The sequence below is a fragment of the Cucumis melo genome, chromosome 9, assembly GCF_025177605.1.
Source record: "Cucumis melo cultivar AY chromosome 9, USDA_Cmelo_AY_1.0, whole genome shotgun sequence".
Classification (NCBI taxonomy): Eukaryota; Viridiplantae; Streptophyta; class Magnoliopsida; order Cucurbitales; family Cucurbitaceae; genus Cucumis; species Cucumis melo.
In genome coordinates, this window is record NC_066865.1 from 5,178,806 (window position 1) to 5,250,894 (window position 72,089).

Sequence of the window (72,089 nt, forward strand, 5' to 3'; positions counted from 1 at the left end):
TTTGATTAATTAAGGTTTATGGTGGATTTTGGATAAGTATATTACTTTTGAAAATCTCATGGTGTTGATTAAGGTTGAGATTTATCATTTAGGCTTTCTAAAAGTTTGTATTTCGTCAAGTAAGTGGAATTTTGGATTGAGAATTATATGATTGTTGAGCTAAATAGTTTCCACATCCCTTCTACAATGTAAATTTTGATAAAGATATGTTTTAGTTAGGTGTAGAGCACTTTTATGATTGCATCGGACGTGACTATTTTATTGTTTGGATCATCTTGAATTTCTGATAATTGGTGGGTATTGTAAAATTTTCTAGATTTGAAATATATCAATAGTTATATAATACCAACTTAAAAGTAGACATAAATGCCTTGTTTAACAAATCTTGCATTAGAAACTTAGATTAATGAGTGGTGTTGGAAGTAATAAGGATGAATTGGTTCTTGGCTTTTGATATGTTTGTTTTTTATAATTTTGTTTTTATTTTTATCTCCACTTTTGGTTTGAATTGGTTCTTTTTGTTTATTTAATTGGAACTTATTTTCTTAAGAAAATAAACCAAACCATTACAACACTTTTCAATTTGAGCTTGATTTCGAGTAGTAGAACACTTAGGCTAGATTGAGATTTGTTTGTTGATAGGATAGTAAGTTGCATGAGTTACCTGATTTTGAATATTGTAATTTTTTTTTTGTAGATCCAAGATTATCATATTATAAGTATGGATAAACATGGATGTCAAAGAGTAGATTATCTAAAGAGTTTGAGTTGGGTGTAGAGAACTTCATCAGATTTGGATTTTCCAGTACAACTAATACTTCTATATGTTGCCCTTGTTTAAAGCGTGGAAATTGTCAAAAACATAAAGCCAATGATATAAGAGATCATTTATATTTTAATGGCATTGATGAAAGTTATAAGACTTGGTTTTGGCATGGTGAAGAACTTTCTAATTCATCCTTTCATGGAGAATCCTCTAAGTGTATGTATGAGGAGAATGATGTTGGAAATATCAAAGAAATGGTTGAAATTTCTCATGAGCAATATTCAAAGGATCCAAGTGGTTTTGAGAAATTGCTTAGTGATGCTGAAAAGTCTTTATACGAAGGATACAAAAAATTCACCAAGTTGTCTACATTAGTGAAGTTGTATAACTTAAAAGTTAGACATGGATGGAGTAACATTAGTTTCTCAGAACTACTGAAAGCGTTAAAAGATATCTTACCTTCTCCTAATGACCTCCCTACATCAATGTATGAAGCAAAGAAAATGTTAGGTGCATTAGGAATGGAATATGAAAAGATTCATGCATGCCCTAATGATTGTTGCTTGTATCGAAAGGAATATGCCAACGCAATTGTGTGCCCTGAATGCGGTGAGTCTAGGTGGAAATATGGTAAAGATGAAAATAAGAAAAAGAAAATCCCTGCTAAAATAATGTGGTACTTTCCACCTATTCCACGATTTCAACGGATGTTTAGAAGTGTTGAATGTGCTAAAAACTTAACTTGGCATGCTACTGAAAGAGAAATTGATGATAAATTAAGGCACCCTGCTGACTCTCCAACTTGGAAGTTAGTCGACACCATGTGGCCAAATTTTAGTTATGAACCCAGGAATCTTCGTTTAGCATTGTCAGCAGATGGAATAAATCCTTATAGTGATATGAGCTCCAAGTACAGTTGTTGGCCAGTTGTGATGGTGATTTATAATCTTCCCCCATGGTTATGTATGAAACGAAAGTTCATGATGTTATCAATTTTGATTTCGGGTCCAAAGCAACCAGGACATGACATTGGGATATACTTAGAATCATTGATTGATGATTTAAAACTTTTGTGGGAAAGTGGTGTGCAATGTTATGATGCCTACAATGAGGAACTATTCAACCTAAGAACAGTTCTACTATGGACGATTAATGATTTTCCAGCCTATGGAAACCTTAGTAGATGTAGTGTGAAAGGGTATAAGGCATGTCCAATTTGTGAAGATAACATATCTTCAATACGATTGAAATATGGAAAAAAAAATGGCATACCTTGGGCATCGAAAATTTCTACCACATAATCATCCTTTTTGTCGTCAAAAGAAATCGTTTAATGGTCAGCGAGAACTTGGAAGTATTCCTGAACCTTTGTCTGGGGAGGTTGTATTTGAAAAAACTAAAGATCTTGACTTTCAAAGAGGAAAAATAAACAAAAAAAGAAAACACTCTAAAGGAAGCACCAAAAGTTGTTGGAATAGGAAGTCTGCTTTTTTCGAGCTCCCCTATTGGAAGCATCTTCATGTTAGACATTGTTTAGATGTGATGCATATTGAGAAAAATGTTTGTATGAATATTTTAGGTACACTTCTCGATATTCCAGAAAAAACTAAGGACGGTTTGAATGCTAGACGTGATTTAGCTGATTTGAAGATTCGACCTGAGCTTACTCCTATTAATGGGGAGAAAAAAAATTTCATTCCCCCTGCTTGTTATACACTTACTAAGAAAGAAAAGCGGTTTCTTTTGAAGTCGTTATCAGAAATGAAAGTTCCTCGGGGTTACTCATCCAATGTTACGAATTTTGTGTCAATAGAAGATTCAAAACTGAATGGTCTAAAATCTCATGATTGTCATGTCCTCTTACAACAATTGCTCCATGTTTCCATCAGATCTGTGCTTTCAAAACATGTTCGATATGCTATAACTCGTTTGTGTCTTTTTTTTTAATTCTATATGTAACAAAGTTATAGATGTTACACAAGTAGAGAAGCTGCAAGAAGACATTGTGATTACATTATGTTTACTAGAGAAGTACTTCCCTCCTTCATTCTTCACGATAATGGTCCATCTCACGGTACACCTTGTTAGAGAAGTAAAACTTTGTGGGCCCATTTATTTGCGATGGATGTATCCATTTGAAAGGTTCATGAAGGTTATAAAAAATGTTGTGAGAAATCGAAATCGTCCAGAGGGTTGTATTGCTGAAGGTTATATATTAGAAGAAGCTGTTGAATTTTGTTCAGAATTTTTATGTGGAGTAGATCCTATTGGACTTGGTTGTCAAAAGTTAAGAGACAATTCTGACTATTCAGAACTTGGTAGACCATTGTCAAGTGGAGTTACTAGCATACCTGAACGAGAGCTTTTATATCAAGCTCATCGATATGTTTTGGAGAATACCGTTGATGTGCAACCATATATAGAGTAAATTCTTCTGTCTATAATCCATTTATTTCATTGAAATTCATGAAACTAAAAGTAATTACATTCTTGTTGTACTTCATAAGGAAACATTTGATTGCATTGCAACAACAACACCAAAGTAGATCAAAAAACCAGAAATGGATTCAAGATGAACACAATCGAACCTTCATATCTTGGTTACGAGAGAAGGTATAACTTGAAATTAGTTATTTAACATTATTCGTTCTCATTTATATTCTAATTCTTTCAGTCGCTGTCACTTAGGTTGAAACGGAACTTGCAACAGGAGATGTTGAGGTTTCAGATAACTTGCGGTGGATTGCTTATGGCCCTCATCTAGTTGTTACTACTTACAATAGTTACGCTATTAATGGATGTCACTACCATACAAAGTCGCATGACAAGAATAAAACTGTACAAAATAGTGGAGTTAGTTTAGTTGCAAAAACAATGCAAGTATGTAGCTCGAAAGATAAAAATCCTATAATCGTAGAAATGTCCTTTTATGGTGTGATAGAAGAGATTTGGGAACTTAATTATAATTCATTTAAGGTTTCCATTTTTAAATGTGATTGGGTTGAAAATAGTGGTGGTATCAAAACTGACGAGCTTGGGTTTGTGTTAGTTGACTTAAGTAGAGTAGAGCATAAGAATGATTCTTTTATATTTGCAACTCAAGCAAAACAAGTGTTTTTTGTTGAGGATCCAAGTGATAGTCGGTGGTCTATTGTTCTTACTCCACCACAAAGAGATTTTGCGGATCAATATAATGATGACGAACTTGGAGATACAGTTTTAAATTGTCAAGGAATGCCTAAAGCTACAATAGATATTGAATCTAGACTTGATTTAGATGAAAATACTCCAACATATGTACGAGTTGATTGTGAAGGCACATGGATTGCTAATGAGTAAATGTTTGGGTAGGTTTTTACTTATTAATTTGTATGAATATGTTGCATCTTATACTTAGCTAACTAAACTTTTTTTTTTTTCTCAGATTCATTCTTATACAATGGAGCTACCAACTGATGAGGACTTAACACTTGGATTGGACGAGGTTGAAATAGGTTTGGATAATGCACATACGGATCACTTAGAACAAGTTGATTCATCAAAGAACGAGAAGAAGAAAGCAAAAGGACTAACATTGATGCATGATGTTACAAGAATTAAGAGTACGGGGGAGAAAACAGTAGTTGAATACAATGAAAATGGAATACCTATTGGGGAGAATGGGCACAAGCTTCAATCTTTCATTGGATCTTGTGTGCATCATCATATCCCCATCACACATGCATCTTGGAAGGTACTGCCGACTGAATTAAAAGAAAAAATATGCAGCATGGTTGAGGTATGTAATAATCCTTTCTTTTTTTAAAATCGTGGCTATCCTGCAGCTATGGTAGCCAATCATGCATAGATTGATACAATTATTGTATAGTTTAAGTTGTAGTATGTTGTGGCTATCCTGCAACTATGGTAGCCAATCATGCATTGACACACTTATTGTATAGTTTAAGTTGTACTATGTTGTGGCTATCCTGCAGCTATGGTAGCCAATTATGCATTGACACACTTATTGTATAGTTTAAGTTGTACTATGTTGTGGCTATCCTGCAGCTATGGTAGCCAATCATGCATACATTGACACACTTTTAGTTGTACTATGGTAGCCAATCATGCATATATTAGTTGTAGTTGTTCTAAATGAACGCATTGTTCGGTTTGTCTAGGGAGCATTCGTAGTTGATGGTCGAAGTAAGAAGGCCATTATGAAAACGGCTGGAGTTTCATTTCGTCAATTCAAGAGTTGGTTGACAACTCAATATATTATCCCTTTTATGGATGAACCACAACTCTTGATAGATCCACCTTCGTTGTATGCTCACATAATTGATAAACCTGTTTGGCAAGAGTTTGTTAGGTCAAGAATGTCTTCAGAATTTCAGGTATTACCCTTTTGTCTTGTAATCAAATCAATCATAGTATAAAGCACATGTTTGTTATTTTAATCTTTTTACGTAAAATTTGTATAGAAACTGAGAAGAGAACAGCAAGATCGAAGAAAGAGGAGTAAATATACTCATAATATGTCAAGACGTGGCTATGTTAATCTTGCCGAGGATATGGTAATTAAGAATGTTATTGTATTTTACAAATATATCCTAAAATTTAACTATGGTGTGCTTAATGATATATAGAAAAAGGGTTCTTTCGAAGAACAGGATTTTGGACGAGCTAATATGTGGAAAAAAGCTCGGACAAAAAAAGATGGAGGATATGTAAACGAAGATGTACAACAAGTTGCCAATGAAATAGTAAGATTCTCAATGCTACATTTGCACCAAATCACATGAATATATACTTCTAACGTATTACTGATCATATTTAATCTTTTTTAGGATGAGATTTTGGATAAAGCACCCAATGAGGAATCACCCAATGATTGACTCAAGCGTTGGGTACTCCAGAATATGGCGGACGAGTACGTGGTGTGGGTGGTTTCATTAAACCTATTGTTTATTTTCATCAAGCAAAGCCAAGAAAGTCAAAGAAGGTGGATACAACCCAACAAATTATTGATGAAAATGAAGCTCTTCGTAAACGTATTCGAGAGTTGGAACAAAAAGTTCAAAGCATCTCAACATCGGAACATGGTAGTTGCTCCAAGAGCAAAGTCCAAGAGAAGGTAAAATGTTTGTTTCTAAAGTAAAGTTGCAATATTAATTGTTTATCAAAGTGAAGCTATCATTTACTTGTGCTTTAAAAATATCGATGGTTTTAGGAGAAAGGTTTAGAAAATGTAGTAAAAGAAAAGAAAGAGATTGCTACTAGTGTACCACCGGTATCTCTTACATCAAAGAAGAAGGTCGTAGAAGAAGAGGAAGTGATTGCTACTACGCCGATGACAAAAAATGAGGTAAATGTGAAGGTGGATTGTAAGCAAACAATTTTACGTATATGAGTTCTTAGATTGTTACTTACTTGTGTTAGGTAAAATCTTCAAGGCCGATGACAAAGGAGGTGGAAGTTACTAGTGAACCATCAAATCTACCAATACAATTGAAGTATATTCTTAGATATGCTGAAAGGGTAATGGTTGATGGGTCTAGTTTTTCATTTCAACTACCTCTTGAGTTATTTGGTATATCTCGAAGAGTTATGTTTTGCGAGAAGATGTTATTGATTTTTGCAACATGCAAAAAGTTAAGACTTTATCAATGGTGGCTTATATTACGTAAGTAAATGTTACTTCTTCATGATATATATATTCACACTTTTTAGTTAGTAGTAAGTTGATGTATGCAATTAAATGTTACTTCTTCATGATATATATATTCACAATTTATGGTAGGTACTTATACTCACTCATTATTGATTTAAAGAAGGTTTTAAAGTACGTTTTTGTAGATCCATCTCTTATTTCAGCTGGCCATAGTACTCGAGAGATTAGAGCTCGAAACCTTTGTAGTAGATTAATGACTTCCAAACAAGATCAATTGGTTGTTGCTCCTTATAATCCTGGGTAAGTATAATTTTTATCAATTTAAACTTGCATTAGTATGAAAATACTAATTACTTGCATATTTATTTCATTTAGGGATCATTGGTCATTAGTAATTATTAATCCATATGATGATGTGGTGTACCATCTTGATTCCTTGAGAACAAGCTCCCGAGATGATATTAAATATGTAACGAATATGTAAGCTAACTATATTTATGTTTCTTTATTTTTAATCACTAAAGAAATTAGTTCATTTTAATTTATACTATACTTTGGGAAATGTAGGGCCTTGACGATTTTCCAATCTCAGAAGAATTTGAAAAAGACCAGAAAAACAACATTCTGGAAAGCGGTAAAGGTAAATATATTTATAAATTTATTTACAATTTAATTTAGCACATAATCTAATATGCATTGTTATTTGGTTTTGTGTTATAGTGTCCTTTACAGGTAGGAACTGTTGAATGTGGATATTATGTCATGAGATACATGCGCGAAATCTTGAGCAAGGACACAAGCATTATTACTGATGCGGTATGTTTTTAAACTACTTACATTGTAACGTTATAAATACTATAATATGACTATTTTTTTAATAAAGTATCTACTTGACTTTTTATGTTTTATAGATTGATACAAGAAACTTGTACTCACAGCTTGAATTGGATGAAGTACGAGTGGAGTGGGCTGAATTTTTATCCCGGTACATATGATAGACACACCTAGATATGAACTTCTTCTTAATTTTGTAAATGGCTAACATAGGAGAATGCCCATAACATTTTTTGTGTAAACGTTTTGTTCATAGCCATTATACTTATAGATGATGCAATAGATGCAAGGGGATAGATACTTTAGTTTTGGTATACAAGATAGCTATTATTATTGGTTATATAAGAGGTAGCTATTATTATTGTTGATTTTGAATAGGCCACAGATAGGAAATTTTAGTTGGCTATATTTGGATTGGAATTATGTAATCGTTGATGACATTGGTGAGAACAAATGAAATTATTGTTGGTTTACTTAATTATTTTGTCATTTTCTTGTTGCGTAACTATACTGGTTCTGAAAATTTTATTTTGTTGATGGATATGTTTTATTGAAACAAATGTACCTAATGCAAGAACCAGAAAATGAAAATTTTGTATATTTAATATATATTAATAAACAGTACTATACATAACGTTAAATATATGTCAAGTATACGATATTCCTTTACATGTAAAAACGTCAAGTATATGTTTACTTGACACGTATAAGGCGTCAACTATACAACATTACTTGACACATAAAAAGTGAACTTTGATGGATTACTTGACGTTAATACAGTGTCAAGTAAACGTATACTTGATGGTTTTTTAGTGTCAAGTAAACGTATACTTGATGGTTTTTTAGTGTCAAGTAAATGGATACTTGACGGTGGTTTAGTGTTAAGTAAACGTATACTTGAAGGGTGTTTTAGTGTCACACAGACGTATACTTGATGGTTTTTAAGGGTCAAGTATACTTATACTTGACGGTGTTGTAGTGTCAAGTATACGTATACTTGACGGTTTTTTAGTGTCAAGTAATCAGACTATACTTGACAGTAGATTACTTAACGCTTTTAAAAACGTCAAGTAAACGTTTACTTGACACTGTCTTAACGTCAAGTAATCCGATTTTTGTAGTAGTGCTCTTTTGACTCCTCTTGAGAACCCAAATTGATTGCTTCAACTAGTCTTGGTTACGACCTAGAACCTCATCTTCTTCTTCTACCATTCTTAACAATTCTGAGAATATTCCCACATCATCTTCATCATCACTTTCCTTGTCAGATTCCATAGTGTATATTAAGGCATCAAGAACTGGAATTACTAACATCTTCATTCTTATGAATATTGTCTATGAAAAGGTTTAGACTTTTGTGTTTAATTTGCAAATGCAGGAAAGAAAGCAGAGAGAAGAAGAAATTAAAAAGAATGAAATGAAAATCCAGAAATTTCATTAAATAACAAGAAAGTAGTACATCAATATTGTAAAGCAAATAAATACTATGGCCTTGGATAGAGCCATTTGAAAAATAAAAATTTAAACAAATAAAAGCTTAATCATTACTCTTGAAAATCTCTTGAAAATGTAGGTAGATCTACAATATCCCCATTGTTAAGCTCAAAATCAGGCGGACATGCATGAACTGTGTTGCCTTCAAATGATGCTCTTTGTGCCACTGCTGCAACCGATAAACTTTTCATCTTTGTTAACAAATCATCCTTCAAATCAGAGTTGTGTAATGAGTAACTTATACCAGCACTCTTGAAAATATCATATAATTCTGGTATAAGTTTTATACTTGGATCAAACTCCTTCATCTCCTGCTTTGCCAAACGCTTTTTCTTCTTTTCCTCCTGAAGCCTAATCTTGTCATATATGGATGGCTTATAGCCTAAACTAAACCTCCCATCATTGCTCGGTGTTTTTAGAAGTGTCTCTAAGTTTTGATTCAAAGAATATCCTACACCTCTTATTATCCTAGTGGTCATAACTTCAACTTTAGACTTGTGTGGCTTTATCACTTCATCTACAGTTGCTTCCATCATAGTTGCATGAGCAATTTCAAAAGAGCGAAAAGAACACTCTAATGCTTCCTCTGTCGCTTCAACATATGGGGTTGAGATCGACTTTGTTATTAAGAAATCTTCATCTCCCATCACGCAAATCAACTTACTCCCAACAATAAATTTCAATTTTTGATGCAATGTGGATGGCACCACTCCTGCAGAGTGAATCCAAGGATGTCCTAATAAAAAACTGTATGTGGGTTATCTCCGTGACTTGAAAGACTATATTGAAAATACATGACCCAATTTTAATTGGTAGTTCAATGTCACCCATTACTTCTCTACGTGACCCATCGAAAGCTTTCACAACCATAGTACTTGATATTATGTGTGACATATCCACGGGAAGCTTCAATAGTGTAGATTTAGGCATTATATTGAGAGTTGATCCATTATCCACAAAAAATCTTGCAATGACTTAGTCTTTGCACTTCACTTGAATATGCAGTGCTTTTGTATGGCCTAAGCCTATAGGAGGAATTTCGTCATCTGTGAAGACTATGGAATTTGAAGATGTAATGTTTCCAATAATTCCACTAAACTTTTCCACTGAAATGTCATGTCTGACGTGTGCCTTGTTCAAAATATTTAATAACACTTTGCGATGAGGCTCTGAATTCAAAAACAACGATAATAAAGAAATTCAAGCTGGAGTATGATGCATTTGCTCTATGATCTTATACTCACTTTGTTTTACTATTTTCAAGAATTCATTTGCTTCCTCATCCGTGACAAACTTTTTGTATTCTATATATTTTGCAATGATAGGCATCTCCACATCTTGGTCTTTGCAAAGCTCCTTCACATTTCTTTTCTCATTTTTGCTACCTTGCTGCAGTATTAGACCATCTGAAGGGACTGTTAAATTATCTGGTTTGTAGCATCTTCCACTTCGGGTTATCCCACTTATTCCTATAATGTTATCAACAGGACCTGTTATGACTTGACAATCATACCACCATGGCACTACTTTTAGATCCTTACATTTGAAAGGACTCGACACATGGATTGTGAGTTTTTTAGGATTGTAGAATGTTGACTCACTACGACTTTCTTGATAAAAAAACTGTCAAAGGTCTTGGTAAAAAGGAATATTCCTTTTCTGAAACTTCATCCATTAAAGCACATATTTTACTGTCTTTCATCTCGTCTTTTCCTTGTCCTCTATATACCGTGAGTATCTTTGAATCCATAAGTTGTTGTACTTTGGATCTAAATTTTTTGCACTGTTGGACAACGTGGCCTACAACTCCTTGATGGAATATACAATGTCTGCTTTCATCATATCCTTCATATTTTATATTGGGGTCTAGATATTTCTGACTAACATATCCTGCTTCAAAAAGACCTTTAAAAAGTTCTTCCATAGGCATCATTATCTCATGGACTTCATTTTTACACTTTTCAACAAGGCGATCCACAACATTCACTTTTGTATTTTCATGATTAGGCCGTGGGTTTTCATTGACATTTGGCTTCTCACTAGATTTTTTGAAGCTCAAGCATCTAGCATTAATTAGAGATTGCACCTTTCTTCTCAAAGCTAAACAATTTTCATTTGAGTGTCCCGCTCCTCCAGCATGATATTCACATCGAGCATTTGAATCATACCATTTTGGGTAAGGAGATGGTATAGGAATCATTGGAATAGGAGCTAACTGTCGATTTTGAATTAGTTGAGGTAAAAGCTCTTTATAAGTTATGGGAATCGGATCAAACCGCCATGTATCTGAATTGGTTTTGCTACCTTGACTCTGTACAAATGGTCGAGGAGAATTTGAGTTAATGGGTTTTGGAGTTTCAGAGACGGCATGGGCTGGTACATAGCTATTATAAGGGATATGAGAAACATTGCTTATATATGACGGAAAGTTTTGTTCATATTTTCTCTGACAAAAAATTGATTTGTGCTTCCATGAATTAGGAAAACCAATTGCATGAACCTCTCCTTCTTTCTTCTTAGATATTGTTCCTTTCTTTATTCCATCATATTCAGTTGTAGCCTCTGCTAACCTCCCGTGTTGTATCCCATATTCAATTCTTTCGCCAATAACAATAATATCAGAAAAATTTTTTAATGCATTACCAATCATTCGATCATAGAATGGAGCCCGCAAGGTATTCATAAACATAGATGTCATTTCTTTGTCTGTTAACGGTGGCTGAACCTCGGCAGCCATATCTCTCCATCGCTAAGCATATTCTTTGAAGCTTTCCGAACTCTTCTTCTCCATCCGTTGCAAGTCTAAATGGTCTGGAGTCATATGAATGTTGTGTTTGTATTGCTCTATAAATGCATTAACTAAGTCATTCTATACGTGAATGTGTGCATTATCTAATTGAATATACCATTGGCTAGCTGGACCAGTCAAGCTATCCTGGAAGCAATAGACTAGCAATTTATCATTATTGATATGTGCCGCCATCTTTCTACAGTACATTATAAGATGACTCCTTGGACACGTTGATCCATCATATTTATGGAATTTAGGAACTTTAAACTTTGCTGAAATGATCAAGCCTGGCACCAAGCACAATTATGTTGCATCTATATTTTCATAGACATCAGTCCCTTCAATTGCTCGTAACCTTTCTTCCAAAACATCTAACTTTTGCTTAGCCGAAGTGTTCTCGTTTTGTCCATGTCTTGAATTTTAGCCTGAGCTTCCAAATGTTCTATATCTGGGACAATGGGTGGAACAGCATATAGCGGATTCGTAGAAACATAGTGTTGAGTGGTTTGAGACTGCGGAACATTCATGTGGCATGGAGTGAATCCTGGAGGATAAATGGGATCATCTGTCTTGAATTGGATTGCTTGATTGTGTTGTATCTACAACGACTTTTCCTTTTTCCATTGAAAGCAATTCTAGTATTTTTGAAACTTGTTCCCCAAGATTATTAATCTCTTGTCTCATTTTATCCATATCCTTATCTTGTTCTTTCATGATTCGGCTTTTATACCTAGTATTGTAAGGATGACGAATTAGGGTAGGACGAGCTATATTTCCCTCTTTTTTTAAAATAAAATAAAATATACAATAAAAAATAAAAAATTGAAGTAAAAGAGAAGAAGGGAAAGAGAGAGAGAGAAGCAAATCTTAGTATATATAAAATTCAAACAACAATAATAAAATCAAACAAACATAATGTAAGCTTGACAGAATAAAGGAAATCAAACTGAAACTTGAAACAAACAAAACGTAATGAACATCACTCCTATTGTCAATAGCAAAATGAACAATTAATAAAAACGACCAAAATGTCTCAGTTCTCTACATATCATCTTCAAGAATCTATTTAGATCATCTGCATGAGGTTGCATTGAGAAAAAATTAACTCTCAAATCAGCTGCCCATTCTGCAAACCATTTTCTCTTTTGGACACCATTCTGAGAAATTTGATTGTCTAATTTACACTTTCCACTAGCACTTGGAAATCTCTCGTTTGCAGATTATAATCAACCTTCATTTGCACATAATCTGTCTTTAATGTTCATATTCTTGCATTATCCTACTAGAATTTTGAAATGCAGTAAGTTGATAGTGTAAGCAATCGACATAATTTTTCAGTATCTCATACTCTTCAGAGCGCTTGGCCATCTTCAGATGTAGGCTATCAACAGTTTGACGCAAAGAATGATTGTGTGCTTCCAAATCCATTATTTTTGTTTCTCGTTTTCCAATTGATGTATTCAAATCATTGACAAGCTCAAGAAAATATTCCTTCCCACTTTCTAAATCTTTAATATATTCATCTTGCGACCCCACTGTTGCTAGTAATGTTGTCTTTTCATTTTTCAAACTTCTATTTGCTTTATTCATTCGCCTCATCTCCTTATTTAACGTCACAAGATTCTTTTCTAACTTATCTTGATTTTTTAAGAAACTCTTAGTCTTTTTGAGTTCGTTCTGCAAATAAGTCGCATGATCCATCCATTGACTTGTCTCTTTACGAAGTTTCTCATTCTCTTGCTCTAACAGTCGATTTTTCTCTTCTAGTTCTATACTCTTCTCAATCCACTGATTTGGTTGTTCGAAGCTTGTCTCTTTTCCCCTTTCAACTACCTCCCTTGAGATATCTATTATATTCTTCCTTCTGTTTGCCTGTCATGCCTCGTATCCACTAATAACTCCTTCGTAATGTTCTTTGTCTTTTATCTTCCTTACAGATCTCCATGCACATACTGCTCGACGTTTTTTCCTTTAACAATCTTCAGGATCGTATGAAAAGTCAGACTCTTGCAGATTATGAGTAGGTGGTATAAACTGTTTAAGCCACACCTGACGCAAAACTAACAATGGTGTATAGTTAACACCTCCTCATGGTCCCAACAAAGGCACATTGTGAAAATCTCCACATTTATATATCACCGCCTTCAAAGGCATCCATTGAGCCTTCCATATGACATTTTCAGAAGTTAGTTTTGCAAAGAAAGACAACCAAGCCTGTTTCCTTGGATATGTTAGATCCCAAACTGCCATACCAAACTCACTGATTGTGTTGCGCATTAAACTCCTTATCAATGTATGTTTGCATCATCTTTATTAGATAATCAAAGAGCACATTCTCTTCCCCACCCTTAACTTTTATATACTTTTGAATTTCTGTGGCATGGACGGTTTCTAAAAACTTTGACAAGGTCCTTTTTGTTGTTTGCTTAGGGTTAAAGAAATAAACAATTTCTCTTTCTTTTTCAGGCATGCTAAGCATAGCTTGATACTCTTCTATGGTTGGCAGTAAATCACATGACCCAAATGTGAAACAACAATATGTTGGATCCCAAAAATTAATTATGGCTCTTAAGGGAAAATAATTCACCGGTATGTACAGAACTCTGCTATATGTCCATACTTCTTCGAGAACATGAATCTACGCGGAGGTGCCAATGCTTCCCAGATCATCTTTAGGTTCACTAAATCATTTTTGTAAAAGAGAGTTGGCACCTGGATAGTACTGATATTTGAGAAGAATTGTTTATACCGTCCCCAAATTTTTGTTGCATCTCTTTAGCCCATTTAAGAACATCACTTGGCTCATCTAACTTAGACTCAAAAGATGAATGCATCGACATATTAGACATCTTGGTGTTTCAAGACTGTTTCTTTTTTGCACAATTATGACAAAGGGAAAGACAAAAAGAGGAAAAAATTTTGTCACTTCACTTTGTAGAAAAAAAAAATAGGATATAATAAAGACAAAAACAAAAACAATAAAAATAAAACTAATAAAACTAATAAAATAAAAATTAAATTAAATAAAATTAAATAAAATTAAAAAGTAAAAAGTAATAATAATAATAATAATAATAATAATAAAAGGAAAAAAATAAATAAGAAATAAAAAAAAAAAGTAAATAAGGTTTTCATGCACTTTAGTGTCGTAATGAAAGTAAACATTGCTCTCCTTATTATTATTTTTTGGAAAAAAATTATTTAATTTTAGAAAATGTAACAGTTTTCATGTACCTTTACAAGGTAAACACTACTCTCCATTAAAGGATGTATGATAAATAATTATATAAATCAAGCGTTTCCTAACAAATTAATATTGTGATTGAACCTTCCTTTCTTTTTTTAAAAAAACAAAGAAATATATATGATTTAAAAATTTTAGAAAAATGCAAAACTTTGTTTAGAAAAAAATAAAAATAACTTGACAATTTAACTTTCAGATAAAAATATGTCAAAATATAATGTCATGGTGTTGGTATCATCTAAACTCCTAGAAGAGAAAGGCCCTCAAATTTATTCCAATGTTATTTTAAGAAATGACAAAAGAATTAATCTGAGCGAGGATTTTTCATGTGCCTGCACGGAAGTCGAAACCCCTCGAAGGTCAACACTACTCCATCCTCAATTCTAATCCTAAAAGGTTGTAGCCCGGGTAGAGGGCTTGTGAGTGTGTGTAAAATGCATGATGACAAATTTAAAATAAACGTACCAATAAAAATAGTACAAATATTCCATACAAATTAATTAAAAATAAATAAATAGTTAAGTGAACCAATGAATTATAATAGAATAAGAATAAAAGATAAAAAATGTAACGGCTCGACTCTCTTACACATTGTTCAAAGGTCCTCGTGGAGTCGCCAAGCTGTCGCGACATGATCCCGACGCGGAGCGGCCAACATCCCCAGTCATTTAATCTTTAATATTTAAAAGGTTTGGAGTCGCACCAATCATATTAAGGTGTGATTGGTCACCAAAAAAATTGATCTACGTAAATTAAGATTTAAGATTTGGGAGTCAGTTGTGTGTAGGGAAGGTATTAGCACCCTACACCCATAAAAATGATTATCAAAATTTATCTTTTAAACTAAATTAAAGAGATTCACAAAACAAAGTTTTTTATTTGATATTTTTTAAATGTCTCATGGTTATCAATTCATATCTAAGAAACAAAACTAAGCATGAATCGATGATTATATGGGTGGCATGAGAGCCATTAGAAAAAAAGAATTTAATTTTTATTTAAAAAGATTTTTTATTTACCTCAAGAATATTAAAATATCAAACTTTGATATTTTGATTTCGATCATAGACTTTTAATGAAAAATTTCATGTATCTAAGGAATTAATGAATTAAAAAAAACATTACTCAGTCCCATTCTAAAATATAAAATTGTTAGATATACTTTGTTTAAAAATAATTTACTAATTAATTTTTTAAAAATTGAGAAATTTCATGTATCTATGGAATTTTAACCATAAAATCCATAAATGAACATTACTCTTTCCCATAAATAATACAGTATAAGACAGTTGGTAAATATGGCAAATAATACGACCAACAATATATGTTACCAAATAATACAAGTTGGAGATAATATCCACATATTCAAAAATAAAATATTGAAAATAATATACTACATTATAAATATATACAGTTTGAGAAATAATGTTTGGAAAGTAAATAATATATAGTGGTGAAATAAATATTCTGCCATCCCACAAATCTAATCAATCAATATCAAACATATTTAATAAATAGTAAAAACAACCAAATTAAATCCTAAATTTAACAAATTTAAATCAAATGGCTTAAAGCATAGGTAATTTGATGTAACAATTTTCAAATGACCTAAACCTAACAAAATTAAAATAAAAAAGCAGATTTGATGTGATGGTATTCAAATGACCTAGGTCTAATAAAATTAAAACACCCTAAACCTAACAAAATTAAACACAGTAAACAAATTTGATGCAACAATATTCTATTGATATTCAATTGGTTTAACCTAACAAAATTAAAACACAAAGCATAGACATAATTATTTAATGAAAAATAAATTCAATTGGTCTAAACTTAACAAAATTAAAACATCCTAAACCTAAAAAAAATTAAACCCAATACAGCCTAGTCAAAATTTGATGCAACTGGTTTAACCCAACAAAATTAAAATACAATGCAGAGACGTAATTTAATGAAAAATAGATTCAATTGGTCTAAACCTAACAAAATTAAAACACCATAAACCTAAAAAAATTAAACACATTACACCCTAGGAAAAATTTGATGGAGGAAATAGATTTAATTAGTCTAACCTAACAATAGGACTTTTGAAGATAGTGCGGGTGTGCGGAAAAAGATTAAGAAAATTATTTGCGGCTGGAGGTCTTTGAAGAACTGGTTGCAAAAGTTGCTGGAACTAAAAGGTATTATGATCTTATGTCTATAAGATCAACATGTTGATCTAAGTTGAGATTGTCAATGAGTAACATAAAGACGAGACAATGGTATGTGTGGTCACTGCAATCTTTAGAAGTATATAAAGATATCGTCGAAGATATTCACTCATGTGTTCAGAGGGAGCCTGAAGTCAGATATCATGAAGAAGAGTAATTCATGCATTCAGGAGAAGCTGGAGTCTGAAGCTAAGACGCATGTTACTTAGTCATATAATTAAATAGAGTTTATATGCTATATTGATGTATATTGACTTAAGTGAATATTAATAAAAATTACTCATCAGGGTTGTGTGCAGCTCCCCAGACTTAGGCAACATTAGCCAAATTGGGTTATCAAAGTTTCTTGTGTTTTTCTCTTCTATTGTCCCTCTAGCTATTACAACAGTCATTAGCTTTAGTATTAACTGAAGGATTAATTGATTATCTCACATTGCTTTTTCAAAACGTACTCATTTTCTTAAGAATTGATCCTGATTTTGAAATTTACATTTTAAAAAGGCAAAATTATATTAAATACATATGAAAACATTTAGAAATATAATATGTGTCATGTTATAAACTCAAATCATTTTAAATATAATATGTATTATATATTGCATTATAAATTGTATTGTTAGAATTTATATTCTAAAACTCATAGTTTGTAGTTTAAAATTATATTATATTCAATAAAATGGTTATTAAGGACTTATTAGTGAAACTAGAATACTATAATCTTGAATCCAATAAACTAACGTCTCGAGGCTATCTAGTGTAGACTTAAAATTTAGGTAGAGACATAAACGTGGATCAAGTTCGAGTATATAGTCCAAAAGGTCTATAATGTATGGATAAAGGTTGGGCACCTTATTTTAAGGGTCCAGTATGAATGTGGCCCTCTTTGTAGTTAGTACAAACGATGTGATTATGAATCGTTCATGTAGAGACTTGGAAGTGGAACCATGAAATAATCATTTTTAAGTTGTAACTGACTATATAAAACTGACTATTTCGATTATTGATCATGACCTAGGTAACTTAATCTTAATCCTAAGCTAACTATGAACTTTTGTTCGAACAAAATTATTCTTAGATCTATATAGGTGAGGGTAGCTCATCAATGTTAGCCCCAATGAGCCTTCCATTTCAGGCATAAGATTGGATGGATAGCTAGGGACATAGAATGCAAGACGAAATTCACTTCTACCCGCTTTAGGGTTAGTAGATAGGTTATTTCCTTAAGAACTGAATCCAAGTCTTGAACAAGGAACCTCACCCTCTCATTGGCCCGAGAGGGATTCGGTCTATAGATTGGACCTTAAACCAATTATGTTCAATTGTGAATCAGTGGGGCTTAAGGAGCAAAATGTAATCTCTAGGGTAAAATGGTATTTTGACCCAGCCAAGGTCAGGGAACAACTTGTAAAGGATTAACTTACTAATCATGGTTATATCAGATGGACAGAAATATATCTATAAAGAGGAGAGTTGTAACGACCCAACTTTTCAAACTAAGCTAAGGTCATTACTTTACTACTAAGACACTTAATCAAAACATAAAAATTCATAAAACCTGTTTAAAATCAGTAAACATCAAAAAATAAAGGAAGTCTTCGGGCCCTATTTCAAACAATTTCAATAGTTCACAACATCGTCTATGGAATCATAAAAAAAAACAAATAGATGTCCTACACATGACTCATTTTAAATCCTCAAAACAAAAGGAAGTAAAAACATTAAGCGAAAGCATTTAAGAGAAAGACGTTCCTATATGATGCTCACGAATCCTTCTTGCCCTTTGTCGATCTACCTCTCGCATTACCTTTTCTTGAAAAAGTTAAACATAAAAGGGTGAGTATAAGTTATACTCAGTAAGAGACCTATTGCTGGTCCCGTTAGGGGTAAGAACGGTTAGCTTCCTATTAGGCGGTACTCTGCAATATAATTGTCTAGTGATCCCACAGGATGCATACATCAGTCTAGTGATCCCGTAGGATGCACACATCAGTCTAGTGATCCTATAGGATACATATATCGAGTGATCCTGTTGGATACAAATATCAGTCTAGTGATCCCGTATGATACACATTTTAATCTAGTGCTCTCGTAGGATACACATCTCAATCTAGTGATCCTAATAGATGCACAACATGGGGTGATCCCGTAGGACATTGTGCCTGCAAGGTACACTACCCCATAAATAAAGCTAACAGTTACCCCTCAGTCCATTTTAAACAATCCATGACAGTCACATCAAAGCACATTTAAAACTAACAATTCAATCTTTACGCATAACCAATAAAAAAATCTAAGTTCAGTTAACAGTATCGTCCATCAATGTCTATCTAAGCCACACTTCACAATAAACCATCTAAACTTAGTCAATAGTACAGTCCATCAATATCTAGACTACACATGACAGTCAAATCATCTAAACTCAGTCAATAATACAGTCCATCAATATCTAAACTACACATGACAATCAAATCATCTAAACTTAGTCAATAGTACAGTCTATCAATATCTAAACTACACGTGACAGTCAAATCATCTAAATAAAGTCAATAGTGTAAACTAGCAATACTTTCTATCTATTCATAGCAGTCGAACTAATGCAGTCAATATATTTCAACTTTCTTATCAGTCAATACATTCCAATTTCAAATTGATTCCAGTAGTAGGAATCCTTTATCTTACACTTAGCTAAGATCCTTAATAAAAAAGAAGTCCATTGAACCAACTCAAGTAAATGGAGAATCGAACTCCAAGTCAAGCTTGTTGGAAATTCAAGAACTCAACTCTAAGACCTTCAAGGATCAACAATTTAAACCAACCATTTAACCATCATTTACACTTAACAATGACCATGGAAACACTACAAAACTCACAAATTTACCTTTACCAAACACTCACAGCGGTTCACAGTAAGATAGAGGCAGCGACGCATGAACTGAGCCAACAACAGCGTGCAAAAGTGGAATCAAGTGGCTGCAAGAAAACCAAATGGTGGTCCGAATTTAGTGGGGCGTGTGGCGTGAACAAGCTTGAGACTGGCAGACACGAACAACTCAGATAAAGGGATGGGCTCGGTTGAAAAAAATGCACCGTCAACGGGGAAGGTGGTCCACATTGGTGAGTGGCTAGGTTCCACGAGTGACGGAGGTGGGCGACTGACGCTGAGTTTTTTTTAATTGTTGTTGTTGTTGTTGTTGTCGTTGTTGTTGTTGTTGTTGTTGTTATTGTTGTTTTGTTGTTGTACACAGTCTTATACACAGTCATTTAGATTTGGTTACCAAATGTAAACGCATAAAAGAAAAAAGAAGAAGAAAGACGATGGAAAGAAATCGCAACGAAAAAAAGAATAGGAAAAGTAGAAAGACAATGGAAAGAAATCGAAGCGAAAAACGAAGAGGAAAAGAAGAAAAACGATGAAAAGATTAAACGACATAAATAAAGAATTGAAAGATAAGAAAGATGATGAAAAGAAATTGCAGAAAAGAAAAAGAGAAAAGAAGAAAGATGAAATCGTAGGGGAAAACGAAATAACAGGAAGAAGAAGAATCGCGAGGAAGAATAGATAGATGGAAGGGCAAACCTGGAATATTTAAAAAATGGCTAACCTTATGGACTTTGTTACATGGGCCGTAAATAGTTTACAGTTTTGTTACATTTATGTAAGTTTCCCTATATTATATTATAATATATTATAAATATAATATAATATACTATATTATTTTATTATTTATTTTATTATATCATATGATTATTTATTTTATTATTTCCTTTTCTTTCCCCTCATCTTTTCCCTTTAAAAAAAAACTCTCTTTTCATCAAAAGAAAAAAAAAACTTCAACAATAATACACCCACAAATTTAAAAAACTTACCAAATACAATTTAAGTTGGAGAATTACCTCAAAAATTTTGGGGGCGTTACAGGAGTGAAACTACGATACTTCAGTGGAATGACATGTTAGTTAAGGAATGTTGATTAGCTCGTCTAAAATGGTTTAGCGAGTTAATCTAGGATCGTTGAAGCCTATGGTGTATAGGTTCATTAGGTTTCCCTACTAGCTCACATTTGGAATTAACTTACATAAAGACTTTATTGTTTTTTTATGGGTTATTTTTTTAGATTCTTTTATTGTTTAACATCTCTCTATATCTTGAACAAGGGATTATTTTCCTATTTTTCATTGTTCTATTTTTAGGTTGGTTGTTTTGAATAATAATATTTGAGTCGTTGTCGTACGTTGGTGATGAAAATACACCATAAGATTGTGAAGCTTTTGTCATCATCAATCTTGAGTGATTCTCTAGATCTTATTGATTTATTTTACTATATTTTGATAATAGATTCTCATACCCAAGAGGAGTCTAAGTTTTTTCAAGTGAAGCGGTCTTCATTCTCAAAATTCAAATCAAAAGGGAGTTCACGCTTAGAGGGAACCTAAGTGAACGTTCACTAATATCCTTATGCTTGGCAGGAAGTTCATTGAAGGTAAAATGATCGTCTCAAAACACTTTTGCTATTTTGAGACCTTTTTGAAATTGGAATACTATGCACCTCATCTAAAACCAATCAGATTGCTTAATTAGGTGGGGCCCACATTTCTAAATTGTGTTATACATCCATTGCAATTGGGAGATGGTCAACGTGTCTTTAGCTAGCCAACATGAACTCAGCTCAACTGATACCTAAATGTACTCTAGGACAAGAGGTCTCGGGTTCGAATCACTCCACTCCAAGTTGTATTACAATACCTTTTCAAGAAAAAAAAACGTGTCCTTACCTCAAATGCATAAGAAAAGCTTGCAACCTCAACAAAAGGGGTCAAAAATTCTAAATTTCTACTCTACATATATGTCTTTGTTTAGATTAATTGCAATAGATAGCACTTTTTGGATTGATAACTTAGTATATAACAACATTTCTTTTTCAAAAAGTTATATAGAAAAATCTATCACTAATAGGCTTTAAGAGCTTAATTTAAATTTTGCTATCTTTGTATTATGCTACATTTGCTTATACTTTAAGCTTAATCGTTATATTTACAATTTCCCTTTTTCTCACTACAAGAAATTCATCTTTTATCGATGACAAAAATCATCGACATATCTTAAAAAACCCGTTGACTTTTCTTTTGCCAACGATATTCAGCCTACGCTGACGACAAAAAAGAGATCGTCAGTGAATACTGGAATTACCAATGGAATGAAACCAACGGAGCTATGCCGACACTAGAAATTAATCGTCAACTAAAGGGACATTCACCGACGGTGAAAATATTTCTTGGGCATTTATTGCCGACGGTGTAGATCTATTACGCCAACAATTATAATTTTCGTCGGCAAATCCATGAAATGTCGACGGTTTAAAATAGTGTCGTGGGCTGCAGCCTGCTTTTTTTAAAATATATATTTTATATTTGTATTATTTTTTCACAATCCTTTTGGTTTGTACCAAAACACAATTCAAACTATAGAAATAGAAAATACTAAAATTCATTTAATGTTTCAATAAAAGTTAATTACAATCGATTCTTACAAAATTAATATAGCTAAAACAATAAATTCGTCCAAAATAACAAAAAATACAATAAACAATACATAAATACTACATAACTTCTAATTTGATTGAAGTGATCTCCATTGAAAGTTGAACCTGAAAAACAAATAAAAAGAAGAAACATATTCAATAAACTAGTATAATTTACACTTTACATATATATATATATATACACACATAAAAAAAAAACTTTACATACTTTGAATTCTTGAAAAATAAACTTAGAATAATAAGTTACATAATTATCTCTATGACCAAAACGATAACAACTTACATACTAAATAATCCAACTTTACAAAAGCAAAACAATAACAAAAACAATAATAACTTACAAAAACAAAACTATATTTCATCCCACATCCAAGAAAACAAATCTAAACTTCAAATCTAAACCTGTCTTCATTTCTCTCTACAACCAAAACATAACAACTTACAAACAAAACTCCTTAATCCAATTTTATATAACCAAAACAATAACAAAAACAATAATAACTTACAAAAACAAAACTATATTTCATCCCACATCCAAGAAAACAAATCTAAACTTATGTTCATGCACCTTTCTCTACAACCAAAACACAACAACTTACATCTTAATAATCAAACTTTACATAACCAAAACAATAATAACTTACAAAAACAAAACTATATTTCATCCTTAATCCAACTTTACATAACCAAAACAATTATAACTTACAAAATATTTCTTTATAGGCATGAAATTACCTTTACAATCAAAACGATGACAACCATCTTACATTTTTTCATCCCACATTCAAGAAAACAAACCTACATTTATATTTTACAACATTATATACAAACTTGCATAATAAATGAGAACATCTCTCCAAAAAACATCTCAATTGCTACCATAACTGCAGGATAGCAACAAATTCAAACCATGGTATATGTACGCAATCCTTAAAATGTTAATGTATTTCATTTGCTATCATAACTGCAGAATAGCAACAAATTCTCAAACAAAGGTCATATGAATAAGATGATAGTGCATACCTATTTTGAAGTTCCTTCTTGTGACGCCATAAATTGCTTCATTAATTCTTTCAAACTATCAACCTCAATCTTTGTTGCCATAAGCTCTTCCTTTTTTGTCATAAGCTTTTCCTTTGTTGCATTCCTTACTTCTCTCTCTTCTTGAATATTCGACTTTTTCATGTCAAGTTGTTCCTTTAAATTTCTTATCTCAATTTCTTATTCATATGCTTTTTGTTTAATTGATGAGATCGATTTTGACGAGTATCTATGTTTCCTTGGCTTTGATTTTGGACCCTCTGGATGTCTTCCCAACACTATCTCACATATTTCTTCCTCTGATGGTGGTTGACTCTCTTCTGAAGTTTGCAATCCTTCTAACTCTACCATTCGACTCTGTAATTGTAACAATATATATAAAGAAATAAATTTCTATAACATGTCTATATAAACACATATTATAAGAAATAGGACAACGGTTTACATGTGCTGCATGAGAGGCCTTATTCACTCAATTATCATCTTTTGCGTGTGTTTTCTTGAATAATTCAATTAGTCCACACTGTTGACCATCCTTCGTACTCTATAATCAAAATCCCACCAAAAGTAAGCATATAAGTGATCAAACAACTAAAACATAGATAATTGTTCTTACCATACAAGTCTCACAAGTTCTTGTTGTATGTTGATGAATATATTAGGTCCAACTCAATGATTGTATGTCAGTTTTTTCCAATTCCTTTTGTTAGACTTTGACGTTTTTTAATAAAAAAAAATTACATAATTCAAAAATGGATAAAATGAAAAGACTAACGAATGTCAAGTCAAGAAAAAACATACCTCGAATTTAGGGCTCTCAAACTTGTCACATAAAAAATGTGAATCCTCAATGATAGATCTAAGTCGTTTAGGTGGGTTTGCACATGCCTCTTTGTTAGTCTTATAACGCTTGTAATGCTTATACAAATCTGATCTATAATCTCTCAAAGACTTTTGCATTTGTTCTTCGATGAATTTTGACACATGTGGTAAAGACATGTCAACCTGAAAATAATTTTACATATAAAAAAGTTTTATATTTGAAGTTCATATCTATGAATCAAAAGAAAATTATACACTTACTTGAACTCGACTTTTAGCCATCTCAATAACGTCTAATGGCACAGTAGACCAAGTTTCACAACATACTGGAAAGCCTTCCCTCACAACATTACCAATAGTGTTGTTGAATCTTGTAGCCTAAGGACCGACCAACTTCTTGAACTCAATCGACATCTCGATAGGAATTCTTCCAAAACGTTCAACGTGTTTATCCAATTCAATGTTACGTGAGTACCCACGTATTCTAGAAACCATAGAACTTCCATCCAAGAAGAACTAAACATAATTAGTTGTTATGATTTTGATTTGAAGTAAATATGTTATAAGCCAACTAATTACCTGAAGTATCTCCTGTGGAAGATCCCATGCTAAGAGGATCAAAATTACCAAATTCATCCTTTGCCTCATGGTTATCATCCAACAGACCAGCCATATTAAGCACTCACCTACAAAAAAAAACAAACAAACAAAAGTTAAGAAAAAGATCAAGATATACACTCATAAGATGGAAACTCAATTTCATCAAATTACTTAGGCATCGTCTGAAATTGACTAATCAAGCAGTTCATCAGATCTCTAGCTAATATTAGGAGATGACCATGTATCTTCTAATACATCGTTTATGAATCCAGCATCGTCATCTTGGGACTGTAATTGTTGTTCCATGAGTGTAGGTTTAATGTCATTTCTACAAAATGTGGATCATCAATTGATTAATCGACTCTAATTCCACCAACTTCTAACACATCAAGTTGGTCATTTCTAATATCACTAACTTCTGGCACATCTCTCAAGCGTTTGTTTTGAACTATTTGAAAAACTTTCCAGTTTATACCATATTTAGGGTCATTGAGGTAAAAAACCTTGTTGCGAACCAATAATGAGATGTATTAATTGATGTGAACCCTAAATCTATGTGCAATCTTTTTTTTAGGGTCGGTGTCAAACCATCTTCACTTAAACATCATAACACATCTTCTTCTTACATATTGAAAGTCTAACACCTGGTCTAAGACACTATAGAACTTATATTGATCACCTTCACTTTCTCCTAACACAAATATTACACTATTTTGGGGTGTTTGACAATTATCACGCTGTGCAGTATGAAATCGTACCCCATTAACTATATACCCACTATAAGAGTGCACCTTAGAGTTTGGTCCCAATGCTAGTGAATAAATATCATCTGCCACATTTTCTTTTTGAACCTGTATAATTACATTAGAACATTATATATACATACATACATAAAGATACATGTGTGTGTTTAATTTAGATTTGAGAGAGAGTTCTATAATACTACATACCTGAGATTTGAACCAATTAGAAAATCGTTATTTATGCATCTATTTGATATTAGACGAGTTTTGTGCTTCTTGATGAATTCATAATTTTTGTTTTTTTATTTTAAATACTTGACGGGTTAAAAGCGTCAAGGTTAATTTTAATTACTTGACATTTTTTAAATGTCAAGTAATATATATTTTTCATTCTTTCAATTAAAATTTTTCCTGTTTTAATTTAACTTTACTAAATTTCCCCATTTTCCCCAAAATTTTGTAGAAAAAGCTCTAACTTCCCTCATATTTCTCTTCGACGAAGAAAGCGTTTCCACACCGTCTGCCCGTTTCCAATGGATCTCTTTGTCTGCTCGTAGCATTTTCAGTGGATCTCTTCATCTGCTTGCAGGGTTTTCAGTCGATCTCCTCAAGCCACTGCCGTCTCTTCATCTGCTCGTAGGGTTCGCCACCAGTTGCGTCTGTAATCATTTCTGCACGTTTCTAGTCCAAATCGATCTATCTGCTCAAGCCACCGCCGTCTGTTAACTTTCCCAGTTGCGTCTGCCGCCATCAGTTCGTTCGTCATCGTCTGCTTGTCTTTCTGTTGCGTCCACTGTCGTCTGCTCGTTTTCCTGTTGCATCCGCTGCCACCAGCTCGTCCGCTGTCATCTGCTCGTGATCTATCTGTTGTGTCCGTCGCCACAAGTTCGTTCGCTGCAGTCTGCTCGTCTGTTTATTGTGTCTGCCGCCACTAGTTTGTCCGCCACCGTCTACTTATCTATCTGTTGCGTCTGCTAGTTTGTATGTACCTTTTATTTGATGTGTATGTACCAAATTATAATTTTTCAGCATCTTCATAAATTTACCTTTTATTTATTTATTTTATTTTCAAGTTGAGCCTTGATTTGATGAGATCTTGAGACTTGATTTAGGTTTGGGATGCATTTTTGTATGCTTTAGAGATATTACTCAAACTAATGATTCAGTATGGATAAGTTTCGTGTGTCCCAATTGAAGAAATGATGGGCACACAAAATGTAATCTCATTTTGAATCCATCTTGCACGAAGTTTATGTGAATTGTATGTTTATGGGTCTATGTTTTTTCTAATAAATAGAACTGGATCACTCAATTCAACCTTCAGGATATATGTCTAAATTGGAATGCATTCATCTCTTCTGTCTTTTTGGTTTTTTTGTATCTTGAGTAATATCCTCTTTTCATTGTATCTATTAAATGTTCTGTTTCCATAAAAAAGTATGTAAATAAATAGAACATGATATTTTTCTCTGTATGTGATTGAAATTAATATTCGTCTTGCTGACAGGCTGTTACTGCTGAAGATGTCCTCAATGGAAACTTTACTACTGATGATGTTGTTCTTCCTTTGCCTGGGTGAGGGTAGCTAATATTTCTGTCCCGTTGAAAGTCTATTTTGGTCGTATAATTGTTGTGTGAGTTATTTGATTTATTTGTTTGTTTATTGCGACAGGTCAAGAGTACTCTATCCCGCAAATGATATTGCTGAAGTGTATAATGATTTAGCGACTAAGGTTCTTTATTAACCCTAGCTTTTGTCTTGTTTTTGTATTTATATCAAAAATCTTAAGGTTTTCTTTCTACATTATGTTTTATATATGTACTCCTCTTGGATTTGATTTAGGGAAAAGTATACTTTTGCTCCTTGAGATTGTTTAAGCTTAATGTGTATTTGATCCCTAAAGTTTCAAAAGATTGTTTTTATATTTATATCAATAATTGGCATGTTGAATAGAAATTGATGGACAACTTGAAGAAAACTTTCTTATTGAGTGGAAAGTGTTGTACGCCACCAATCTATCTATTTTTCTCTTTTGGACCTATTTTAACTATGTACAACTAGTTTCTAACCTGCACTGCCAAGTGCTCAATATGCATCTAAAACATTTTTGAAGGTCTAACTGTCCAACATATTTTGAACAAGGACACGCCTTAGCCAAACTAAGAACAAAGATGGTGGAGTTTCTATTTATTTCTTTAAGAACAAATGTACAAGGAGGGTGGAGTTAGCTTGTGCTACATATATATATATATATATATATATATATATATATATATATATATATATATATATATATATATAAATTTCCTTCTTGTAGCATTTAGTTTTTACTTCAAACTTGTATTCTATTTGTTTTTACTAATCTTGATGTTTAATTGCTTAGGACTCAATCAGCTTGACGGAGTTTGTACATAATGTTAAGTATGTTTAAACTCCAATGCGATTATGCCATCTTCTCCTGTTCCTATTTTCATTTTGTAGAATGTTGTATTTGTATAATGTTCTCTATATTGTACTTAATGGAACCACATGTCCATAGGGAATTTTCGATTACCAGTATGACTGGAAGCTATCGGAGAGTTTTTCAAAGACCAAAGGACTATGAGTGGTACTTTCTCTTAAGTTGCTTAAATTATTTACTTCTAGTATTTATGTATTCACTAGAAGATTGAATTCTGTTGTTTGATAGGGAATTGATCTCATATGTTGATCGTGAGACTTTGAGTTTGGAGTTATCTAAGAGTGTGGGGCTTGGAGGAGGGTGATGTCTTTGTTTCTTATTATTACATATACTTTGTGTTTTATGATTAAGAATGATGATCATAACTTGTTTTGTAATATGAATAAGAACGATGTTCCTAATTAGTTGTAAGTATGTAATGACCAACTATATATGTATATTCAAGGATATATATGCAATTTGTTAGTTCTTTGATTGAAAGTTTGGGTTGATTCAATTTTTCAATTGATGTGTATTTTAATATTGTTGGACTTCAAAACAGGTGAATGATAAAATATATGGATATTTTAAAATATATAATTTTTTATTTGAACAAACCTTATATACTTGATACCTATAAACTGTCAAGTCTAATTTAACTTGACGTGTAAAACCTGTCAAAAATAAAACCTCCTTATTCTTGACACTGGATTAGTTGACGCATAAAAACTGTCAAGTATAATTATATACTTGGCGCTTTTTCAATGTTAAGTATAATTATACTTGACATTTAGAAACTGTCAAGTAAACCTTCCTTATTCTTGATACTCGATTAGTTGACAATTGAAAAGCGTCAAGTAAACCAATACTTGACCATTAAAAAGCGTCAAGTAAACCAATACTTGACCATTAAAAAGCGTCAAGTAACCACAGTTTCTTAGTAGTGTGATAAAGTCCTTAAAGTTGAGGCCCCTATCGGTCGTACATTTTGTATGAACACTTCAAATTCACCGCAAACATCATTACCTAAGATTCTATCATCATTTCGTTCATCTCGATTGAATCACGTTTCAATTCCACATAAATACAATGCACAAAAATTAAATGATTCATTCATTACAAATGCTTCTGCAATAGAACCCTCGGGACGTGCTTTGTTGCGTACATATTGTTTTAAGGTCTGTAAACTCCTTTCAATAGGGTACATCCAACTATAACTCACTGGACCAACCAGTTTTAGTTCATAAGGTAAGTAAACTGATAAATGCACCATTACATCAAAGGATTTGCTGGAAATATGTTTTTCAATTTACAAAGTATGATAACAATATCTGCTTGTAACTGATCCAAGTCACTTATGCGTATTTCTTTTGCACACAAATCACGAAAGAACTTACATAACTAAACAATAGCAGTTGCCACATCCTTTCGTAAGTATGCTCGAACGCCGATAGGAAGAAGTCTTTGAAGTAAAACATGAGAATCATGAGTTTTTAACCCCCATATTTTTCCATCTTTTTCATTCACATAACGAGAAATATTTGATACAAATCCATCAAGAAAATTTACTAATTTCAAGAACTTACAAAAGTCAACCCTTTCATGAGTCGTTAGTGTAAACGCAACATGTGGCTTTACAAACTTAGACCCTTTATGTCACAATTGTAAATCTTTCTGTATCCTTAATTCTTGTAAATCTAATCGTGCATTGGTCATGTCTTTTGTTTTTCCATCAATATTTAACGTGTCTATCAAGTTATCATAAACATTTTTTTGATATGCATCACGTCCAATTTATGTCTCAACAGCAATCGCAACCAATACGAAAGTTGGAAGAAGATGCTTTTTTTCGTCCAAGTTAGATCACATTTCCTTTTCTTATCTTGTTTCATTGGATGTTTGCTAAGCACGGGAAGATTTACTGTACTTAACTGTTCTAAAATCTCTTCTTCATTCATTGTAATTGGAGAAGATCTATGTTCAACCTTTCCATCGTGTTGCTTACTTTTATGCCAACTGTGATTTTTTTGGCTGATAACGTCGATAATCCATAAAATAAATCTTTCCTTTAATCCCAAACAATGATGTATCCACCTTACAAATGGGGCATGTTTGATAACCCTTATGACTTCACCCAAATAAATTGTCATATGCTGGAAAGTTATTAATAATCCATAACAAACTTACACGTAGTTGAAAGTACTCACCACTAACACTATCATAAGTACGAACACCAGAATTTGACAATTCTTTCAACTCATCCACCAATGGTTACAAGTAAATGTCAATTTCTCTTCCTAGAGATTTCGAACTCGGTATAAGCAAAGACATGAAGAAATTGGTTTCTTTCCTACATTTCCATGATAGCAAATTATATGGAATTAGCATAACAGGCCATATCCTGTAAGAAGCACTCATGTTTGCAAATGAATTGAAACTATCTGAAACTAACCCTAAACGAACATTTCGTGAATCTGAAGCAAACCGAGGAAATTCATGATCAAAATGTTTTCACCCTTCTCTATCAGCTGAATGTCGTAATGTATCATTTGTTACAACATGAATTTCTTTGTGCCACCACATTTCAGATGCAACATGCCTTGATGCAAACAATCATTTCAATCTTGGGATCAATGGAAAGTGGCGTAAGACTTTATGTGGGATCTTCTTACCTTTTCCATTGTTAATTTTATACTGAGACTCATTGCATATTGGACATTATTGACAATTAGAAAATTCTTTCTAATATAATATGCAATCATACTTGCACGCATGAATTAGGTCATAGCCTAGCTAACCCTGAATCACCTAACTTTTTATTAACTTCGTAATATGAACTAGGTATAGATGCAACCGTTGGGATGCATTCTTTAACAGTTCAAGTAGCATATCAAATGACTTGTTACTTCAACTATTTAGAACTTTAATATGCATCAATCTTATTAAAAAGTTCAATGAAGAGTATTTTGTACAACAAAGGTACAATTGATTACATGTTTCACCTAGTAAATCCTCAAACAAATTCGAATTACCACTCTTATGGACATTAAAGGGTACCTCAGTCTTGATATCTAATTCATGCAACTCATCTTCAAAACTTTGAAGTTGTAAATCAATTAGAATATTCAACATCTCGTTTTCTTTAGTTGGCACATGAGTAAACTCTTCAGGATTTAATCCTTTACCATATATTGAATGAGTTGTTCAATTTAATTCTCTTGATAAATTACTTGTTTCACCATGATATACCCATTGACTATACGATGGAGACATTTCATATGTACAACCTGAAGCATGTAATCATATGTACCTCAGTCTCGATATCCTATTGATAAATTACTCCAACCATTTAGAACTTTAATATACATCAATTTTACTAAAAAGTTCAATAAAGAGTACTTTGTACAACCAGGGTACAATTGATTACATGTTTCACCTAGTAAATCCTCAAATAGATTCGAGTTATCACTCTCATGGACATTAATGGATACCTCAGTCTCGATATCTTCTTCATATATGCAACTCTTCTTCAAAACTTCAAACTTGTAAATCAATTAGAATATTTAACATCTCGTTTTCTTCATTTGGCACATAAATAAACTCTTTAGGATTTAATCTTTCGCCACGTATTGAATGAGTTGTTCGATTTAATTCTCTTGATAAATTACTTGTTTCACCATGATAGACCCATTGACTATACGATCGAGACATTTCATATGTGAGCAAATGTTGCTCAACCCCTATTCATACAATTTTTACACGAACATCTTGTTTTTCCCAAATTATTGACATGAAACTTTGCTTTTTCAAGAAATTGAGTTACTCATTCCATATAAGTCATTGAAAACTTATCCCGAAGATGAATCAACCTCTATCCATTTTCAATTATGTTCTTTCCAACTAGTTAATAAATTAAACTAATTGACTAGAGTGTTAGAGCCTCAAACCTATACAAGCAACATAAAAGATCAAAGTTAGCTTTAACTAACTTTAAACCACATTCCCTGCATCTCGAGTCTTTGTAATTATACAAATGAGGAACAATTCATTCAAAAAAAGTAAACTAACATTCATACTTGAATGTAAAATTACAAAAATTAAGCTAATAACAAATTCATTTCAAACAATAATGTCACACTTCATCCTCAATTGTTTCACTATATTTGACTTACGTCTTCTACAATTTACATCTCAATACTATTTTCAATCATGCATTCTAAACAAAATTTTATGTATATCTTATAAAAATGTAAGAAGACATAAGAATTAAACTAGATCTATCATTTTTTTTTCATTTAAAAACATGTAAAAAATACTAGATCTAAAATATTCAACTTACTTAGGATGAAAAGAAAAACGAAAAATCAGGGGCGACGGCATGTGCAGAGGGTGTGGCGGACGTCCAGAAAAAGAGGGGGTGGCGTGTATGCAGCAGTCGTCCGTTCCAGTGGCCAGAAAAATGAGGATGCGGCGCCCGTTCATAAGGGAGTTTACGATGAGGAAAAATGGTGAAGGTTGGGAAGGGAAGGGGTGGGCGATGTGTGTGGGAGGGAGAAAGATGAGGAAAACTCGTGAAGGGGAAGGAAAAGGGTGGCCGGCATGTGTGGGAGGGAGGAAGGTGAGGAAAAATTGTATGAAGGGTTGGGCGACGGCGTTTTGGGAGAAAGAAGGAGACTTGGGAAGAAAAGAAACTAGGTTAATTTTTGTTTTAAAAGAACCGCCGACAGTATATTTAATTCCATCGACGTTGGTCCACTTAAGTCGACGGTCATAATAAACCATCGGCATATGTCTATATATGCCAACAATACAAAAATATATCGTTGGAAAAAACCTATCCATAATTTTTGTCATCGGCGATTCTACTTATTGCCGACGATAACACAATCTGTTAGCGTATACCACTTCTACCAACGAAATTTAGGAGCGTCAACATGTTTGTCGTTGGTAGAGGCAAAATTTCTTATAGTATCTTAAAGTCGGTGATTCAATTCTTCCTCCTCTAATATCCTTTTAATGACTAGAAATGACTCTTCACCCGTCACCGTTGGTCATATCAAAACAACCCAATAAGATATTTCAAACAAAAAGAATAGTAAACTGATTCTTATTAAACAATACAAACCTTTCAGTAAGAAAAAAAAAATCTCATCATTTTCAACCCATCAACCTAAGGGCTAAGACAGGAATCCTTTTGGATACACACATACAGAACTATGAAAAAGGAACCCAAAGAGTAACGATTAATTTAATTAAGATCTCTTGGAGAGTGCAAATGAAGAGAGAATGGAGACAGCTGCAGAACAAAAGAAAGCAAACAAAAGAAGAGCTGAAGCTGCATAGGCCTTATCAAAGAATGTTCTAAACAAATCATCTGGATCTTTTTTTTTCAAATCAACTCCAACTCCAAATCCAGCTGCTGCTCCTGTTGCTAGAAGGTATGACAAAAACTACACCAGAAAAATCCCAATATTATCTTTTTGGTCAATTTACTTTTCTATCCTTTTTCTAACTATTACGAGACAGGAAATCGAAATTACAAACGTATGTACGTACCTTGTCGCCAAAGAAATCGAATAAAATAGTACCATCGCCATTCTTAACGATGTTAAAGAGGGAGAATGCGATTTGCAAAAGGTTAAATACAAGTCCGATGATGATTGTAGCAAGCATATACCTGTATAGAAAAATGTCAACACTAATTATATATAACTCATCTGGTTAAGATATGTTTTTGATCAATAAGAGGTTAGAAGCCTACCTAAAACCATGATAACTATTAAAATGAAGCTTATATGGTCGAACAGTTTGAGAAGTGGTGATAAGAATGAAGAAGGAGATGAAAAGAAAAACAAATGTTAGAATTCTCAATATAAGGGAAGTTACTCTTGAACCACTTGAATTTTCCATATTGTCTTGATCTTTTGTTTCCTTAAAAAGACCCAAAAACTCTGAAATATCTTAAATTTTAGCATGGAAAGAGGGTTTTATAATAAAACCCCATCAAAACATATATGAGATAAGAGTTTACCAAGTCATAAATCCTACGATTTCTTGGAAATTTATTATGAGATAAGAGTTGGAAATGGTACGGTACCATCATTGAAATGTAAATGGTTGACTTTAGATGCTTTTTATTTCCTCATCATCATTTAGTAATATATTACCCATTATTGTTTACTTCTTGAAATGGAATGGGGCATTTTATCGGTATTCTATATTTTTTAAAATATTTAAGTAATTGATCTCATTTTTGCTTTGTCATGTTTTAAATTCTTCCCGCTTTCTTTTTTCTTACGTGCGAGTAGAGTTGATTGGACAAGAGATATTGATGCATCTTAATTGGGATTAAATAGATTCATTCAAATATATCTCAACTAGGTTGACACTTTCTTAACACATTATCATACTCCGAATTTATTGCAGTTCTCAAGTATTGCTCATTTACATACATGTTCAACTCTTTTCTGTCTCTTTTCAACTCTTTTTTGTCTCTTTTATAGGAGAGAGAGTTTTTATTTTGGGGTAAATTTCTTCCCTTGTCATCTATTACAATCTCATACGCGAGCAATTTGATTACAATCTCATACGCGAGCAATTTGATTACAATCTCATACGTGAGCAATTTGAAAGAAGATTTTAATGAGAGTAAATTTTGATTATACTTTTTAAAAAAATAGAAGGAATAAGAATTTGAGTCAAGATAAAAGATATTTATAACGTCATAAATAAGTTGAATTATGCTTATATTAACTAAGATATACAATGAGTTGTTGGATAAGTCATGTACATTTTGTTTAACATAACATACCATTTGTTACGTATGCTCTTCTTCCACTCTCTCAAAGCAATTCCTCTCTTCCAAACATTTTATTATAATTCTTTTTTCCAAGGTTATGAAACATGACAAAATCATTCCATTTTAATTTAAACATAAAAGTCAAAATAATGGTTGTTTTCCCCACTTGTTTTGAGATATGTTTGACCGAAAAAAAGTGACAGAGAAGCTTGTGAAGATAATATTAAAGTAAACATCCAAGTTGGTAATAAAATTAATTAAAATTTTAATTTTATTTATGCTTGGTCAATTTTTGACCTAAATTGGTTGTCATCTTGTGTTCAAGTTAATTGAGGGAACAAGTAGTGGGATACCAATTCTCTATTTATAAATTCAAATACCTAACAATGAATAAAAAAATATATATTAATAATAAATATTAATATATTTTTATTAGTGTTTTGACAATAAATATTAATTAGTACTTATAGTAGATAAATTTTTCAAAAGAAAAATCAATCCATATTAATCAATTTTTTTGGAATAAATATTTAAATTCTCTCTTTTTTATTCCTCAACGCCGATTTGCTTCCCTTAATCTCTTTTCACATTTGCATGCTCTTCACATCATCACACATTTTGCTTTCAAATTTGTCCATATATTAAACAAAATTTAATCTTTTTTCTTTTCTTAATACAATAAAATGATGGGTTTGTTTGGAAATTTAATGTATTTCAAACTTATATCTTTTCACTTGAATTAGGTAGGCATAATCAAGGAGTTGTGTGGTATTTTAAAAGCCGTCCTTTATTTTGAATTGTGATTCAACTTATATATCAAATAAAATAAGACAAAGAAGAATTTAGGTTTCATTATAACTTATTGTGATTACGTTAAAATTTCACCAAAAAGAAAGAAAGAAAAAAAAAAGAGACCTCACAATTTTTGCTTTGTGAATTAATTTTAGGATGAAACTCTATGTAGTTTTCTTATGTTGGTAGCAAACTTTTTAAAGTTCAATATATCTCTACAATTGTATGACTTTTGTCTATTTTGTACATAATTCTTATATGTATTTGTCTGGTACGTGGGTTAATTCAATCCTAATAATTTAGGTAATAGGCAGATTAATTCAATATATAGGTAGAAATGAGTTGGCATTATTATGAATATAAAACGGGTTGTGATACGGAACTATGGGTTGTCCAAGAAGTCATCTCGTTAAAGCTGGACTTATATAATTAGTTTATTTGAAGTCAGCTTTTTAAATAAATATAATTTTTTTTGATGATTGTATTTTTCTTTCACTACAACCAAATAATGAAACTATTAAACTAAAAACAAAGATGATGTATTATTGTTCTATATAGGTGACGTACAATTGAAATATATGAACTAAGTCTCCCCATCATGAAAATTTTAATTTGTTTTAAGAATTAGGAACATTTTCCCATTTCATTTCATAATAACAATAATAATCATATGGGTCATTTCAAACTTAGAGTTATCCAACTTTAGAGAGTAGAATGTCAAGAGTAATATTAATATTATAATAATAGTCACATACAAGAGCTAAAGATGTGAAAGAAACTGGTCGAATAAGAGTTCAAGAACAAAGAGAAGAAAATTAGATCAATCAGTCCAAGGTGCTCACCCTCGACCTTAGAGGCCGAGGCCAAAGCCAAAGCCAATATCTATTCTCTTCACATCGTATGACTTCTCATAGCCTATATCCTTAAAATATCATCTCCTATGTCCTTTTTGGATTAGAAACTTAGAGGTTCATCTCTCGATAAAATAAGATATCATAGCTCTACAAAATTAGGTAAATTCTTCCTAATTTTAGCTTGTTTTGACCCTTTGTTAAATACAGAAAAATCAAAGGTTTTGTGACAGACACCACATTAGTATTTTCTTATTCTTTGATTTGCAGGTTGTCTTTCTTTTCCAATATTAAAGATTTATCATTGATGGCACATGAAGACCAAATGGTTTTTTCCATCTATACTTTACCATCAACAATAACAATAATAATTAATGACCTTATGTCTCAATAACGAAGATAAGTTTAACTATCATACAAATGCGCTATAGATTCAAAAGGTTTGTAATCCAATTTTCCCTACTCTCAATTGTATTTTAAAATAATAATAGTGTAAAATAGCTCTAAAATGACATGTAATTCCTAGGTTTAGATAAGTTGAAGTGCTAACAACCAAAATTTATTTTAAAACTTCAACAATCACACACTAAAACCTCAAATAAAAGACAAAAGATACAAACGAGAGAATGGTAGTATATCTTCATTCTTTTCAAAAATAAAAAATGCTAGCTCACCAACCATTAAAATATACTATTTACCAAGTTTAGGACATTCAAACTTTCATACCTACTAATTTAAAAAAAAAAATGAAAAAAGAAACAAATATAACAAGCATGTCCAGACTATTAGTAAATATAACACAATATAAAAAATATTTCTAATAGACTCAAATCTTAAAATTATTGATACTATACGATATTACTAACAAAAATCTATCGATAATAAACCATACGTCAATAATAGAAGTTTATCAATGATAGTATTTGTTACTCGTAGACTTTGTTATATTTGTAATTTTTTAAAATATTACTATACAATTAATTATTAAAATTATCCCTCAAATAATTCTTATAAATTAGAAATTAGAAAAGAACAAACGAGGGTTCTGGTAAATGACCAACTGTCATAGCTTATGGGAAGCCCACTCTTTAAAGTGGTGAATTTGGAGGCCCATAATATCAATCAATTGTATTGGGCTTGTTCTCCAAAATTTCTACCGGCCCAATCCTTCGAGGCCCCATTAATATCTAAGTTGAATTTCCACAAAAGATTGAATAGGGTGGTTTTTTCTTTTAGTATTTGACTGATAAAAATATAATTTATACAACTGATAGCTACAGCCACATCCATTGTTTGAAAAGATGGAATAGATTTAAGACAAGAACAATTTGTGAATAAAATAATGATAATTTAAAACAAAACTAACCATGCATATATTTTGCAAGTGTAAAGAAAAAAGGATTACAATTTGAGGAGGGGTTGGTAGTTAAATAAATATATAAAGTTGGGAGGGGCCTCACTTTAATTAATAAGACTCCACTAAGTGAGGTGGGATGTGACAAAGAAGAAAGCCCCACATTCCAATTCTGTGGACAAATTTTCATTTTCAAAATTCAGTCAAAAGCTAAGCTCTCTCTTATACATCACAACAATAATTAATAAAATCAATTCAAACATGTCACACTAACCCATCAACTTGATTTGCACTATGTTTTATTTCATATATTTTTTTAAACTTTAACTTCTTCCTATATTGTCTTTTATTAGATCATATCCATGTTTGAATACTAATTAATTAATCATCATATGTTATACCTTTTTTTTTCTTTTTTCTTAATTTGAAACAATGAAGATGAAGAAGTTTAAATCATTCAATGAGTTTTTTTGAAACAATAAATGCAACAACTATGATTATTATTTCACCCGTTATGAGGTTTAGTTTTAGTTTTGTTGTAAAAAAGATAATAATCTCTCTATTTTCTTTTAGTTTTTTCAATCGATTATTGATATTAGATCATCCTAAATTTTAATTATTGATATTAGATCAACTTAAATCTACATCATTTCGCTCTCTTTTCAAAAGAAAAAAAAAATCAAATCAAATCAGAGAGAAGAACGCGCTTTGTAAATTATATTCAAATTATTTGAACATAAAATATTGTTTTCATATTAGAAAAGGGAAAGTCATTAATAATCTTACATGTTCTTCCTCCTATTTTTGTCCTCTTGAGCTTATTATTTATTTGCACATTCATCCATTTTTAATTGAACTATTCGTAAAATATTATTAAATTTTGGATTACCGATATAAATGACATTTAAGCAAAACATATATAATCTGTGATATTGTATAGGTAGCTTAGAAAGGAGTAAAAGACTAAAAAAACTTAAATACAACTACTAGGTACTTACCTACGAATTTCTCAAATCAAAAACTATCCTTGATAGCAATAAAGTGCTATCGCTTTTAATTGCTATAAGTCATTATCATTTTTAGTTGTTAATCATAACAACTTTGAACTTTCTATTTGCCAACATTAAGTATATATTTTTTATATATATAATTATAACAAGTAGAAATTTTTAGAATAATTATTAAATATGTAGCAATATTTTTTAAAAATTGCAAATATAGCAAAGTACCTATATTTGCAATTTTTTTAAAATATTATTATATACTTAATTATTTTGAATATAATTGTTACATTTACAACTATTCTTTTTTTTTTTTTTTCAATTTTCTCAAATTGATTGTTATCATTGGCAACACTTATCATTGATAACAACTATAAGTAGCAATCGGTAGTTGTTATAAGTTGATTTCATTGATAAATGCTATCTTTCAATTTATTAGTTTTTATCTTTGATATCAATTATTAATGATAGTCACTTAAGGATAGGATTGACATTTTGAATTTTTTTTCAATTGGTCAATGTTTGTTATTTTTGCAAATACTTTATCTTTATGATATATTTTTAGCTTATTTTTTAAATTGTACTATTTGTTGTAATTTTTCTAAAATTTTTATTAACAAATATGATAAGTATGCGAAATTCAAATATTTTATTTTTAAAGTATAAATATAAAAAATAAAATTGTCAAAAATAGAATATTTGATAAAATATTTACCATTTATAAAAAGGAATCAAGTATAATAAATTTTGTTCGTAGTAGTTTCATATAGACTATAAATAATTTATCAATTTTGAAAAAAATCCCAAATAAAACGTCTTAATATTATCAATTGAGTTCTTTATAATTGTAACTCATTTTAAAATTGAATATGAAGCATTAAAATTGATTGTTTCTTGGACTAATATGGATTCTTTTTCTTTGAACCAATATATGAAACTAATTTGTACAGTGGATTTAATTGAATTAGTAAACTCAAATATATTAGAACAAGTATACACTAGGATGAACGGCGAAAACCACGTCTGAAATATAATAATAATTATAATTATATCTTCAAATTTTTAATCGTAAAATTTAAAAATTTAATTAAACTTATAAAGGTAAAGTTACGCCCTCAAGCTTACAATAGTGGTAGAAATTAAATTCGTAAATGATAAAGTTAAACCATCAATCAAATTTACACCGATGTTACAATATATACACCGATGTTACAATATATACGTTTGTATAAATTTTAAGGTCTAATTTAGTTTGAGGAATAAATTCTTTTAAAATAAAATTTGAAGAGTACCGTTATAGCTACAATCATATTTTAGGGATGATTTTCGTAATTTATCCAATAAAAATAAAAAATTCACACATTTGGGAAAATTAGATATCAATTTTGAGAAATAGGATATTATGATATTTGGATTATCAACTAATTTAAAATATTTATTAAATAATCATAGAAGAATTTAAATTATATTTGTTTCTTTAAATTCTTTTCCTTTTTAGAAAAAGTGTCTTTTATATTTAATTATTATTATTTCATAGATCGAAATTGATTATGCCTCGAATTCATAAAAACCAAATCAATAAAAATATGTGTATATATATATATATATATATAAAGATTTTGATTAGTGGTTCCAATTGGAAAATATATAATACCTCGAGATGAAAATTAATGGCTAAAAGAAAAAAGCCGCCACATAACCCCATACAAATACATTAAAAATAAAAACCACCACATATACAAAAATTTAAGATAACATATAAAATCTTCTTCTTCTTCCTTTTCTTCTTTCTTCTTCTTCTTCTTCTTCTTTTTAGTATAATTTCTCTTTGATCCTTATTAAATTTTAAAATTATAGGTTATATTTTACTTTAAGTTTTTAGTTTAATTTCTATTGGGTGTTTAAGTTGTAAAATGTTGCATTTTTTTACTTATTGGAAATTTGAGTTTGATATTTACTTGAATATTATAATTCATTATTCTACCATTTTTACTCTTGAATTTTTGGGTAATGTTTAATTTATTAAACTTTTAGTTAATTAACTTAATATAAGTATGAAGAAGAATTTTATAATTTATTTTAATAGTGATGAAAAATTAATAAAGGCTAATTAATTATACTTAAATTAATTAACATACCTAAACGCTAAGAATTATGAAAGTGTGTATTAAGTGAAAAATGCAAACATGAGAGTATAGATCTTAAGGTTTATAGATCAAATGGATACAAGACTCCTTAGCATTTTAAAATCTAATTAATAAAGAACCAATAGAAATTTGAATCAAAATAAGAGGACTAAAAAGTTATTATTACATTATTGAAGTTCATATGAAAAATGAAATAATATTATTGTTCATAATTTTGAGCCAAAAAGTAATTAATAATTGCGAGGCTTTCATTGGAGAGTATATATAGAAATGATGAATTAGGGAGGAAAACTTAGAGTGTTAGGGTAAATAAGCATAATGATGATGTTGTAGGTATGGAAGTTAATTTAGTAGAAATGATTAAGACATAATTTCTTAGTCAAAGATTGTTTGTCTCCTTTTGGATCTAAAAGGAAACCTCCAAATCCACATGTCAATTTATCTTCATTCCCTCCCATTCTCTTATCTCTTCCTTTGATTTAGGACCTCTCTCTCTCTCAAAATTTAGTGAAGTTGTAGTCTCCTTCTCTCTTTTTTGCAAGTCTCATTAACTAAAGTTGTAGTCACCAACAAATAGGTTTTAAATCGATACAATTCATCCAATTATGAAGATCATACCAAAGACGACTTGTCTTTATAATTTGTTCTTTAGTTAGATAAGATTCAAAAACTAAAAAAAAAAAAAAAAAAGAAGATAATATATGAGTTTGAAACAAGCCAGTAATATAATTAAAAGCATGGCAATATAGTTGATCTTATAAATAAGAGAACAATTACGACAATTATTACACTTTTTGTATGATTATTGTGGTTGGAATATGAAGAGAATGTTACAAGTACTTTCCCAACTTAGCTAAAATACGTCTAGGGTGCACCTGTTGTCTCTTTATCTCGAATTCACCAAAATATAGAGATCGTGTAATTATGAATAACAAGAAAAAAACTTAATTAACAAAATTCTTACCTCTTAAGTCTTAACCATTTGTCATAAATTCAAAATACATGGATATCAAGTTGAACTCATGACACATACTTTCAACCAAAAGTTTAACAAAAATAATGAACACTATTCACAAGTAATTGATAATAGCATCTCACTATTCAAAAAGAAGAATTCCCATATATATTCACTATTTATACATACTAAAGACCAATTAATATATAAAAAAGAGAGAGATACTTCTAAAAATGGGCAAGAATCTAAGTTACATATGATTGAGCACATATGGAAGAACGTGAGGGCTTATAACCTAGAACAAAACACTCACACATTATATTGGAATCTCTCTTTCAATATGTATACACATATATATATTATTATTATTGTTGTTGTGACATAGATGATATTATATGTAGATGAGAGATAAAGGTAAAAAGAAACCAAAGGACATAATAAAGATAAAGCTGCCATAGAAACAGAGAGAACATCTTCACGCCTATGCATGTGCCCATCAACCACACTAACAACATTAACTTAAAAGACCCTTCCTAACATAGCTTGGAATTCCGAGCTCTTCCCTCTTTCTTTTTTCTCATTTCTCTTTTTCTCTCTTCTTCCCTTCTATTTCTAATTTTTTCTTAATGTTCCATAATATAACACAACACAATCCCACACATTGAAAAGATAAAAATATTTTTGAACTGCACTCGAAATTGTTGGATTGCCTTTGAATTTGTGACTTGGTGGATACTTCGAACAACTAACTACGAATTATTGTTTGAATTTTTTGAATCTGTTATCTGAGGTTTCAAATAACAAAGTACAAATTGTTGGAATGTCTTAACTAATGTTATTTGACTCTTCAAAACCTAAATTGTATTTGTATTTGTCATAGTTATGTTATCTATGCTTTTGATCCTAGGGTTTAGAGAAGCATGTTATATATAAATTCTCTAACCCTAGAAGTGTCTTTGACTCTTTAATATGTATTATTCTCTTGATAGTAAATTGGTCTTCGTTTGTATTCATGTTGATTTTCTATTGTTTACATCTTTTTGTTTACTTTATTTGTCGATTTCACTCAATAAACCATACGCTCTCTCTTTAACATCTTTTATACTAGGGTTGGTTCATTCAAGATTTGGTTAGTAATGGATTACTTTTGTTTTCATTGTTGTATTAAGGTTAAATTTGTAGGGCAATAATGTTTTATGAGTGGACATTATGTTACATTGTTGATCCCAAAAGGGAGATTAGTTTCATGAGGGTTTTGAGAGAAACCAAAGTAAAAAAGAAAAACGAAAGTAATAATGAGAGTAAAAAAAAAATATTCGATTTTAGTGTGTGGGGAGAATAAAAGAAATCCAAAGGAAAGATTCCATTCAAGAAAAGAATAAAATCTATAAGAACTAAATGATGAGAAATACTGACATCATAACCATGATGCAAAATTCCCAACCCCTTTTACTTTGGATTCACTTTTGTTTTAAATACACATATATTTTACAAATCAACACACAAGAAAGCAAAGAGATGTAATAAAAACCAAAATCAAAAAAGCTATTAAGTGGTCAAGAGAAGGCCTTCTCCCTTTTTTCTACTTTTGACCAATTTGAATAGTGTGTGTTTGTGCTCTCTTAACACTCTTTTCACCCTTTTTTGAACAAAAAAAACATCCTAAATACCACAAATTCACCCTTTACTTTCAATTTTATTATAATTGTTTATTACTTGATTGAATCTAATATGATTAGATCTCAGATGGCTTTTGAATTACATGATGATCATTCAAATTACATCTTTTTTAAAAAAAGAATCACTAATGCCCAATTCAAGGGACAAAATAAATAACAAATTGGCATAAATTACATCCATAACTCAATTCAAGAAGATAGGGACTCGACTTTCGTCCTCCAAAATTTGAAAGAATAAAAAAAGCGAACACACAATTAACAAAACCAGCAGCTTATTAACAAGTTGTATAGCAAGCAACCCTACTACAAAAAAAAGAATCGAGAGTGATGAGAGTGCTAAGGGGGTGTCCACCTAGTGGAGATGTCCGGGTGCACCCAACTGACCCATAGTATCATTTTTCAAAAAAAAACAAAAACAACCCTATTAAAAACAAGAGGATAAACCGAGAAGGAGACAAAGCCGAAACAAATATTTTTATGTGTGTGCATATATGTATATAAATTAGGGTTTTAGGGGAGAATCGAAAAGGAAGAAAGGGCACAAATTTAGATGCATTCAAACTGCAGTTTCTTTTCAGGAAGGTGAAAAAGAAAATCACATACTAAGCAATAAAATAAACATTACCCTAAAATAGGAAACTAAGCTTTCAGATGGGACTTCTGAGATTTTTCTAAAATGAACATTCAAGATTGAGAGCTTCAATCAAACATACATGCACGTATCTAACATTTCATTAATTCATTAAACCCTTAATCAATTACAACTTTAGTCCTGGTAATTTGAAAAAAAAATTAAATTTAATCCTTGACTTTTTTTGACATACTTTTCCTAAATAGTCCTTGTGGTTTGATCAAATCTTCATGCATAGTCTCCTCATAAGGAATATTTACAAATGTTTTATCAAATGATAGAAACTTAAATTCTAGAACTATAGAGACTAAAATTATAATTTAAACCTTCATTAAATTTATCTAAAATCAACTATATATTTTCAAAATTTGAACTCATTTTGGCTATGTAATTATCCTATGAAGTTAAATTATGTTCACACGCTAATCAGCATTTATAATTATTTGCAGTATTGGATACTCTACTTTTTCTTTTTTCCAAGTTTGTTTCATTGACCAAAAGATACTAAGCGAGAATGAAAAGAAAAGAAACATATATCTAAAAAAGAGCAGTAGGATCATCATTCATTTGATTTCACAATGAGAGAATTAGGGTCAGATAATATCAAACTTCACATTACATAATATAACAAAAGTCCCCAATTAAAATCAAAACCCCACATTAAAATAAATGAAAGAAAAAAAATATATTAATAATAACACAATGAAAACCCTCCTCAACAAAAGTAACTAACATATTAACCCCTACCATACTCTAATATTTTGATCATCACCCCCTTGATCATCAGAATATTTTCTAAAAACCCCTCATAAAGTATTTCTTTTTGTTTTTTTTTTTCCTAATTTCTGAAATTTCATTCACCTTAATTTCTTCCCCCACATCCATCTCTTGATGCTGTTGTGTAATCACATGTTAGAATTTTGAAGCCTGAATTTCTCAGCTTGGCTTTTCTCATTCTCTTTCAACCCCTGTAATACAAATTAAACAACAATAGAAAAAAAAAAAAAGAAATACAAAGAAATAAAATTAAAATTAAACCCCCAAAGTGTTAATTTTTTTTTTTTTTTTTTTTTGTAAAAGGTTGGATTGGTTCTAAGATTAGGAATAATTAAAATTTGAAACCCCAAATTACAAAAGATGAGTAGTGGAAGAAGTAGAGTTGAAATGATCTGAAATTTGATCACTACTCCATCCAATATTTCCAGCTGTTGTTGTTGTTGTTGTAGAATTCCAGAATTGATCTTCATTTGGATGAATTCCAAGAAAATTTCTTGACAAATTGTTAACCCCTTGTGTATCCTCCAAGATTTTCATACTATTGTTATTGTTATTGATATTAATATTCTCCAATTGGTGATTGAATCCATTTTCCAATAATGGCTTTGACAACCTTTGATAATTTGTGAAATCAGCTGTTTGTTGTTGATGATGATGATCTTGATCAGCCATGAAGTTTGAATAAATCCCATTTTGTTGATGTAAATTTCCAAAAAGGGGTATTTTCCATTGATGATGATCTGAAATAATTCCACTTGATAAAACTGAGGATGATTCAGCTGATGATGGGAGTGAATTAGGGATATGAAGGGCTTCAAAATTTAAACCAAGGTTTCCAAATTCACTAAGATGGTGTAAATTTTGAGAGAAAAAGGGCAAATGGGTTGTTGGAGGAGGATGATGATGATGAGCTAATTGTTGGCTAATTATATCTGTTGTACAACTATTTGATGATACTGTGCTTGTTGAAGTGCTTGATCCTCCTGGTGATTTTGACCTATTATTGCTTCCTCCTTTGCTACTTCTCTTACTAGACCGCCGACACCCGCCTCCAACCGGTACGTTCCTCATCGCTCCACCTCTTGTCCAATACCGGCGGCACGTCTTGCAAAAGTGGCGAGGCTGAGTGAGACTATAGTTGTTGAAGTAACAAAACTTTGTGTTTGTTGATTCACATCTAGGGCACTTTAACCCTGCTTCCGGTTGTGGTATCTTTGCTAACCTAGCTCGATCCGTCATTGACCCTGGTCTAATTGATCCAGGTCCGCCACCACCTCCACCGCCTCCTCCGCTGCCTCCACCGCTGCCACCATTAGCTGATGGTGCCGGAGGTGGAAGGTGTTGAGCATTATTGGTCTCGCAACCACTTACTTGGAGCTGATTTGGTTGCTATTGAGAGAGAAAGATCAAAGAAAAGAATATAATCCCAAATCAAAATATGTTTGGTATATTCAAGTAAATATAGAAAAGAATAGGGAATATAATTCTTTTTAATTTCTTGCTTTTGTAGTGAAGAAGCTATTTAGAGAGAAAATCTTTAAGAAAAAGAAACTAAATTAATGAAAAACGCAAACCATACCTGAGAAGGCCAATTGGGTGGATCAAGGAACACGGGAACTGAAGAGAAAACCATGGATTGAGGGTAATTATGAACACAAAAATTATGGAAAAATAAAAATAAAAATGTTTTTTTTTCTTTAAAGGGGAAAGAAAAAAAGGGAAAATAAGGATGAAAAACTTGGAGATGAGAAAGGAAAGGAAAGGAAAGGAAAGGAAAGGAAAGGAAAGATAGATGATGAGAGTTGAGTGGAAGAGAAGAAAGATATAAAGGGAATGAGAGAATATATATATATATATATGAGAATGAAAGTTATAATATATGTTTTTTTAGGGTTTTGAAGAGAGAGAAAAGTATATAGAGATAATATTATGATAGAATATTTGGGTAAGTTTCTTATTCTTTAAGCTTTTTTTTTTTTTTTTTTTGGTAGTGTGTGTTGTTGTTCCACTGTGGGCACTCAGACAGAATATAATAATAGAAATGGGAAGGGTTTGGTTTGGCCATGCATGGTCATGGAGGACACAAAAAGAAACCCTAATAGGCAAAAAGAAAATCTCTTTTTGCTCAATATTCATTTTTAACACAACCCTACGCCCTCTCTTTCTCTCTCTCTCTCACTCCTTTCAAAAAAAAAAACACAAAACAATCTTTTATCTTTTATTTATATATATATACGAAAAATATATGTGTGCATCTTTCAGGTAGCAACTATTTTTATGTATCCATTAAATTATTTTATTATAATTTATTCTGTGATAACTATTCATGATATTTTAAAGAAGGCAGGTGTTTTTACAAAACTTCACCTTAATCAATAACCGAAATTGTTTCGATGGAGAGAATAACCTATGATTAGCTTTTCGGAAAATTTCCATCGTTTTTTGGAAAATGATCATAAGATCGATATGAATATATGTCGATTTAAGTGAGATATTTCTTAGTGACCGATCCTATTTGCATCATATATATATTTAAGACATAGATACTGTTAGGAAGCAAAAAGTCTGTTAATAAATTTTTTTTTTGTGGCATATCTTTTTATAAAAAGAATTAGTTGAAATGTTCTTTCTTTAACTATCTACAAGGGATGCATGAAATTAGAATACACCTAATCATTATTTTAATTTTTTTTTCTTGTGCATGTGTTAAAGAGTTGAATGTGTAAAGATGAGTACATTATAATTATAGTTATATATATATATATATATAAAAGAAAAAAAATAATAGTAGTAATAATAATAATAATAAAAGAAAAAGTTGAAGTTATGGTGGAATGGTCTTGAGTGGTAGTGTCACAATCTAGTGTACCTTTGTTTCTCCTGTCTGTTTCATCCTCGAATTTATTTTATATTTACTATTATTATATACATTTGTTATTTGGGATTTTTGCATGCTATTGTGTATTAAACCAATCCCATCCTAGTTTCTTTTTCACCCTTTTTTTTTCCCTTTCCTTTTTTCTCCTTTTAAAAATTATGTTACCCAAACTAATTTTATTTATAACTCTTCTAATTTAATATCCCAAAGGAAATAATACACTATTTGGTCAATATATAAGATTAAGTTTGATGAAAATGTAATTGTCTGTGATTTTTCATACTCACAAATAGTATAGTTGTATATATATGTTATACAAGAAAGAAAATACATGAATTAATTTTTTATCATTTTTATCAAATAGGTCTTAAATGAAGCATACATATATTTATATATCTATATAAAGAAAAATATATCATATAATACAAAAAATTAAATAATACCTAATTGGGTTTTGAATGAGTTGGTGAATAATATGATCTACTATTGTGATGGGAATAAAAGTGAACATATACCATTAGAGTGACTTCAAAAAAAAATTAAAAACATCATCTTTTTTTTTTCCATATATATTGGTGAATATTCATTTTTATTGCAACTCATAATAAGCAAAACCCCTAGTTAATGATTCACCTACTTAGTATATACTTTTGTTTTTCACTTTTTTTAATTTGAACCCATCATTTTCCTTTTATATGAAAGTGAAGTCTAGGTCAATAAAGTATAAAGTGATTGAAATTTTGTTTAGTGAAGAAGCTCCCCCATCATTCTCAATATCAATTCCTTGCTTTTCTTCCCTAACATAAAATGATGATGTGCATCTACATAGCATATGTGTATATGTATCACATCTATTTATATGTTTAAAATATAATATAATTATATGTTTATGAAGTGTGACACAAAAATTTTAATTTCAAGTGGAATATTGTTATTGCTGGCTAAAAGACCCACCATATTTAAACCAGCAAAGCGGTTGTTGAATGTGAAAAGAACCTCCCACTTTATAATATATATATATATATATATATATATATATATATATATATATATATATAAAGGTATTCTCATTTTCTCAAACATTTTAAAGATGTGTCTTATGTAGTAATGGCTAACAAATAGGTTAAAGATATTTTTCTTAATTTTTCTTTTAATTTTTTCTTAATAAAAGAGTAATATAAAATAGTCCCGGGCAAAAATCGTTAACAAATATGATCTAACTTATTCTAAAAAAATTAAGATATAATAAATGGTAGCATACAGTCGATTGATGTATCATGATTACTATAGTTATATTTCCTAGAATAGATTACTATAGCTATTTTTCAATTAATTCAATGTCATCGGATTTTCTTTTTCATTTTTTGTAGAGGAAGATGGTGAATTTTAAAATTATAAATTTATAAGACCATATAAATAAAAAAGTAAAAAATAAAAAGTGGGTTTAGGATATATATATATATATATATATATATATATGTTCTAGAACAAGAGAAAAGTTATGGATATGTCATATAGAGCACAAAAAGAATAAATAATAGAAATAAAAACAATAAACTGGCCCTGAATAATAATAAAAAAAGGATATTTTTGTCCAACATAATAATGAACTTTGATTTTTTTTCTTCTCAAATTTAATTATTAAAAAGAGCATCTATTGGGCATGTATCCACACTTTAATTAACAAACTGGCCACACAGGGTTTGTTGCTGAAATTTAATTTACAATCAATTGTTGGAAGTACAAATTTCTTCTTTAATCATCAATTCTTTTTTTAATTTAAGTTCTTCAATCATCAACCTCTTTTACTAATTAATATCCAATGGAAGTATTTATGGTTATTTCATTATAATTGATCTTGAATTTTTAAATACATGCTTGCTATAATTTTATAAATATTAAACTGATTTTAGTCATTTCAAAATCTCTCCCTTACCCTCTTTCATATCTAATTATCATTTTAATAATTTTAATCTATTTAAATATATTCATAAACAGTACTTAAAAAAAATTCAAGGGATATATGAGCCAAAAATGGTAACTAAAAATCAGAATGGGTCGAATAGAAAGGCCTTGGCTTGTGCCAAGAATCGAGACTCTCGGCTTGAGGCCTAGACTCCAACTCTTGCCAAACTTCTAATGGAGCATGTTTTACGCATGTTCCGACCCAATTTAACATTTTAGGTCCAAGATATGGCCTAATGGAGTGCTCAAACTCAATTCTTGGACTGAGGTCGAACTAACCAAACAAAAAATTGGGCACATCTCTTGACTCGATAGGCTTTTTACTTATTTTAAAGCAACTCAAAAATCCTAGAGAATTCCCTAAATCAACTTCCTCTATAAATATATCATAATGACTTCGTATGAGGTAACATGAGTATCAAAGTGTGTGGAGCAAGCACTACATCGATTTTTTGATCTTTTGTCAATCACATTTTTCTCCTCCTCAAACAAGTTCATTGTTAATTAATATCACATAAAGGTTAGGTGTGTTTACACGCTTGTTCAAAACTTGGTATCAACACAATAATTTAATGATTTTCAAACTTGTGTGTCTGTGAAAATAAGAACATTTGAAAATTTTGTATGCATTAAGAGTAAGATTGATAAGTTAAAAGGATTGGGAATAAGAAATATTCGAGGATCAAGTAAAAAGAGAAGGACCCTCTCGTAAATTTAGGTTTGTTTTTTAATTGGTCCTTTACATTGTTTTTCTCTTAGTGTTGCTAGTAGTGTTGTATTACTTTGACAAATTAGTGACCCTAACTTTGTCCGTAGTAATATCAATGACAAAGTGATGTGACAATAAGGTGACAATTCTTTAGCACGTTTACACCTTTTATGTATTCAAAAAAAAAATTCTTAGATGCTTTATTCTTTTTTTTAATACCATTGTCTCTTACTTTTTAAACTAATAATGAAATGAACAATAATTAAAAGGATTTTCGTGGATTAACTTATTTGGTAGTAATTGACAGTATTTATCATTCTAGTTAATTAAACATGAGCTAAGTTTAACAGTAATTGTTATGTATTTTCTTTTTCTAAGATCTAAGGTTAAGCTTTTTTATTCGTAATAGAAAGATTTGATAATAGATAAACTGTAGTGCTTAAAATTAATTTATCAGATATGAGTCTATTTAACATTTTATTATTTAGTTTAATTTTGAAAATTTTAGAAAGTGAAAAACTAAAAAAAAAATAAACTTTTTAAAAAACTTTTTAAAATAGGACAAGCAAAGAGATCATAGTTCTCTTGATCTTCTCTTCACATTGATATTGATGATGTTTAGTTTTGAAATTGTGTACACAACACATGATAAAGAGATTTCAGATTTGATGCATCGCCTCAAAGTTCATAGTTACTAAAAGCTAAAATTTTTTCGTTGTGATCACACTATGTAAATTAATTGAAAAATAGACAATGAAATTGAAAATCGGTAAAAAAAAACATTTATTCTTAGTTAATCTCACATGAATCTTAAACAAGAAAGTACGTTTTAACATGTTAATTTAAAATTAAAATAAAAATAAAATTAATAATCTCTAAAATACTTTCATTAATTTATTTATAATCTCATTGCCCCTAAACATCACATAAATCAATAAATTAGTACAAGATCCAAGTTGGGGTTTGGGAGGAATAAGGATATAGTAATTATAGAGTTATTAATGCAATAAATCAAATCAAGTTGTAAGCGCACAAAAATGCTTAATTTGGATCTCAAACATGTGATTGACTTTAACAACTATACATTCATAATTAAAAAATAGAAAAAATAATTTTTAAAAAAAGAAGAAGAAGAAGAAAAAGGAAAAAAAAAAAAAGTACGTGGGTGTGTTTGGGAATCTAATTCCCTCTCTATCTAATCAATCTTTGCCGGAATATTTCTTTATCTCATTTTCATGCACCCACTCAACCCCCCAAAAAAAGTGTATATATATATATATATATATAGTTATTAATTAAACAAATAGTGTATATATATTTATATAAATGTATTTATAAATAGAAAAAGATGAGAAAGCAAAGTGTAGCTCTTTGCAGCTTTTGCTCCCCATCATATACCAAGTATATTTGTTCATATCTTTTCTTTTTCTTTTTTTTCCCTTTTTCTATTTTTTTATTTTTTAAAAAATTATATCAATTACTACCACGTGTAATTTTTTTTTCTTTTTGTAATTTGTGAAATATGAAAGTGATTAATTAATTTTATTTAATAAAGTTCGTGTTTTTTTTCCTTTATGCCGTCAATCATACATAGATGATAATAATGATCACGTGCTTGTTAGGAGTAATTTAGGAGGAGACGAAATTGAGTGTGGATGTTGATCGCGTGCTAATCTAACTAACAACATTGATTTGCTTATTCTTTTGTATATTGTAACCAAATTAAAACTATAAATTTTGGTTATTACAGTTGGATTACGTTGAATTTGTAGATTATAGAATCCAAAACAATTTCTATAAATAGAACTTGGGATTATCTGTCAAATGCATATTTGTTAAACACAATAAATATAAAAATGTAAATCATAATCTATATTAATCTACTATGTAGATACTTAGTAACTATAGTATATGAGTTATAATGGTATGCATTTGAGATGTATAGACTAAATTGAAATACTAGTGTAAGTTATAATACTCCATGTTTTGGTGCATATAAGTTATAATACTCCATGTTTTGGTGCATATTTTTTAGTATGAGCGAATAGTACTTGTTTGAGTACATATTATTAGATTTAGTTTTATCTTTTTATTATAAAGCAATGGTACGTATCTCAAATACCCATATTTTGTATACTTTCGTAAATTAAAGGAACTTGTTTACTTTATGCATTAACTTGATTGATTAAAGCGTATATTTATAATAAAATAAATAAATTTAGAATACTCGAACTTATATAATTATTAAAAATCGGTCTCAAAAGTTTTAGCAAATTTATAGAATTCTGACTCAAAACACTTTTAGTTAAGTTACATAACTGTTAGAATGAGTTACTTTCTTATTAAATTTTATTTTGTTTGTAACTTTGTATATTCAAAATTTAATTATTTTCTTCTTCTACAGAACAAGGATAGAAATTTGAGAAATAATTCTTTCCTAGATTTTATACACCAGTTTTGAGGTACTATTTTTAACAATTACAGTATATAAGTTTGAGTGATTTATTTAATTTTATTGTTTTTGTTTTCTTTTAAGAACAAAAGTACAGAAAAACAGGAAGAGAAAAAAAAGCTTGTTGGTCCATATATTTTAGATCTAACTTTTATTTGATCCATATTTTTTAAAATGTTTTTAGACACAAATTTGTGGTGTTGTACTCGACTATTAAACACAGTGAGCTAGTGAGATCAGAGGTAATCATCGGAGTTGGTTATCAAAGCAAGTAATCGGAGATATGATTGTCATCCAAATCTAAGGTTAAGGGAAGAAGAATTACTCACCCTTATGAAATTCATTCTTCACGGTAATTCTCTCTAAATGTTATGATATCTTCCCAATTTCACGAACTCTTCGAAGATAAGAATCAAGACGAAGTTGTGGGTAAGAATTAAACAATTTTCTTGGACACCACCCAGGAAGTGATTTTCCTTGGTATTCTCAAGATAAGAATCAAGACGAAGTTGTGGGCTGGTCCGACGAAGAAATAATTTTGGATAAATAACTGGGAAAGTTATTTTCTTGAGAGATGTTTTTGAGAGGAAGGGAGTCGAAGACTATTGAATCCTTAATTCTGCGCTGTCTCTTTCCTCTCTCCTTCCTATGAGAGAGAGATGAGGGGAGTTCATCACGTAGGGAGTTTAATTATATTCAATTTAATATAATTACTATATATGTTATATCTCATCTAAAATATAACCTATAGTTATATCATATCATATACAATATAAATTTTATATACTCTCTCCTATAATTTATAATTTTAACATGAATTATATCTAAATTAATTTTAACTTGTAATTTTAATATGAATATCGTCTATATAATTAATATTTGAATCATATTTACATATTTATTTCTCTTATTAAACTTTATATTATAATATATTCATTTACGTTATATTAATTGTATCTCATACATTAGTTATCTTAGTTTAGTTAAACGGAAGATTTCAAACTAGTTCAAAATTAATTAATTCTCTTTTAATTCTCAGTAAGTTAGCAAGAGAATCTTATAGACCTACAAATTAAAAGTTTTTATGATATAAGATTAATTAATTAAATTTTTTTATTAATTAGTTATTATTCATCAACTATGGGGTAGTACTTCACTAAAGGCCAACAACTGCATTGTTTACACTATAGATATATTTTGTGTACATTGAATATAATCAATCAATAATAAATTGATCCTTCACATGTTGTCTGTAATTACAGCTATATTAAACTATTATTTTGTCCATATAGTTGCGTTTAACTTCTAAACTACTATTGATCCCTCTAACGAACAATTAGTTATAGTCCAACTATGAACTAGTTAGTCTCTTATGTAGATAGTGAGAAGGTGGGCCCCTCATTGTTCAAAACTCAAGAATCAACCCTCAAGAAAGCAAATTGATCTACTTACCTTAATGATGGAATAAACTAAATTCTACCTTTTATAGTTTTGTTCTCAACTTCCTACTTGAACAAATCTCGAAAATATATATGAGTTGAAGAATTTGGTCACTCTCTCACTCGCACATATCAAAGGATCACTCTTAGAGACAGGAGTTCACAATTCGTACCTAATTAAGATCAAATTACCTAATAAAATATAAGTATCTTAAAGTAATAGTGTTATAATGAGAGATTAAACATTTCATGGTTCAACCTTATACAAACTTTTTTAGTTTTAGTTTTGTTACACACGCAAACAAGCGTAAAGGAAGAAGGAATTAAAGAAAGAGAAAAAGTGGTCCTCTTCTCCCTTCTACGTCTGCATTATTTGATTGATACCACAACCACAACCATAATTACTTTTCTTATTATTAATGTATAATGTAGAACATTTGCTTTGTCTTTTATAATAATGCGTAATATCGTTATAAAAAATTAGATATGTTATTAAGCTTCATTCTTTTTATTGATTTTATAATTCGCGACTATTAGTATATTGGTAAAAGCTTGTTGAACCCATTGTAATTTTATATTTAACCTTGTTTCATCTCATTATGTAATTGTTGAGAAACCCTAATATATATATATATATATATATATATATATATATAGTTCTTCAATATTTCTCCATCTCTCTATTTCTCTCTATCTCTCTAAAATCAAACAATAGCTTTAAAACACCATTTTTCTTAATATTTTCTTTAGGTTTATTTTGCTCAAAAGTTTTTCTTAATTTTTGCATTTTTTTATCGAATAAGAATGTGTTTATTTATGTTTTCTAGCTTTTTCTCACAGTCTAGGAGACGAGGAACTAATTACTTAATTATGATGTTAGAGATGAGAAGAGAGAGAACGAATTAAAAGGGCTTAGGACTTTGAGGGATTGATCTTTCAATTGCTTTATTATATCATATCATCGTCATTAATAATGTAGATAATTATATATTAAAAAATATATATCTTCAAAAGTTTACCTTTATTTTCTTAAAAAAAAAATACTCCTAATTCTACCATTTATGTCTAAATATATAATAGGATGTATTTGGCTTAAAGAGTTCGAACTAAGAAAAATACATGAAGATAAAGTCATCAACTCTACTCGTTGTTTGAGTTCATATGATTTTGTGGATCCACATAGTTAAAGTTTGTCAATTTATGTTTTATTAACTTCTTACTCTATGGGTTCAAAAATTTCAGAACTTCAATCTTTGTCCCGAATACACCATAAAATATTGGATGAAATTAAAATTGTGACTTGAATTAGTGGGGCAGTGAGGGTAAACTCAAATATTGTCACAACATTTAGTTCATTGTCATACCCCATTCCAAGTTCTAAATTACATCGAATGTCAGCCCTTACATTTGACAACAATTTTGTTTTTTGTTTTTTGCCTTTAGAAAATAAACCTATTTTCTCCCGATTTATCTTAATAGTATGTATTTTTTTCTCCCGATTTATCTCAATAGTATGTTTTTTTTTTTCTTGTGTATAAGAATTTAAGTTTTTAGACAAATTCCAAGTACCAAAATAAGATTTTTAAAATTACTTTTTAAGTTTTCAAAACTTTGACTAGATTTTCAAAAACTAGATGAAGAAGAAAAAAAATTATAGATGAAAAATGTGCTTATGGGTTTAATTTTCCAAACAAAAATAAAAATTCAAGGCCTTAATAACTTATAACTTCATAGCCACTATTAAAACAAAGGGTGAAGTTAATTTTTTTTTTAATTGAGCAAATATATTAATCGTTTGATGCGTCTGTGTTATATATATATATATATATATATATATATATATATATATATATATATATATATATATATATATATATATATATATATATATATATATATATATATATATATATATATATATATATATATAAAAGTGGTCTTTTCAAAAATATAAAAAAGTGTCAAAATATTTACATTATATAGAACAATTCCGACAATAGAAAAAGCCCAGTGGTCCACCGTGTAAAATGCCAAAAATGTCCATTCAACAATGCGCGTAATATATTTGGTAACACGATTTGGTACACGATCGTAACACGATTTGGTACACGATCGTTTAATTAATTGAGTACACGATCGTTTAGATTTGTCTACACGATCGTTTAGATTTGGCTACTCTAAATCTAAACCATTTTTTTTTTCAAAATTTGGTATACAATCGTTTAGATTTGGCTACACGATCGTTTAGATTCGAGGTTTCAAATCTTAAAAAAAATTCAAAATTTGGTATACGATCGTTTAGATTTGGCTACACGTCGTTTACATTTCGCTACACGATCGTTTAGATTTGACTAATCGTTTAGATTTGGGGTTCCAAATAAAAAAAAAATCAAATTTTGGTATACGATCGTTTAGATTTGGCTACACGATCATTTAGATTTAGGGATTTGGTTACACGATCATTTAGATTTGGGGTTCCAAATCTAAATTTGTTTTTTCAAAATTTGATATACGATCGTTTAGATTTGACTACACCGTCGTTTAAACTTGGCTAACGATCGTTTACCCCAAATCTAAACGATTTTTTTCAATATTCTTTATACACAATCTTTTAACTTTGGTTACTCTAATTTAAATCTCTAACCAATTTTTTCAAGATTATACACATCTGTATAAAAAAGAAAAGAAAAAATATGATTTTTTTCAATATTCTTTATACACAATTTTTTAGTTTTTGGTTACTCTAATTTAAATGTCTAACCAATTTTTTCAAGATTCTTTATACACCATATGTTTTAAAAAGAAAAGAAGAAAGACGATACAATGTAAAAAGAAACCCAAATCTAAAAAAAAATGGAAGAAATGCATGAGTATAGAGGAAGAAGACGATAAAAAATCGCAGAGAGGAAAAAATGATGGAAGGACAAATTTGAAATATTTAAAAAATGACTACACGGGCCGTAAATATAAGTTTCCTATATATAATTTGATTTTTTAATTACCTAATTGTATAAACTAATTATACAATATTTTGGTAAAATGGGGTGGGCTTTTGATAGATTGGACTCGAAGAAAGTGTATGGAGCCTTTGATGGGCTTGGGCTGCATATATTGGAGTCATCTTTTGTAAATGGGCTAATGTACGGATTCGTGAACGGACTGGGCAATAAATATTGGGCCATTGGACAAATGACCATGAATGGGGACATATTTTTCTCGAGAAAAATAATCTTAAATTCTCAATTATTTACCTTAGTAGCCAATATTTAGGATTAATTTAACCTTATCATTAATTAAAAATAAAAGATTTATACGAAATTTATCTTATTTATTTACTATAAATATATTATACTACATTTATTATTAATATTAAAACTGACATATTTGAACTATTAATTATATAATTTTTTTTTATTATTTAATTTATTTGATTGCATTTATTATTGATTTTAAAACTATGATATATATGGCATACAATTAGCGAAATTGTTAATTGAATTTAAATATGAACATGTATATTTTCCTCTAGCCAAATCTCTTTGAAATATGAATATATATATATATATATATATATATATATATATATATATATATATATATATATATAATAAACAATATATCATATTCTTATGTTATTTACTCTTTGTGTAATTTCGTTGTCTTGGATAAAAAAAAATCACTTGGTAGATAATAGTAGAACCACCCTTCAATTTGCAGGGTTTTTTTTATTAACCGAAACAATTGTATTAGTATTTTATTCTATACATTATTTTTTTCGTGGTTTAAAATGTTTAATGATTATATGTATGATATGTGTATTATGCTTATGTTTATAAAATAAATTACATGATTAGTGAGGAGATGATGGACTCATTACTTAGATAAGATTATAATACTTTGTTTTGTAATTATCAGAGTTAGGTTAAGATTAGTTTTGTAAGGTACTTTATTGAAAATTACGAAATAACTAATTATAAGTTATTGATTATAATTAGAACCAATTATTCATTAATTAGAACTAATTGTTGATTTAGACAAACAAATAAAGTTGTATGATTGGTCGAAAGGAAAACTAATAATTAATTGAACGTCATCTCTAGTTTATCTTATTTTAGTTATTTGATATAATTATAAGTTAGTAGATGACAAATTTATATATTAATACCACACTATATAATCAAAGTCTATTAGATAATCTTTTTAGGTTCTCGTTTTCTATAATTTCTTATTTTTAGTTAACAAAGTAAATTAAAAAGAAAAAATTGCAAATATTACATTTCCTATATTAATGAATAACTAAATATTATAATTTCATTAATATAAGAAAAAAAAGCTCAAATATGAAAATCTACTATCAATTTTATTATTGTTAGATTCTGATTTGAATAATTTCTAAATCATGGTAGTAAATTTAGCTCATGTGATTTATGTGATTATATATTTCTTTTATTGGTTCGATCCAATTGAAATGTTATTTTTGTGATTGATGTGATTTTATCTTTTTTTTTCTTATTGATTTAAATTTTATTCTAGTGTCTTTTCAGAATAATTAATTATGTATACATACATACATATGAATATGTGATTATGACCAACCTTCATGTGAAAAATTTAATATAAATGTGAACAGTAGAATTGTTTTTGAACATCCTTCAAATGGTTGGATTATCACTTGGTGTAGATATGAGTTCAAATTAGATGGAGAAAATCACTAGAACAAATTTGGGTTTTAACGACATTAGTAATCAAAATATTGTGTCGTTAAAAATAAAAAAAGGGTGGGATGAAGTAAAATGTGTCGTTAAAAATAACAAATGCGGAATTTTTAATGACACTATTTTTGTGTCGTTATTTAATTTTTCTTGACATAAATTTTGCATCGTAAGAATAAACTCCATCATTTTTTTTATTCAATGAAAGAGTAATCTTTTGTAACGCCTCAAAATTTAAGATAATTTATTTTGATTATCTTAAGTTTAAATTTTTGTAATCTTGGGTGTTATTTTGTTGATTTTGTTAATTTATGAAGATTAATTTTTTTTAGATATTAAAAATATCTAATTGTTGTAGTGTTTGGAGTTTATGAATTTATTTGGTTGTATTTGAGAAAATTTGATTAATTAGATATTTGATTGTATAATTAATTAAATTTTGAAGGTAAAATAATTATATTATGTGGATAATATAATTAAGTAGGGATATTTATTTTTGAAAGTTAATGATAGATTGGTTTAGAGAGAAAGGGAAATTTGAATTTAAAGAGGAGATTTGGTGTGTTTTAAATGAAGAGAGAGAAGAGACTCGTTTTATTTGGATGAGTTTGAGGAGAGAGGAAAAGGAAAAGGAAAATAATAATTAATATTATTATTTTTGTTTAAATGTGGCATGGGAAGTTGTGTCATCTTCTCCATTGGGAAAAAGAAATAAAAGAGAGAGGAAAACCCTAACCCTAATCCTGCCGCCGCATGAAGCCACGAAGCCCGCCGCGTCTTCTCTCATCGACAGCCGTCACCGCCGTTTGCAAGCCCTTCTTCAGTCGATCGCCCGAGCCGTCCCCTCGCCTTCGCAAGCCGCCATCCCAAGTGCCCCCTTCGTTCGTTGCCTCCGTTTGCTTCCCGCCGCGTCGTCAAACGTTCGTCAGTTGACTGCTAAGTAGCCACCGTCGTCGATTCGTCTTCGTCCATCATTAGATCTCCATCTAGTCAAAACCCGAGCACCGCAAGTTGTTTTCGTCAGTCGAAGCGTCATCGTCCGTCGAAAGCCGTCGCGAGCTATACCGTCAGCAATCCGTGCACGTGAAGCTCGAGCCGCATGCGTGCCTGTGCGAAGCCGCTGAGCCGCCCGTGTGAGCCAAGCCAGTGTCTGAGCCGCGTGCAACCCCAGCCAAGCCGCCCCTATGCATGTGAGCCTCCCTTACATGTGTAAGCCTCCTGCCTGAGCCGACTCCTCCCTTCAGCCAAGCTTTCTAGCTATTTCCCCTTTGACCAAGCCATCTAAGTCACCTAGTCCATTTTTGGTCATTTTCACTTAATTTTGGTAAGTTCTGATTGGGTTTTTAGCATACCCATCAAGGATTAATTTCAGACTCTAATTAATTAATTGTTGGATTAATTTGACTAAAGTTAACTGAAAACCGAGCTGGGAATTTGTCCAACTAAGTCTAAATTGAGTTCGGCCTCGATTTTTGGGTAAGTTAAATCAACTGGATTTTTGGATCCTTAATCGAATGCAAGTTGACTTATTTAAACTAAGATATTTACCCTTGTGGCTTACTATCGCTTGGAAAGCTTGACCACGATTGTTAGGAAAATCTCGGTTTAACTAATCTCTAGGTAAAAGATTCTACTATTAGACTTTCGACTGAAATTACGAGATTGCACGAGTGTATGGTTATGCATGGACGATAGCTAAATTGCATAACTCGATGTTATTTATGATGACTGACATTGTAATGACGATTGATGCTGATGACTGATGTTATGATATGACTAGTAGTATGTTGATGAGGACGACTGCGTTATGTTTATGATTAAGATATTTGGATAAGTATGCTATCATTGTTATGTTATGCCATGTTTATGATAATGTTATGACACGTTACATGCTATGGATAAGGTGCACTATTAGTTCCATCTATTAGAGCCGTACCTATACGGGTGTCCCTCGGGATCACAACCTTGTATGACTGTATAGTCTGACGGGATCACCAGTCCATTATGACATTGACATAGACATGATTATGAGTGATTCGACGGGGTCACTCACAACCCGATCGTCTTAGTGTTTCCTTCGGGTACACTAAAGACCAGTTTGTCCTAGGTGTTCCTTTGGATTCACCGAGGGTCAGATATGTTCCTACGAGACCACAAATTGCACGTGTTTGGAAATGTTCCAGTTCAGGGGTACTACCTTTATAGAACTCTAATAGGAAGTTAACATACACCTAGCGGGACTAGTAGTAGGTCCCTTACTGAGTATATTTTTTTATACTCACTTTTTCTTATTTAATTTTACAGGCAGAGGTAGAGGTAAGAGTCGAGGAAAGCTGACAAATGACAAAAAGTGACCGTGGCGAGCCATAGGGATCTCTTTTTGCTTCGCTTCATGTTATTTTGCAGTAATTGATGCGGCAGTCATGGAAAGTATTTTATGACAGTTCTACAAACTGTCACAAAATATGTTTTTCATGACAGAGAATAAATGTCACGAATTCTTTATTTTATGACAGATTATAAATGTCATTATTTAGATTTTATGACAAATAATAACTGTCATTGTTTATATTTTATGACAAAGAATAACTGTCATTGTTTATATTTTATGACACAGAATAAGTGTTATTATTAATCTTGTTTGGCAGGTATTAAATGTCATTATTTATCATTTATGACTTCTATTAACTGTCATCATTTCATCTACCATTCTTGCCCTATTTTTAATTGAATCCCTGTTTTTCTTGTCACCCTGCCATTACACACACTAATACAATCACAAAGTACTATACAAACCACCCATATGGAAAGAAATGGTGAACGCATTAATATATATACTTTAATATATGTATAATTGTTCGTCATAAAGTGTTTGTACAATAAAGTGATGCACAAGCTATTTAAATAAATACATTTGAACCAAATTTTGGCTACCAAACCTACAAAAACACCTATAAACCCACATATAAGTTTTGGTTTAACCAAGTGGATTGACAACAAAATTGACACGAATCGTATAGGAGAGCAAACAAGAGATTTGGACAATGAGCAGCTTAATGGAAGCCTAATTCACACGTTCACGGATAAAACCAATAAGTAAACAATCGGGAATTAAGACACAAAGAACCCCCATACAAGAATCATATTGAATCGAAACGAATCCACCAAACAACAAACTCCAAGAAACAAAAAATGGCATATTATTACACATTGGACACGAATAAAAGTACAACTAAAGCTACCATTTACAGTCAAATTATCGGCAATCAGATCGGAAACAGAATAAGGAATAGGAATCCTCAAAAGGGAAGAAAACATACTTGATTGTGAGTGAAAAGCGCGAAAACAAGGAAAATGAGAAAGACGATCAAGAGAAGGAGGCATCGTGGTTGATACAACAAAGAGAAGTGGGCAGACGTCGTTGACTCGGTTGGACGTCGAAGACTCGATCGGACGTCGAAGCTTCGACAGATGTTGAAGACGACAGCAACAGGTTTTCGGATGTTGAAGACGATGACAACAACAAATTTGGAGAGGCATGGAAGACTTCGAGAAATTAGGTGTGAGATTTAGAAATTAGGGCATGAGAATTTAGGGAATTTTGGGATTTTTTATTTTAAAAAATTATTTTATATTCCTAAACCCTTTTATGAAAGAAAATAACTGAAAAATAAAAATCCGAAAACAGCGTTTTTTTCCGCCAAAATAGCGCTTTTTAATCTTTTATGACAATTGTTTTTCTATCCTCTCAATTTGAGTGCTAATGAAATGTCATGAAATGTCATTTTTCTTGTAGTGATATAGGCTAATTGATTTTAATGAATTTGTTATTTTTAGGTTATTTGAATTTACTGGCTTAAAAGATTTCGACCAATTGATTTCAATGTGTTTCAAATTTGTTAGATTTAAGTCATTTGAGTTTATTATGTTCTTTAAATTTTTTCAAGCCAATTGATTTAAATTTGTTAGATTTAGGGTTTTAATTTGATTGTTATTAATTTTTTTTGTTTACTGGTTATTAAATATATTGTTTGTTTTAAATTAATTGATTAGAGTTGTGAAAGACATAATAGTTTGTTAGGTCTAATATTTATTTCACAACCTGCATATTACACTTTGTATTTATTTCCCAAACCTATATTATTTCTCAACCGATATATTATTTTCAGTATATTATTTTATATTATTTCCAATATATTAATTCATATTATTTCTAATATATTATTTTATATTATTTCTAATATATTATTTTATATTATTTCTAATATATTATTTTCAATATTTTATTTCCAATATAATATTTTCAATATTCTATTTTCCACTATATTATTTTTAATAATTTATTTCTAATATATTATTTTTAATATTTTATTTCCAATATATTATTTTTTATTATTTCCAATATACTATTTTATGTTATTTAAAATATATTATTGGGAAACTTGTGTAAATGTAACAAAACACCAACGTATTTACGACCAGTGTAACAAAGCCCATAAAATTAGCTATTTTTAAATATTCCAGGTTTGCCTTTCCATCTTTCTTTTCTTCCTCGCGATTCGTCTTTCTCCTACTATTTCGTCTTCCCCGTCTTTCTCTGCGATTTTTGTAACAACCCAACTTTCCGGACTAAGCTGAGGTCACTACTCAGTACTAAGACTCGACCATAAAACACAAAAACTCATAAAGGACCGGTTACGATTCATTAAAAACGTTAGAAATATTACAAAAGCAGTTTCGGGCCCTATTTTAAATCACAGTCACGAGAGTTTCAAATACACCACTCAAGTCATCAAACTCAAAATCACAAAACCAAATATTCTAACAAAATACATCAGCGGAAGCATAAAGAAAACCAGACGCGTCCATATGGCCTTCACGCATCCTTCTTGCCTCTCGTCGGTCTGCCCCTCGCTGTACCTTTACCTGAAAAAGTTAAAGAAGAAAAAGGGTGAGTATAAAATATACCCAGTAAGGGACCCACTACTGGGCCAGTTAGGGAACAACAGTTAACTTCCTATGCAGGGGTACCCTACGTAAACAGTCTAGTGGTTCCGTAGAACGCACACATCAGTCCCGTGATCCCGAAGGATGCACGTATCAGTCTAGTGATCCCGAAGGATACACCTATCAGTCTAGTGATCCCGAGGGATACACATATCAGTCTAGTGATCCCGAAGGATGCACATATCAGTCTAGTGATCCCGAAGGATACACCTATCCGTAAGGTACACTACCCCATAGATGAAGCTAATCGTTACCCCTCAGTCCATACTAAACCGTCTACAACAGTCATACTCCAACAACATTCATATTACAATTTCGCCATAGGCTTCGCCAGTCAAATAGTATAGGTTTAAACAACTACATCCTCAGTTGCTATATGCGTTTCCAATTCACACACCATTGTGATATCCCTAGATCCAGTCAACTAGTCAATCAAAATCGAACTCACAGTCCTTCCACGACAAAACTCCATGATCAATATCCAAACAATAGACTACCACATACCTAACCGTAAGACTTTAAAGTCCATCGACATACAATTCCAGTCCACAACGTAGCCCATTAACATAACTACAATATACAGAACATCCGGGCATCGGTGTCTATCCGTAAACAACTCCTTACACCCGATGGCACACAAGCTACAACTAGCGGTCACGTTACCTTTACATCAGACAAGAGCATAACAGCGATAATTAAAAGTCAAACATACATCCATTTATTCAGTACGGTTACTAACGTGTAATCCCCTGTGGATTACTACGTTTCCAGCCTCGATCTGAGGTCCAGTAGTAGGAAAACCCTTACCTGATACTTGGTTATGCCCCTCGTTCGAGTCCACGCTCAACGGATCCACCTAAACGAAATCACAAGAATTTTAAACGACGATACTAGTAAGAGTCATTTTTAAATAGTCCTAAGCAACATCCGTTGGCTTACCCGAAAAAAGGAAAGCTATCTCCAAATAAGCCTGCCACGAAACCCGAGAATTTGAGCGTCAACTCCCTAATACCTTCAACGAACGAAAGGTAGGACTAAGTCTTACTCCAATAATCAAACTCGAATCGGTTATAGCGACATTGGGTAAATTACCAAAAAAATCCTTACCGATGACTCACCGTGACCCAAAGTGGAGGGAGAAAATGGCTTAGGTGGCTCGGCTCGACTTGGCTCACCCTCGGCTCGGCTCGGCTCACCATCGACTCGGCTCGCGGCTTACGGCTCACAGCTCAACTTGGCTTGACTCGGCTCGCGGCTCGGCTCGGCTCGGTCTTCGGCTTGACTCGGCTCGCAGCTCGACTCGGTCTTCAGCTTGACTCGGCTCGCGGCTCGGCTCAGTCTTCGGCTCAACTCGGATTTGCGGCTTGAATCACCTTTCGGACTGGAATTCACGGCTCGGGTCGGCTTCGATTCGCGGCTCGGGTTCAAATATCAGTCTAGTGATCTCGAGGGATACACATATCAGTCTAATGATCCCGAAGGATGCACATATCAGTCTAGTGATCCCGAAGGATGCACATATCAGTGTAGTGATCCCGAAGGATACATCTATCTGTAAGGTACACTACCCCATAGATGAAGCTAACCGTTACCCCTCAGTCCATACTAAACCGTCTACAACAGTCATACTCCAACAACATTCATATTACAATTTCGCCATAGGCTTCGCCAGTCAGATAGTATAGGTTTAAACAACTACATCTTCAGTTGCTATATGCGTTTCCAATTCACACACCATTATGATATCCCTAGATCCAGTCAACTAGTCAATCAAAATCGGACTCACAGTCCTTCCACGACAAAACTCCATGATCAATATCCAGACAATAGACTACCACATACCTAACCGTAAGACTTTAAAGTCCATCGACATACAATTCCAGTCCACAACGTAGCCCATTAACATAACTACAATATACAGAACATCCGGGCATCGGTGTCTATCCGTAAACAACTCCTTACACCCAATGGCACACAAGCTACAACTAGCGGTCACGTTACCTTTACATCAGACAAGAGCATAACAGCGATACTTAAAAGTCAAACATAGATCCATTTATTCAGTACAGTTACTAACGTGTAATCCCCTGTGGATTACTACGTTTCCAGCCTCGATCTGAGGTCCAATAATAGGAAAACCCTTACCTGATACTTGGTTATGCCCCTCGTTCGAGTCTACGCTCAACGGATCCACCTAAACGAAATCACAAGGGTTTTAAACGACGATACTAGTAAGAGTCATTTTTAAATAGTCCTAAGCAACATCCGTTGGCTTACCCGAGAAAAGGAAAGCTATCTCCAAATAAGCCTGCCACGAAACCCGAGAATTTGAGCATCAACTCCCTAATACCTTCAAGGAACGAAAGGTAGGACTAAGTCTTACTCCAATAATCAAACTCGAATTGGTTATAGCGACATTGGGTAAATTACCAAAAACAATCCTTACCGATGACTCACCGTGACCCGAAGTGGAGGGAGAAAATGGCTTAGGTGGCTCGGCTCGGCTTGGCTTACCCTCGGCTCGGCTCGGCTCACCCTCGGCTCGCGGCTTACGGCTCACGACTCAACTCGGCTTGACTCAGCTCGCAGCTCGGCTCGGTTTTCTGCTTGACTCGGCTCGCAACTCGGCTCGGCTTGACTCGGCTCGTGGCTCGACTCGCGACTCGGCTTGATCTTTGGCTTGACTCGGCTCGCGGCTCGACTCAGTCTTTGGCTCAACTCGGATTTGCGGCTTGAATCACCTGTCGGACTGCTCGGGTCAGCTTCGATTCGCGGCTCGGGTTCAAATCCTTTCTCCACCCGACAACGACAGCGGAAGAGAGCAGCTCCCCTCGGTGTTCTGTCTGCGTCGGGAACACGAGATGAGGAGGGAGAAACCGCCGACGTGTCGTAGACGAAGAGAGAGAGAGAGACATCGGCTGCAGACGGTCGGACGCCGATTCGGGGATTCCGTCGGTGATGTGCGGATACGAAGGTGGCGGACGATGAAAACGTGCGGATGGCGGCTGCGTTCGTCGGGTGAAGAAGCTAAAGAGAAGAAGAAGAAGAAGAACGACGTGGCGTCGGCTTCGTGAAGGCAGGCGGCTCTCGAGCAAGAAGGAAGGAGAGGAAAGTGAGGCGGCGGCAGGGGGGGAAGACGCGCGCGGGATTAGGGTTGGTTTAAAATATATATATATATATATAATAATACTAATAATATTAAATAATAATATTATTATTAATATTAAATAATAAAAATGATAATAATAATAATAAATAATAAATAATAAATAATATAATTAATAATATTAATAATAAATAATAATAATAATATTAATATTAAATTATAATAATAATAATAAGTAGTAATAATAATATAATATTATATTATTATTATATCTATTTACAAAATATTAAATTTAAAGAAATTCATATCCCTAAATTTCTTTTTCTACCGTCTTCGAAGGAAACCGAGAATTTACACCAAAATTTTAAGTTCCCGAAAAATTTCATAAAATGATAAAATTTACCTCAAAATTCGGGGCGTTACAATTTCGTCTTTCTTTCCCTACGATTTCATCTTTCTTCTTTCTTTTTTTTTTCTACGATTTCTTTCCATCATCTTTCTTATTTTTCAATTCTTTATTTACGTCGTTTAATCTTTCCATCGTTCTTTTCTTTTACTCATTTTTTCCGCTTTGATTTCTTTCCATCGTCTTTCTACGTTTCCTCTTCTTTTTATGATTTCTTTCTATTGTCTTTCTTATTTTTCTTTTTTTACGTCGTTTACATTTGGGTTACCAAATCTAATTAACGATTGTGTACAAAAAATAGCAAAATCTAAAAGATCGTGTATAAAGAATCTTGAAAAAAAAATATTTAGATTGGAGTAGCCAAATGTAAACGATCGTATATATAGAATCTTGAAAAAAAATCATTTAGATTGGAGTAGCCAAATGTAAACGATCGTGCCAAAAAGTAAACGATCATGTAAAAGAAAAGATTGTGTACAAAGAATCTTGAAAATAAATCATTTAGATTGGAGTAGCCAAATGTAAACGATCCTTTAAAAAACATAAATGATTGTAACAAAAATAAAAAATAGTGTATAAAAAATCTTGAAAAAAAAATCATTTGATTGGAGTAGCCAAATGTAAGCGATTGTGTAAAAAAAGTAAACGATCGTCTAAAAAAATCTAAACGATCGTGTAACAAAATTAAACGATGAAATTGAAAAGATAAATTGTACCCATATCTAAACGATCGCGTAGAAATTGTAGTCATATCTAAATGATCGTGTATAAATTGTAGCCATATCTAAAAGATCGCGTTGTAGCCATATCTAAACAACCGCGTATAAATTGTAGCCATATCTAAACGATCGCATTATAGTTATATCTAAACGATCGCGTATAAATTGTAGCCATATCTAAACGGTCGCGTATCAAACAATAACTAAATCTAAACGATCGCAAATACATTAGACGCGCGTTGTTGATGACGTGGTTGACGGAGCATTTTTTATATTTTATACAATGGGCCTCTGTGTTTTTTCCATTTTTGGAATTGTTCTATAGGGTGTAAATATTTTGCCGCCTTTTTATATTTTTGAAAAGACCCTTATATTATTTTATATTATTTCCAATATATTATTTTATATTATTTCAAATATATTATTTTATATTATTTTCTGATATATTATTTTATATTATTTCCAATATATTATTGTATATTATTTCCAATATATTATTTCCAATATATTATTTTATATTGTTTTCAATATATTTATTCTCAATCTATATATTATTTCTCGGTATATTATTTCCAATATATTATTTCTCAACCCTGTACATTATTTCCAACCTGTATTATTTGTCAAATGTATTGTTTGTTGTATTATTTGCCAAATCATTTGTCAATTTTATATGTCAACCTCTATTATTTTCCAACCTGTATTTGTCATATTTCACATTGTTTTGCTAATATTATTATTATTAATATTTATTTTTAAATTTTTATAATTGTAAAATGTATGAAAAATTCATTTGTTTTTTTGTCATATGGATATAAAAATTTGAGACGGAAAAGAAGTGATGTTCATTTATGGATTTTATGATTTAAATTCTATAAATACATGAAATTTCTCATTTTGAAAAATTAATTAATAAATTGTTTATAAACAAAATATTTCAACAATTTTATATTTTAAAATGAGACTGAATAGTTTTTTTTTGAATTTATTAATTCTTTAAATACATGAAATGTCCCACTAAACGTCTATGATGAGATCAAAATATCAAAGTTTGATATTTTAGTATTCTTGAGGTGAATAAAAAAAAACTTTTGAACATTATTCTAATGGCTCTCATGTCACTCATTTAATTATCAATCCATGTTCATCTTTTTTCTTAGATGTGAATTGATAACCATGAGACATTTTAAAAAATCAAATAAAAAACCTTATTTTGTGAATCTTGGTAATTTAGTTTAAAAGATAAATTTTGGTTACCATTTTTATGAGTATGGTAGGGTGCTAACATCTTCCTTACACACATCTGACTTCCGAACCGTAAATCTGAATTTACGTAGACCAATGTTTTTTTGTGACCAATCACACCTTAATATGGTTGGTGGTGACTCAGAGTCTACTATTTATTAAGATTAAATAATCGAGGATGTTGGTTGCTCCACATTGCGACAGAGGTAAGAAGGCAATAGATATTCAATTTGTTTGAGAGTTTCTTTCATTTATTTATATTTTTTGTTTGGAATTAAATTCGCATATAAAAAACAACTTGTTTTGATTCTTGTTACAAATTTTCTTGATATTCCCTACATATTATTTTATGTTTTTTTTTCTACTACACTTTCCTTTCAAAATTCATCAATCCAACTCCAATTTTCACCAAAATTCTCTCTGAATTTCATTTTGCCAGAACTCTTCCTCTCCATTTTGCCATTTTCTCCCAAAAACTCTAGCAATCTTCTTTACTCTTCTCTCTCCATTCTGCCATTTTTCTTCCAAAAACTCTAGCAATCTTTTTTGATCCAATGGAAAGGTAATCTTCTAAGAGGTAAGAGAGCAATGAGTATTCAATTTGTTTGAGAGTTTATTCCCTTTTTTTCTACTTTTTGTTTGCGAATTAAATTTGCATCTAAAAATAACTTGTTTTGATTCTTGTTACAAATTCTCTTGATATTCCCTATATATTATTTTATGTTTTCCTTTTTCTACTAACCACTTTCTTTTCAAGCATTGGTTTCAAGAATTTTTATTAGAATTCATTCCCTTGGGTCTGACATCCTAACTTGCCACCAAGCTACGGTAAAAAGTAAGAGTAATTTTTTTTTTGTAAGTTAAATTGGTAAGTTCCTTATCCTTTTTCTTGGTTCTTGCCTTGCAACTAGTATTTACATTTTCCAATTAGTAAAAAAAGTTAATTTTTCCTTACTTAGATGGTTCTTTTTTTTTTTTTACTTTTTCAAACTTGTGCTAATCTATGAAGTATCATGCTATGTAAGTTTCATTATCATCTAATTTTAACATTTATGAATAGTGATAGACTAAATTAAAAACTATACGAGGATAAGATACAAAACTATGACTTCTCAATTTAAGCCATTAAAGATTTGCTTATGTGTTGTATATCAATGATGATGTTTTCTTGTGCTATGGTTCTCAAGGAAAAACAAGGATTGTTTGGATCAATGTATTGTCTACTTAATTTTTTTATTGAATTTGATAGAAGAGGAACTACAAGAGATCTTTGATAACAACACTTCCCAATTCTCATGGTAAGAAAGTTTTGAAACTTACTTATTTTGCAACTGCATTTTATATATTATTTGGATATTTGGAGTCACCTTCTGATGTAAATTTTTAGAGTGTTTGTTATTTGTTACATTGTTTGTTGTTTTCTCATAACATTGGTTGCATCTTTTGTTCTTGGAATAACTTTGATAATGATGTTAACTTAATTTATCAGAAGCCTCTATGGAGGGTAATCAAGATATGGGGGGTGGGGATTTAGTAAGCGTGCTTTATGTTTTGCAACCATAACTTAACTATTTTGTTTTAGAAATCATGTTGACATGTACTTAGGAATGTTGCTTTGATTATTCTACAGTGGTAGCCATTGAAAAGCTATTTTGTGCAATCCACTTAGACATATGTTTTAGGAATCGTGTTGACATGTACTTAGGAACTTGATACTTTGTTACGTTGACTATCCTGCAGTTATAGTAGTCATTGAAAAGTTGTTTTGTTCGATCCGCTTAGACATATGTTATAAGAATCATGTTGTTGTGTAATGACTTTGGAGGAAGGGGGCCTAAGGGTAAATTTATGCTAAGTTTCAACTTGATGCAAACTAGAACATTGCTTGGGATCTAAAGATTGAATTGAAACTTACATTTGCAACATTTATATACTATGCTTATGCTTATGTAGTGGGTGTTTTTTTTTAATCTTTTGCGTTCCTTATGGGTCTTTTATTAAAAACATTTGTTGTATGAACTTTGGGCACTTATTTTGAAAAGTTTATTAGTTTGCTTATTAAGAAGGTGATTTCTGTTTAGCATGTACTTAATGTTTATGCTTATGCTTATGCATTTTTCGTAATGAATGTTGGCTAAGGTTCATTTTTTTTCAAATTTGTAGGTAGTTAAAGAATCCATGGACTATTGTATCAATCAAGTTCATTTATGCGTCAATTTGATTAGATTAGGTCACATATACATGTAACATTACAGTTAATTTATCTTTTGGATTATTGTAAAA

At 31.1% G+C, this 72,089-nt stretch overlaps 2 protein-coding genes across 2 annotated transcripts; both read right to left on the reverse strand.

The window, feature by feature from the left end:
• Positions 1 to 33,259: 33,259 nt before the first annotated feature.
• On the reverse strand, positions 33,260 to 34,208 carry LOC103498162 (CASP-like protein 4D1). Its single transcript, XM_008460668.2, has 3 exons — positions 33,944 to 34,208; positions 33,739 to 33,859; positions 33,260 to 33,632 (listed from the first exon to the last, which is right to left on the reverse strand). Exons 1-3 carry the CDS (start codon positions 34,090 to 34,092, stop codon positions 33,435 to 33,437), a joined length of 468 nt encoding a protein of 155 aa, XP_008458890.1. The 5' UTR covers positions 34,093 to 34,208; the 3' UTR covers positions 33,260 to 33,434.
• A 10,751-nt stretch (positions 34,209 to 44,959) lies between these two features.
• Positions 44,960 to 46,998, reverse strand: LOC103498163 (dof zinc finger protein DOF2.4-like). Its single transcript, XM_008460669.3, has 2 exons — positions 46,748 to 46,998; positions 44,960 to 46,557 (listed from the first exon to the last, which is right to left on the reverse strand). Exons 1-2 carry the CDS (start codon positions 46,799 to 46,801, stop codon positions 45,520 to 45,522), a joined length of 1,092 nt encoding a protein of 363 aa, XP_008458891.1. The 5' UTR covers positions 46,802 to 46,998; the 3' UTR covers positions 44,960 to 45,519.
• Positions 46,999 to 72,089: the final 25,091 nt, after the last annotated feature.

What these genes read in the sequence shown, in the direction of transcription:
- LOC103498162 (XM_008460668.2), bottom strand. Translation starts at nt 34,092, where the DNA reads ATGGAAAATTCAAGTGGTTCAAGAGTAACTTCCCTTATATTGAGAATT. An exon ending in AATAGTTATCATGGTTTTAG is followed by an intron (nt 33,860 to 33,943) that starts GTAGGCTTCTAA and finishes TTTTCTATACAG; the next exon opens with GTATATGCTTGCTACAATCA. An exon ending in TCGATTTCTTTGGCGACAAG is followed by an intron (nt 33,633 to 33,738) that starts GTACGTACATAC and finishes TTTCTGGTGTAG; the next exon opens with TTTTTGTCATACCTTCTAGC.
- LOC103498163 (XM_008460669.3), bottom strand. Translation starts at nt 46,801, where the DNA reads ATGGTTTTCTCTTCAGTTCCCGTGTTCCTTGATCCACCCAATTGGCCT. An exon ending in CACCCAATTGGCCTTCTCAG is followed by an intron (nt 46,558 to 46,747) that starts GTATGGTTTGCG and finishes CTCTCTCAATAG; the next exon opens with CAACCAAATCAGCTCCAAGT.